This window comes from Pongo pygmaeus, chromosome 22 (assembly GCF_028885625.2).
Source record: "Pongo pygmaeus isolate AG05252 chromosome 22, NHGRI_mPonPyg2-v2.0_pri, whole genome shotgun sequence".
NCBI classification, from domain to species: domain Eukaryota; kingdom Metazoa; phylum Chordata; class Mammalia; order Primates; family Hominidae; genus Pongo; species Pongo pygmaeus.
In genome coordinates this window covers 40,821,181-40,893,269 of record NC_072395.2, presented here as the reverse complement: position 1 = coordinate 40,893,269, position 72,089 = coordinate 40,821,181, and the positions used below count along the sequence as shown (strand labels likewise).

The window sequence follows — 72,089 nt, the reverse complement described above, 5'->3', positions numbered from 1 at the left end:
ACTGAGTAGTGCAGCATACGTAGCACTGGTATTGATTAACTTTAAAGTGAGTTCATCTTACATAGATAAGTAGGTGAGAAACAATGGATTTTTAAAAACCCAACCAAAAAAATGAGAGCAGCTTTCAGCTCTCATAATATCTTCTGAAACGTGACCATGAAGACTAGCTATAGAAATTCAAACCAACCCAAACTGATTCTTTCTTCCCAAAATAGCATCGCTAGTGTGCATGTGTGTGTATGCATATGAGTGTATACCTAAGTGTAAGAGAAGGAAGACACTTAACCAATCACATACAGTATTAGTTAGAATCCTCAAGCACTTTTTAATTAAAGGACTGAATCCCAGCTCAAACTTGCTTAATCTAAGGGCCAACAATACATTATTGCTGAGTAATCCAAGTGTGGCTCTTCAACCTGGATAGAAGCAGCAGCAGGACAGACACTATTGAGTTTCTTCTGTTCTTCCTGACTTCTGTTCACCCTTTCTTATCTCTAATCTTCTCAGTTGTCCTCCCAGGATTTCTTTCTTGTGGGTGTCCTTTTTGCAGCATAAAATCCCCAGGGTAAGAGGTAGCAGTCACAAAAGAAATCCTAGGGAGGAGTTATCAGCCTGCAGGCTCTGTTTGGCCAGGCAGGGCACATGTGCCAACGTGGTGCTGGAAATACTCCAAATACTCTAGAGTAGAGGAGGAGTGTGCTAGGGAAAGTGTATCAGTTTGCAATGGTTACCATGACAGAGTACCATAAACTGAGTGGCTTCAACAAAAATGTTAGAAATATGTGGTCTTAGAGTTCTGGAGGCTGGAAGTCCAAAATGAAGGTGTCAGCAGGCTTGGTTCCTTCTGAGGTGTGCGAAGGAGTGAGCTGTTCTAGGCCTCTCTTTTTGGCTTATAGATAACTATTTTCTCCCTGTGTTGCTTCATATTATCTTACCTTTGTGAGTGCCTGTCTCTTTGTCCAAAATTCCCCTTTTTATAAGACACAAAATTCCCCTTTTTATAAGTCATATTCAATAAAAGCCCACCCTCGTAATCTCATTTTAACTTGATTACCTCTATAGAGATCCTACCTCTACATAAGATCATGTTCGGAGGTACTGGGAGTTAGGACTCCAGCATATCTTTTTAGGGGTATACATTTCAACCTACAACACACGATAACTTAAAAAGGGGAGTCAGCATTGACCATATGAGAACAAGTCTCAACTATCATACTCCATTATACACAAATTTACAGAGTGGAAAATGTGCAAATGGAAGCAACTAAGGAAGTGGTAATCATTCATTCTCTTTCTCTCTCCTAAATATATACACAGACTATCCTCATTTTTAAACTTATAAAATGTAGATGGTTCCCAACTTAGGATGGTTCAATTTACAGTATCTTGACTTTATGAGGAGTTTTATTGCCATTAAATGCATTTTCAATATATCATCAGTTTATTGAAAGTAATTCCATCATAAGTAGAGGACCATACATATTTATGCATATATGTATATGTATGTATTCACACATATGTATAATATATACATAACGTATGTGTTTGTGTGTATATAAACTTCTTTTATTTTTGTGTATATATATATATATACACACACATATTTTTTGAGACGGAGTCTCATTCTGTCTACCAGGCTGGAGTGCAGTGGCACAATCTTGGCTCACTGCAACCACTGCCTTCTGAGTTCAAGTGGTTCTCCTGTCTCAGGCTCCAGAGAAGCTGGGACAGCAGGTGCCCACCACCACACCTGGCTAATTTTTGTATTTTTAGTAGAGACGGTGTTTCACCATGTTGGCCATGCTGGTCTCAAACTTCTGACCTCAAGTGATCTGCCTGCCTCAGCCCCACAAAGTGCTGGGATTACAGGCATGAGCCACTGCACCTGACCCATTTTTATATGCATTTATGGTTTCTAGTCCTAAGAAAATCTTTTATTTGATAGTGTTCTATGTATATATCCTCTACAATTTTTGCCTCTGTTTATTTTAAATGTTCTTCTTCAGACTTTGAAAAGAAAACTATTCAAAAGCAATAGTTCTTTGTAAGTATTTGTATAACAAAGTAATCTTACAGCATTCATTCTAATAAAATCAATTATTTATGAAGAAAATAGCAGTATGTATTTCTTCCCCATATCCATCTAAACATTTGTTCTACAGTTTCTAAATTAGAGAAGAATTAGCACCTCAAATGAAGCATGCAATTACATCAATAAAATTGAAGAATTTTTTTTCAAGAAATCGTACAAAGCATATTGAATACTGCATTATATTTGTTAGTATGTGTTATTCTTTTCTACTAATTCCTTAACTATAAAGTCCAGACCTTCTTTATCAGAGGCAAGGCATTGAACTTTACTTTGCCCTTAACAGCTCCCCAGGAAATATTTTCATGAATGAATGAAAGAAATGACAAGTCATTCATCGTGTAAAATGAAACAGCATTCTCATCTTTATTTTTCCTAAAGGAAAAAGAAGGTAATTAAGAGACAATTGAAAAATACACACACATGCACAGAGTTTAGAACTTATTTTCCATTAAGATAAATCACATCTTATTCTGAAGAAACTTCTGGGTATTTTTCTTGTAGTTGCTGTTTGTTTTATTTTGTTTTTGAATAAGGAACTCAAACAATGCATGTTGAATTGAAACTTGGCCATTTTCGGATACATCTAATATACAATTTAAACACAATGTGTGTGGAGTGGCTTGCTTCAAATGTTAATAGTTGTATGCCCACGGACTTAAACAATTTATTATTGGAAACTGCCTTTCCAAGTAAAACTGTTTCAAACAAAATTTCCTCTGGAGCTGATATGAATTATTAGGTGCCAGAAGATGTACTCTCCCAGCATGTGATGATGTTCGTCTTATTTCCAGATGTTCATGTCATCCCTCTGTACAGAAAACAGCCAGGAAAACGACCATGTCAAAGATTGGAAAAGCAAACATCCAGGCATCCAGGTTCTAGCACTATCTACCAATAGACTAAGACAAGTTGGAATGGGTGATCCCACGCTCCATTTTTTCCCTCTGAGATACTATAATCCTCTTGATTTCAAGTCCACTGTTAAAGTCTGTGCTATGCACATTCTGTTGTTGTCCTATAATTAACATAATTGTCATAATCTGGGATTAATGATGAGTCCCGTTGTCCTCAAAATGCCTTGCGTTATGCTTTAGCAGTTTCAATGTATCTAAACTTTCATTTTCTGGAGTCAGTATTATTATTTTAATCTAGAAGCTTATTACATTGTATGAAATATAAAGGAGCCATTACCCCCCTCTGTGGGAAGAACACAATGAGATAAGAGACTAAGCCTGCTTCTAAAACATATCATCAGTTCACTAAAGGTGGTATATTAAAAACACATGAGCCTAGAATTCACAGAGCTCTGAGACTCAGATTCCAGACACACTGTCTTCTGGTCTATATCATTTTAGAGCCAAACAGTGAACATTTTGCAGGACAGAATTCCCCTTAGTAAAATAGAGATTAAAATAACTATTCACATTGTGATGAAAAGAATTATATACAATGGCAGAAAGGGGCCTGACTCATAATAGTTTTCTAAATGTCCATCCTTTCATATGAAGCATTATAAAACAAAAGAAAATTATCCTAGTAACAGTAAGAAAACTTATTAGTGATGCTTATATAGACTTTCATTTACTCTGTCAACCTTTAAATGCTTTGATTTTTAATCACAACTATGAAGTCTAGCACAATTAATAATATGGAAGAGTGAAGAATGAATAAAACATAGAAAAAAGTAATGAAGACCTTCAATTAAGTCCAATGCATGTTGAGAAAATTTGAATTGGGGAGAAATTTTTATATTGTAGTAAATTACAAAACATAGTTTTGCTATGATTCTGTTCATATGAATTACTGGTAGAGAATATGGCCTTGATCTGAGTGTCAATGTCATTCTTAATTTTTTATAGAAAAATCAACATAGATTATTAACAAATGATTTGATACATCTTATGCAGGTGTTGTTAGTCTTTGGATTTACAATTTGTATTCACCTATGAAATTATTCCTGGAAAAAATATAAAATTTGTCTATATATCTTCACAAACTAAACAAATTGTAGCAAATTTAAAGACAAATCTAATACATTAAAGAAATTCTGTTAATACTTTATAAAACATGAAACACCCAATGTCAAATAACACAACCTTAATGCAATAAATCAAATATTTGTGTGTCCTCAAAATTCATGCATTAAAATAAAACCTGAGTCCCAGTGTGATGGTATTTAGATGTGGGGACTTAGGGAGGTGATTAGGTGGTAAGGGTGGAGCTCTCACGAATGGGACTACTTATAAAAGAGACCATGGAGAGTTCCCTTGTCCCTTACACCATGTGGAGACATAGTGAGAAGACAGGAAACAGGTTTTCCCCAGGCACCAAATTTGATGGCACCTTGATTTGGACTTTTCAACTTCCCAAAATGTGAGAAATAAATTTCTGTTATTTATATTCTGATAGACTAAGAAAATCACTCTAGTAAATATCTGTTGAGTCCGTATTACTAAATAAATACATTACTAAATTAATACATTAATTAAATCATTTTAAACAAATAATTTCAATGGATTAATACTTTAAAATTGTTTAAAAGAATATGTATTTAATTTGAAAATTTTTTCCCTCTACAGTACCTATTTTATGGGAAATCTTTTAAAAAGATATTATTGGAAAGTGTATGCAAATTGTACCCCACAGTATTAATTACAATGTGCAGATATATCTTGGCAATTACAATATTCAAGACAGAAAATGACTTGAGGTATTTATTTTAGCATTTAGGAAAGGAAGAGATACTGAGAGAAAAGTCATCTTTTTTCTCCCCAGTAAGTCTATTTCATAGCAAGCTTCCAGCCAAATCATTTTCCTTTACTTAATTTTTTGCTAATCTTTCATTCTCTTAAAAATCCTGAAAACTGATATAATTCCTAAGGAGTAGAAATTAAAAAAAAATTTAATTATTGTAGTATGGATATATTCAAGATGTTCAAATATGTGGTAATCAGTCAGATTTAAGCAATATCTTTTAAATACAAGCACTATAATTGATGCATAATTAAGAATGATTAAAAGTAGAATTGATAAGATGGTGCAGTCTATTTCAGCTGCTATAATTCATAACCTTAATTTAAAAAGTACAATATCAGTATGATTAAATTATTAAATTTCACTTCTGTATATAGACGTATCTTTAATAATAGATTTTCTGGTAAATATCTTAATCCCTCTGGTTATAGCTAAAAAAATTATTAATATTTCACATTATGGCTGTTTACAGCCCAACCTTTGGAAAGATTTCATAATAAATTGCCATATTGGGCCAACGAAATGGCTTGTCTAACCAAGTGTTCTGTTTCTGAATGACACCAAAGGACATTTAATTAAGATGGTATTAAAATTGGCCATAGAATTTATCGCTGGAGAATCCTACTGTTTATATTTTTTCATCCAAAAATAAATTTTCTCTTGTGTTTACTTTTTCTTAAGCCGGTCCCTTAATCATGTCAAAATATTTTTCATAATCTTGTGATTTTCCTTTAAAAAACACTTGTGTGTGCACACAATACAGATACATACTTATTCTTCTTTTCTCACACATTTTGCCCATTTAAAAATATGTAGACAGACTAGCATGAGTTTTCCATGCATATATGACCATGACTTTTATTAGGGTTAGTATTTTTAAAAATTCCTAATCACAGTCTCAATGCTACTGCTGGGAACAAGCTGAAGAACAGTCACCCCATAGTTTCTACTGACTAGAAAAAGGCAGACGGGTAGAATGAGGCTGGTTCCTTTTTAGATAGATGGCAAGGATGGGGAAAAGGGCCCCAAAGGCTGTCATTGGGAGCACATTCCTGAAGGACATGTTGAAAGATGAGAAAGTGCTCACCTAGTAAATAAGCAATATAAGTTCCGATGGAGATTGCAGCCTGAGCAATTTCACGAAACTCAAGGTATGTTCAGGGAAGTAGAAAATGTTTATAGTATGATTGGTGTATAAGGTGCATTTGAGATGTTATATGCTTTGCCTTTGTGTTCCCATCCAAGTCTCATCTTGAAACTGTAATCCTCAGTGTTAAAGGAGGTACTTTGTGGGGCATGATTAGATCATGGGGGCAATTCCTCTTGCTGTTCTCATGATAGTGAGTGAGTTCTCAGGAGATCTGATGGTTTAAAAGTGTTTGGCAGATCCCCACCCCCCATCTCTCTCTCTCTCTCTCTCCTGCCACCATGTGTGATGTGCTTTGCTTCCTCTTTGCTTCAGCCATGACTGTAAGTTTTTGGAGGCCTCCCGAGTCATGTGGAACTGTGAGTCAGTTAAACCTCTTTTGTTTATAAATTACTCAGTCTCATGTAGTTCTGCACAGCAGTGTGAAAATAGCTAATACAGATGTGTAACTGGAAATGTAGATAATAACATTATTCGGATGCCATCCTTACCAATGTTTATCGAATTTTTAAAATTGAAAATTCTAGTAAAAAATGCATCTGACTTTGTAACCCAGGACTTATATACATATAACTCTGTCTATAGCCAGAAACTCCTTGCTTCCTATAGTTCCGATAGACACAGATTTCAATTATCAGGCCTTATTTAGTTAAATAACATCAGTCCCCTGGCAACAAGGTTCAAATTTTAATTACCAGGATATATTACCTGGAAGAAACTGCTTAAAGGACAAACCTTACTGCTAGCCCTACAGTGCACAAATCACTGTACATCATTTATCAGTGACCAATCATTGTGTCATTTCTTTCAAAGTCTGTCAGTGATTGGTCAATGAAGATCTGTTACTCAGTTTACCTGTAAATACCAAGGCATGTAGTTATATTCCCTCCTTATTTCCCAGTGATGGAAGTTGGTGTCAGCTTACAACAAAAGGATAAGCAAAAAAAATGAGTTGGTCAACAAAGGTAAATGTGCAGGGAAAAAAAAAAGTGGTAACACTGAAAGTAAAATTTAAATTAAGTGTAAGCAAAGTTATAGAAGAAATAGCTAAGGGTGAAAATATTGACACAGCTGATGTTTGAGAGACTTTAGTATGTAGTCAAAGACACTCATTGAAGATGAACTTATTAACGTAAATTAAGAAAATGGTTGTGAGCCAGGCACGGTGGTTCACGCCTGTAATCCCAGCACCTTGGGAGGCCGAGGGGGGGGGTGGATCACGAAGTCAGGAGTTCAAGACCAGCCTGGCCAAGATGGTGAAACCCCGTCTCTACTAAAAATACAAAAATTAGCCAGGCTTGGTGGCGGGCGACTGTAATCCCAGCTACTCTGGAGACTGAGGCAGGAGAATCGCTTGAACCCGGGAGGTGGAGGTTGTAGTGAGCCAAGATCACACTACTGCACTCTAGCCTGGGCGACAGTGTGAGACTCCATCTCAAAAAAAGATAATAAATAAATAAATAAATAAATAAATGAAAGTGGTTGTGAAGGCAATTATGAAGATGTCTGAGAAAAAGTGATGTCAGCAAAAACCTTCACATGAAAGGAAATCTCAGGATTTGTTTCCAGATATTGAAAGCACAAAGGATAAAATGTTGAGAGTTGGTCCAAGCTTAGATAGGAATATGAGAAGTTGTCAACGCATAGAAAAAAATGCTCACTCTGTACCATTTGTTATAAATAAGAAGTAGAGGACAAAAACTGTTGATAGATTTTATTTACTTTATATTTTAAAATAAGTATAGATTCACAGAAAGTTACAAAAAACATACAAGGAGCCCCCATGTACCCTTCACCTAGACTCTGCTAATGGTAACATCTTGTATGAAAATAAACATAAAAACATATATAAACATGTACACATGCAGTTCTATGCAATTTTAGCACATATGTAGCCTTCCGTAGCTACGACTCCAATCATAACAGTTCCAGCAGCATAGGACTCATGACTCCTTTATAACCATACCCACCTCTTTCCCCCGAAACAACTAAGTCCTATGACCATTAATCTATTCTCCTCGTCTACAATTTTGTAATCTTGTGAATATTTTATAAATGAAAATATACAATTTGTTACCTGTTGAGATTGCATTTTTTTTCATTTAGTATAATTCCCTTAAAGTAATACCCAACAATTTCCATCCATGTGTTGAGTGTATCAAAAATTTATACTAAGTTTTTTACAAGGAAGTAAAGTACTTCAACCTCAATATTTCAAGTGTTTTAAATTAAAGAGTACTAAATAAGACTAGTTTTATTACCTTTTAATTCTTTGTAAATTTATAACCAACAATAGGAGAGATTGTAAAGTTTTGACAAACATCATTAAAGATTATGGTACAATTATAATTTTTCCCATTGATTATTAAAATCACTTTTCATGGTTTCAGTTTGTACAGTCCATTTGCATACTATTTTGGGGAGGGTGAACTTTCTGTAGCGTATATGTATGTGTATGTATGTATGTACCTATTTATCTATATGACTGAGATATATGTATATATACATTACTGAAACAAAGTTTTCATGGGCAATAATTTTTACATGCATTTGTTTTCTATTGCTGCCAGTGAAGTTACCAAAATATTAGTCATATAAAACTACAATAATTTATTACCTTGTTGTTCTATAGGTCAGAAGTCTGACAAAAGTTTCACTGAGCTAAAATCAAGGTATTAGTCGGATTGCATTTCTCTTCAGAAGATCTAGGGGAAAATCTCTTTCCTGCCTTTTCCAGCTGCTAGGAACCAACCACATTTCCTGGCTTGTGGCCCCTTCCATCTTTAAAGCAACCAACGGTGAATAGAGTTCTTCCCACACTGTGGTCTTTCTGGTTCACTGAGAACAGGGAAGCCTGGAAAGGTTTTCTGCTTATTAGGACTGCTGCGATGAGATTGGGACCACCTTGACAATAATCTACTCATATCAAATTATTTAATCTTAATCACACCTGCCATATATGTTAACCTATGTATAGATTCTGGGAGCTAGGACATGTACCTCACTGGGGGATTATTATGCTGGGTAGGACATTCCACTTTCTAGACTCTAAAGATTTAAGACTATCCCACCTACAAAATTCATTAACCTAAACCAAGTTTCCCAGAATTCTGGACTCACTACAGCACCAACTCAGCATCCAAAATGTCACCTCACCCACTCAAAAGCTTCAAATCACATAACCTAAATTATATAATTTATGCATGAGAAAAGCTCTGGGTATAATCCATTCGGAGGTACAATTTCTCTTTATTGTGGATCTTTGAAAGTGAAAACATAAGTTATCTGTTTCTGAAATATGATGGTAGGAAAGGCATAGGATAATAGTTACAGACATTCCCATTTTCAAGAGGGAGAAAATCGTAGGTAAAAAAACAATCACTTGTCCCAAGCCATTTCTAGATTCTGCTAGAGAAATTAGATTCCTAGATCCAAGACTAATACGATGTTGCTTTTAGCTTTTCCTTCTAAACCTGTGGCTTCCTTCTCTGAGTCCTTTCATGTGTATGAAAAGTGGCAGATCTTTGCAACTAAGTTGCTGTGTAAGCTTCTTTCCTGCCAGAATTTTGGAGGTTTAATAGTCTTCTTTCATTTCATATTTTCTCTCTTCCTTTCAATACAAACTGACAGTGTTTCTCCTGATATAAAATTCTCAGGAACCAAGTGGGTCTCCCATGTATGCCACAGGGGTTCACTCCATAATATGAGACTCTTTCAGAGATCTTTCTTAGATAATCAGTCTTCTATTTTTGCCTTCTGCTGAGATATGTGAGGGACAGTAACCCTAAGCTTCCTAGATGCTCTTTGGTTTGATTGAGGAAATCTAATCTCTTCAAAGAGCCCTTTATATTTGAGTACTTTTGATCTTTTTGAGGCATTAGCAAATTGCTGAGGTATAAAAACAGAAGGTTATTACAGCCATGTCCTAGGCTTTTTCTTTAGATTATCTATCCCTGTTACTGAGTTTCTTAATTTTAATATATTTTGCAGTCTGAATAAACTGAGAATTTCCAGAATCATTATGTCTTGGTTTCTTTTTGTTTAAACGGTTCTTTTCTCAATTTATCTCTTTCTCATTGCAATATGCTATGAGAAGAAACAAGAAGCCAGGCTGCTTCTTCAACCCTTTGCTTGGAAATATCCTTACTTACTTATTCAATTTCATCATTTACAAGTTCTATTTTTCACCTGAATGTGGGACAGCTTTGCTAAGTTTCTACCGCTGTGTAATATGGAAATTCTTTCTTCAAGTTTTTAATATGTGTTTTTTATTTCCTTCTAAGCCTTCACCAACAGCACTTTTTATGTCCCTATTTTTACTGTCTGTTCATACTGATTCATGTATGCTCTAACACAGTCTATGCCTTCTCTACCATGCTCTTCTCTTCGCTTTCTTCTAAGTCCTTTCTAGCAGAATCATTAACAACCACATTTCTACCAACAATGTGTTCAAAACAATGTAGGTTTTTCTCGGATGACCTTCAACATTCTCTTAGCCTCACTCACTGCCGAATTCCAAAGCCACTTTGACATTTTATAGATATTTGTTACAGCAGTATATAACTCTCAGACATCAAAATTTGTATGAGTTTCCTATTGTTGCCATAGCAAATTACCACACATGCATGCAGTGACTTTAAAAACACAACCAGCTGGCAATACACTCTTCCTAGCAATGCTTCCTAAACAGAATGGACAGTATTCCCTCAAGTTTCAGCTGAAGTCCACCTGCTCCAAGGGACAGAAGCAACAGTGATTTTCTCTTCTGTCCACATTATGCTCATTAACTGCATGACTCAGTGCTATTTACCATGGGTTCTGCTGTATCGTTTGTTATTTATCTTCATAATATGTGAAGTTATCCAAAGAATACAATTAGATAGTTGAGGACAGGAACTTCTGGCATTCCTAGAATTTATGAGTGTTCTTATATGGTAGCCAGTCTGAATCCATTTGTGTTGATGATGAAAAACATGACAGATAGCCGGATAGTTAATGTAGGAAACTTTGCTTTATGAAATAAGATTTTGAGAGCTAAATATATTTTCCTAACATTGGATCGCTTACATGTGTTTTATGTAAAAATTTATTAATCTCTAATTTTTAATAAGTACAGGTATTATAAAATATTTTAGCTTATAAATAATTTTAACACACTATATCATTTGATCTCAAACATGTAAAAATACTTATTACACAAAGGAGGAACATAGAGTTACCACTTGATTTCAGTTGTGTTTGCTGACTGACGTAAGGTCAAAGAATAAATTAGTAGCACTACGGAAACATAAATCTATGGTATATGATTCTAAAACCTGTGTTTTTCCCACTATGCTATATGTACATTCTTACTTCATGAATTTAGAATACATTTAATAACTGACACACATACTATTTGTTTAACAACAGTTAAGTTCTTAAGAAATAAGGATGGCACAAAAAGATATTTTTCATCTTGCCTAATTAATGTAATCAGTGAAAATATAATAATATTGTATTTGACAGAGAGGGCAATTATTCAAATTTTAAAAGAAGTTCACATCATGAGTAGCTGAGATAAATAACTACCCTGAAAAAACACTGACCATAATGAGTTATTGTTAGCAAGCTTTATTTTGTTCTTTTGAAGTTCTTCTAGAGGCACACAATCAACCATAGGTTTTATCTAACAATAGTAAAAGTAATCCCAAAACATAAAAAGTAGTTGCTATATTGAAAAGTATATTATAGGACAATAATAATTAAATGGATGATAAGGAAACCTTGTTACAGGTGCTTCATACCACTTCAAAAACAGCAAAGGAAAAAATTGATATTAACATGTACCAATTATAATGCATTATTATGAAATATTTAAAATGGGGAATCCAAGAGGACATAGTTTTTAGCTCATCCACATGCTAGAAGTTTAGAGAAACTCAGAATTTCTTATTTCTTTTTATTTTTCCTCCATAGCATAAAAGCTTTGCTAATAGGAATAAATATATATATTAGAGTTTTACTGTTTGATCCTGTAATCAATTGTAACCGTGTGTCATAAAACTCTCTCACGGATTCCATCTTTCCCAAATCTTCTGATCATGACACAGATTGCCATATAGACTTCTCTTGTAAGAAAGAGAATATGCTGGCCATAAGGCAGCAAAGTGAACTTGCAGTTTTACTTCTTGTAAATTAATGCATTTGCATTGACTTCTATAAAATAATCTCTCCTGAATTTTTTTGCTTAGTCGACTTACTGCGTGCAAGCAACAGAAATTGTCACTGGTTAACCTTTGCAGCACAATTAAAAATCGTATGAAGAAGCATACAAAATTTTTATGAGGCTGAATCAGCCCCATTAAATGGTCAATGATTAAGGGAATTTATCTAGGACACTTCTTTTGGATTCTTGCTGGCACCACAAGACTGTCAATGCTGTCAGCACTGCTGTGCTGTGCTGTGAATAATTCTTAGTTGCTCATGTTCTCTGTGTTCCCCATTCCAGATTCAAAGTCTTAGGCAGGAACATCTTATTGGCCAAATCTGTCAGGAGGTAACGAGAGTAAATATCTCAGAAAGAGAAAGTTCGTTTGGATGCTGAGTGGCCAAAAAATGACAGTTTTCCATGAAAGTAAGGTCGATCTGATGTAAAGTGGTAACAACCATGAAGTGTCTGGATTTAAAAGGTTGAGGACCAAACATTTTTCTTTCATTTTTTATTTTCATCATATGACAAGTTCCCAGTGATGGGAGGGATCTTAAATATCATATAGTCTGATACTTCTCCAAGCCTCGATTGGGCAAGAAAAGGGCAGTAACAACAAATAATTTCCCTTTGATAGTCTATTTTATCTATTTATTTTAGGTGAGGGGATGATTCCATTTTGAAAAAAATTTCTTATGTTAAACTTTTATTCTTTAATATTACTTTTACGTCTCAGAGCTACAGAGGAAATAGATCCAATTACTCTAAACCTAATCATCCTTTTGAATAAAACTTATGCATGGCTTTCATATCATTTGTGCAAGTAATAAATCCCAATTTACATAATGTTTTTCCTATGACATGATTTTGACTCCGTATTTCTGCTTCTGCCATTCCTGTATTGCCTTTTTCACACACACACACACACCACCACCACCACTACCACCAGCACACACACAACACATGTGCGTGTACACCAACATTTGCAATACTAAGACATGAAAATACCAACTGGAAAAGGTTTGACACGTACACAGTGTGGAAGGGCTAGCATTTTATATTTCTTTCTTTCTTTTTTTTTTTTTTGAGCTCTGTCACCCAAGCTGGAGGGCAGTGGTTGGTCTCAGTTCACTGCAGCCTCTGCCATCCAGGCTTAAGCAATCTTCCCACTTCACCCTCCGGAGCAACTGGGACTACAGTCACATGCCACCATGCTTGGCTAATGTATTAATTAGTCAGGGTTTTCTAGAGGGACAGAACTAATACAATATGTGTATATATGAAAGGGAGTTTATTGAGGAAAATTGATTCACATGATCATAAAGTCAAGTCCCATGAGAAGCCATCTGCAAGTTGAGGAGCAAGGAAGCCAGTGGTGGATCAGTCTGAGTCCCAAAACCTCAAAATTAGAGAAGCCGACAGTGCAGCCTTCAGTCTGTGACCAAAGGCTCAAGAGGCCCTGGCACACCACTGGTGTAAGTCCATGAGTCCAAAAGCTGGAGAGCATGGAGTCTGATGTTTGAGGGCAGGAAGAATCCAGCATGGGAGAAAGATGAGGGCCGGAAGACTCAGCAGGTCTGCTCTTTCCAACTTCTGCCTGCTTCATTCTAGCCACACTGGCAGCTGACTAGATGGCACCCACCCAGATTGAGGGTAGGTCTGCTTCTCACAGTCCACTGACTCAAATAATAATCTCCTTTGTCAACACCTGCACAGACACACCCAGAAACAATACTTTGCATCCTTCAATCCAATCAAGTTGACACTCAACAATCAAGTTGACACTCAATACTAACCATCACAGTTAATTATTTAATTTGTTGCAGAGACAAGTTCTCACTATATTGCCCAGGCTGTTCTTGAACTACTAGGCTCAAATGATCATTCCACCTGGGCCTCCCAAAATGCTGGGATTATGGGCATAAGCCACCATGCCCAGCCTTAAATTCTATATGTCTATTAATACCTTAACATTATTTAGGTTTTCTTGAAGGCCATATGATGCCATTCATTTCTGTTGGGCTTTTCCCCACATATTTTTTAAGGGTTCTCTTATTGAGTTGTGTCTCTCGTTGCCTGTATTTTATTTTTTTAAATCTCCATTTATGATGTGGACTGAACCTACAAAGTAAATCAGTGGTGTGGTTAAAATTCTAGTCTTGGAAACTGAACCTGCGGTCTAGCTTGGAGGCATTCTTTCCCCAAATACTGTCATCTAAAAATATGTTAAGAAAATTGTCCATGTCTTTATTAGCTCTTGATTTAAAAAAAAATGAAGAGAACAAGTTCAATCATAAATTCCTGGGACATGTCCTTCAAAGTCCCTATTGGTTGATATTATAAAAGAATCTAATGGGCATCTTTTGGAAACAAAGATCCATCATATTTTGTGTGGTGTTCTCAGCTGGTGGAGAGGTGTCAATATCCCTGCAGAGATTTAAAATATATACGTTTCTTTTACAACCTAAAGATCAGAGAGCCTTCCTCAGAACCTTCATGATTTATGCGGTATGAGAAATGTGTTGGCATTTGATTATTTTCTGTTCTAACTCATTCATTCATTCATTCATTCATTCACTTATTATATGCCAAGGCCTATCCCATAGTCAATATTATGTGGTTAAAGAAGGGTCATCTGGCTGGGCACGGAGGCTCATGCCTGTAATCCCAGCACTTTGGGAGGCCAAGGAGGGTGGATCATGATGTCAAGAGTTCAAGAACAGCCTGGCCAACATGGTGAAACCCCGTCTCTACTAAAAATACAAAAAAAAAAAAAAATAGCCAGGCATGGTGGCACTTGCCTGTAATCCCAGCTACTCGGGAGGCTGAGGCAAGAGAATTGCTTGAACCTGGGAGGGGGAGGTTGCAGTGAGCCGAGATTGCACCATTGCACTCCAGCCTGGGCAACAGGATGAGACTCCATCTCAAAGAAAAAAAAAGTTGTCTTTTTACCAAACTGACATTTCTTTATGAAACTTCAAGAAAGAGTGAGGAATTTCCCCTGATTCAGGGCTAGATCGATAATGCAAATTAAACAGCATTAAATGTATATGATTGTTTCTCACCTAGTTAAGGAAATATCTTTTTTATTATTATACTTTAAGTTTTAGGGTACATGTGCACAACGTGCAGGTTAGTTACATATGTATACATGTGCCATGTTGGTATCCTGCACCCAGTAACTCGTCATTTAACATTAGGTATATCTCCAAATGCTATCCCTCCCCTCTCCCCCCATCCCACAACAGGCCCCGGTGTGTGATGTTCCCCTTCCTGTGTCCATGTGTTCTCATTGTTCAATTCCCACCTATGAGTGAGAACATGTGGTGTTTGGTTTTTTGTCCTTGTGATAGTTTGCTGAGAATGATGGTTTCCAGCTTCATCTATGTCCCTACAAAGGACATGAACTCATCATTTTTTGTGGCTGCATAGTATTCCATGGTGTATATGTGCCACATTTTCTTAATCCAGTCTATCATTGTTGGACATTTATCTTTTTTCCACTTTAAGATCTCACTTTATATTATCCTGATCTTGATTAGAGCATAGACTTCTACAAAAAAATTATATTTCTTCATAGTGTAAAACTTCATGGCAAATATGGCGATACATAGCAAATGACACTCAGGTCCAGGATTGGAGAATATTAGGGAACAGTGGGGACTGTGTTAAACAAGAACACTTTCTTTGCTTGTTGGAGAGAAGCTACATAGATCCAGCCAATTGTTGTTATATAGGAATGTCAGCTCAGTATTGCCAGATCTTCTAATTTTATTTTTCAACAGAATCCAGAAATCTGGGTTTTTTTGTAAAACTTCCCAGTTTTAAAAGTTGGCAATATTTTTTAAAACAGCATAAGAGCCAAATAAAACATATCTGTGGGCCAGGTTTAGCTTTCAAGTTGCTAATTTGTAACCTTTATTCTAGAGGTATAGAGCTAGAGCCCAGCTACATTATCAGTCTGCCCAGTACTTGTTGCTTCCTGAGGACCTGTGGCTCCTAGCAGAAACAGAACCTTAATACAACTTCCCTGCCACTCTGTCTTCATCTATCCAGATTCCAGTGGTGGTAAGCCTAATACATCCCTTGAGGATATCTCACTACCTAGAACTTTAATGATTCCCTTCTCCATCAGACCATAAATTCTTGAGGGAAGAGAAAATTTATTTGTTTTACAAGCAAATTACACAGCAACTGGGGGCACATCAGCTACAGTGAATGAGCTTCACTTTTTCAACAATTTTTTTTTTCTGGTCAGCATTGCATCCACAGTAAAATTTACAGCATTTCTTTCCCTAGACTCTAAGACATGACCCTCCTGAAACATGTTTTTTGGTTTTAATGTAAAAAGTGAAAGATGAGTTTTGATATTTTGGCCATGCGGTTCTCATGACTCAGAGGAAGAATTAAGTCTTCACTATTACACGCATAGCATGGTGGCATGCAGAAAGGAATTAAGTGGCTTCTAGGTCAGTGATATAGTTTGAATATGTGTCCTCACCCAAATCTCATGTTGAAATGTAATTCCAGTGTTGGAGTTGGGGCCTGGTGGTAGGTGATTGGATCATGGGGGTGGATTTCTCATGAATGGTTTAGCATCATCCTCTTTCTACTGTCCTCATGATAGTGAATGCGTTATCAGAAGATTATTTTGCTTAAAAGTATTTGGCACCTCCCCACTCTTGTTCTTGCTCCTGCTTTCACCATGTGACAGACGTGCCTGCTCCCTTTTCACCTTCTGCCGTGATTGGAAGCTTCCTGAGGGCTTTCCAGAAGCAGATACTACAATGCATTCTGTAAAGCCTATATAATCATGAGCCAATTGAACCTCTTTTCTTATAAATCACTCAGTCTCAGGTATTTCTTTATAGCAATGTTAGAATGGTCTAATACAGAAAATTGGTACCGAGGAGTGGGACATTGCTATAAAGATACCTGAAAATGTGGAAGCAACTTTGGAATTGAGTAACAGGTAGAGGTTGGAAGAGTTTGGAGAGCTCAGAAGACAGGAAGATGAAGAAAACTTTAGAACATCTTAGACGTTGGTTAACTGATTGTGACAGAAATAATGATAGTGATATAAACAGTGAAGTCCAGGCTACCAAGGTCTCAGATGGAAACAAATAACTTACTGGGAACTGGAGCAAAGGTCACTTTTGTTATGCCTTAGTGAAGAACTTGGTTGCATTATGCCCCCACCCTAGGGATCTGTGGAACTTTGAACTTAAGAATAATGATTTAGGGTATCTGGCAGAAGAAATTTCTAAGCAGCAAAGCATTCAAGTTTTGGTGTGGCTGCTTCTAACAGCCTTACTCATATGCAGGAGCAAATAAATGATTTAAAGCTAGAACTTATATTTAAAATGGAAGCAAAGTGTAAAACTTTGGATATTTTGAAGCCTGCTCATATAGTAGAAAAGAAAACCTCATTTTCAGGAGAAAATTCAAGTAGGTTGCTGAGTGACCACTTGTTATAGAAATTTGCATTAGTGAAAAGAGAGCAAGTGCTGATAGCCAAGACAATGGGAAAAAAGGCCTGCCTGGAAGATATTTTAGAGATCTAAGGGGCAGCTTCTTCTATCACAGGCCCTGAGGCCCAGGAGGAGAGAATGGTTTTGTGGGCCATGCCCAGGGCCCTGCTGCCCTGCACAGCCTTAGGACATGGCTCCCTGTATCCTGTCAGCTTCAGCAGTGGCTCAAAGTGGTCCAGGAACAGCTTAGACCACAGCACCAGAGGGTGCAAGCCATAAGTGTTGGTGGCTTCTACATGGTGTTTACTTTGTGGGTGCATAGAGTGCAAGAGTGTTTGAGGCTTGGGAACCTCAAACATCCTAGGATGTATAGAAAAGCCTAGGTGTCCAGGCAGAAGCCTGCTGAAGGGGCAGAGTCCTCATGGAAAACTTCTACTAGGGTAGTACAGAGGGAAAATGTGGGTTAGATCCCACACACAGTTCTCACTGGTGGAGCTGTGGAAGGTCACCATCCTCCAGACTGGGTTTGCACCCTTGCTGTGGAAAAGCTGCAGGCACATAACAACCTGTAAGAGCAATCTCTGGGGCAGAATCCTACAAATCCAGAGGGGTGGCAGTTGGGCAAGACCTTAGGAGCCCACCCCTTGTATCAGTGTGCCCTGGATGTGAGACATGTAGTCCGAGGATATTGGTTTGAAGCTTTAAGATTTAATGACTACTGTGCTGAGTTTCAGATTTGCATAAGACCTGTAGCCCCTTTCTTTTAGCTGATTTCTCCCTTTTGGAATAAGAGTGTTCATCCAATGCTTGTACCATCATTGTGTCTTGGAAGTGATTAACTTGTTTTTTTTTTTTTTAATTTTTAGAATTTTATTTTTATTTTACTGGCTCATAGGTGGAAGGGACTTACCTTGTTTCAGATGAGACTTTGAACTTTGGTCTTTTGAGTTAATGCTGGACTGAGTTGAGACTTTGGGAGATGATTGGGAAGGCATGTTTGTATTCTGAAATGTAAGACAGACATGAGATTTGGGAGGGTCCACGGGAAGAATGATATAGTTTGAATCTGTGTTCACGCCCACATCTCATGTTGAAATATAATCCCCAGTCTTGGAGGTGGGGCCTGGTGGGAGGTGATGAGATTATGGTGGTTAATTTCTCATGAGTGGTTTAGTACCATCCTCTTGGTACTGTCCTTATGATAGTGAATGAGTTATTGAGAGAACTGGTTGTTTAAAAATGTTTGGCACTTTCCCACTATTGCTCTCACTCCTGCTTTTCACCATGTGACATGACTGTTCCCCCTTCACCTTCTGGTATAATTGGAAGTTTCTGGAGGCCTCTCCTAAAGCAGATGCCACTGTTTTCTATGCATCCTGAAGAACCATGAGCAAATTAAACCTATTTTCTTATAAATTACTCAGTCTCATGTATTTCTTTATAGCAATGCGAGAATGGCCTAATACAGTCAATAATAGTTATTGAGCACCTATTAAATTCCCCAAAGCTATAGACGCAGAAGCTAGCATATAGTTGTGGACAATAAGTGTCTGACAAAAGTATCTCCCAAAAACGCCATCATGAATGAAGCAAGTGTCTGTCAAAATTGATACAGAGTTCTTCCCACATAGGTCTCAGTTTCTGATCCTCTTGGGCAGAAGCAGGTCTCGTACTATATTATCTGAAGCCATATTACCTCCTGGACCCAAGGCCACTATGCACAGCCTTTGTACTCCCTGGATCTCCTCCAGGAGCACCCTCACCCACTGTGCAAAAGGCTGTGCAAAGTGGGTGAGGGTGCCCAGAGATAGCTCTGTGTATGCCCACTCCTGACATTCCTAAATTCTCAAATCTCCCCACTTTTGCCTCTTCCATAAATCCCAGTGGCTACCCTGGGTCACATGTATGTACTATTTAAATGAAATGGAAATATGAAAGACAATAAATGCAAACCAGCTATTTATATAATGGACTATTAGGTACTCAAATCTGGAAATATATTTTTAGACTTGTGTCACTTACAAATACAATTTTTAAAATTAATACACTAGCGGCCAGGCACAGTGGCTCACACCTGTAATCCCAGCACTTTGGGAGGCCAAGGCGAATGGATCACGAGGTCAGGAGATCGAGACCATCCTGGCTAACACGGTGAAACCCCATCTCTACTAAAAATACAAAAAAATTAGCCGGGCGTGGTGGCAGGCACCTGTAGTCCCAGCTACTCAGGAGGCTGAGGCAGGAGAATGGCATGAACCCGGGGGGTGGAGCTTGCAATGAGACGATATTGCACCACTGCACTCCAGCCTGGGCAATAGAGCGAGACTCCATCTCAAAAAAAAAAAAAAAAAAAAAGAATACACTAGCAATAGCTACTATTTATAGAGTGGAAACTATACATGTTAGATGCTGTTTATGTGTTACTTTTTTGAGTCCTCACAAAGAATTTTCAACAAATGATTATATGTGTTGGATGCATTACATATTACCTCCTTATTAGTCACCAGAAATTATAAAATTAAATAAATAAGGAAAGTATTATTAGTTCTCTTAACACTTAAGGAAAATGAGACTAAAAGAGGCTTACATATTTTGCTTAACTTTACCTTGCTGGCAAGTGACTAGGCCTGGATTTGAACCCAACCTTCAGGAAAGATCAGGTGTTTTCATCACATTACAAAGTCTCTTTTGTGGGAGTTTGCCAGTTAGTTTTACCAGTCTCCCAATTTGCTTGTATACTTACATGCAAATTAGGAATAATTTTGGAATCCCAGCACTTTGGGAGGCCGAGGCAGGCAGATCACCTGAGGTTGGGAGTTCCAGACCAACCTGACCAACATGGAGAAAACTCATCTCTACTAAAAATACAAAATTAGCCAGGTGTGGAGGTGGATGCCTATAATCCCAGCTACTAGGGAGGCTGAGGCAGTAGAATAGCTTGAACCTGGGAGGCAGAGGTTACGGTGAGCTGAGATCATGCCATTGCACTTCAGCCTGGGCAACAAGAGTGAAACTCCATCTCAAAAAAATATTAATTTTGGCCACAAATAACAGAAAACCTAAAAGTACATTATATAATATTGTAATTTGCTTTCTGTCAGAAGCTGTGAGACAGAGACTAGTGTTAGAAGTTTTTGCAGGGAGTGTTCTCAGAAGCATCACCTTAGGGGAAATTAAGGAAGCAGAACTCGGGGTAGAAGGAAAGTTGGAGTGAGTTTTATCTATAACAAGGACTCAGCCAAGCTTGAGAGATGCCTCACAGAAGAGAGGGCCCTTCAGAGTTATCCTGTTTTGAGGAGAGTCACTCAGATTGTTCTATTTCCACACCAAAAAGTCATTAGATGTGGGTTTCCCCAAGAAGGAGACATCTCCTTAGATGGGGAAGCATTCCTCAGCTGATAGAATTCTGGAAGAGGTCTTGACCTCTGAGAGATATCAACACATAGTCTTCATAGCAGCTGGGAGAATAACTACCTCAATCTTGATGGGGATATCTAGGAAGTCTAGCACTGCATCTTCTACAAACAAATGTCTTGATTTTCTCTGATATGAAGAAAAGTTTAGATATTAATGGTTGTTGTAACTTTGGTTCAGCTATTCAATGGCGTGAGGCCTTCTTTACATCTATTTTTCTCTTGGCCTTTCGTTATGATCACAAGATGGTAGCTACAACTCTAGGTATCAAAACAAGAAGGGGGAAGTCAGTGGGGTGTATATCAAGGTTCCCTTCATTAGGGAAGGTAAAGCTAGCCCCACAGTTCTCCAGCAGACTTACCTGTTACTCTTATTGTCTATAACTAATTCACAGAGCAAGAGAGACGGGCAAATTTCATAGTTTCTGGAAAGAGAAAGCATTATCTTGACTGATTTAATTTTCTGAGATTGGAAATATTTTTGTCTGATGAGGTTTACTGAGAAAGGAGAAGGAGGGAATGGGTATGTTGAAGGCAAAATGCAAAAGCAGGGTTAGCCATGGGTCGTTTTATTCTTAACTTGTAACCACATTGACTTCTAAGAAGCATATGCCTTATAACCATACATGGGGCATCAGAGCATTTGGGTACGGGAAAAGACAAGATATGAGGTGTGGACAAGAACAAATGATTCTTTCCTTAAACCAGTGCTTTTCTCAACTCATTTGAATCTACAGAATATGATACACAATCTAAAGTGGAGATGGAAAAGAGAATAGGGATAATACAATGAACTTAGGTGGGAATTCCAACTTCATATGTAATGGGTAACAAAAAGAGTGACTAAACAAATTCAGTTCTATCTAGTGAGAACCAAACTGTGCTTTCATTTGTATCAATCTCTGTTTGCACCATCAGAAACATTTAGCTTGTTATTAGCTCTTTCCCAATGCTAATGTTTATTGGCACTGAAAGTGAATAAGAATACATCTGTGGTAGATTAGCTTAGTGAGGCTTGTAAATGGGGTCACAGGGTCCTAGAAATTAAGGGCTGGAGAGACTTTGGAAATCATTTAATGCAAACTCATCATTTTACACACAGGAAACTGAGGTCAAGAAAGGGCAAGTTGCCCAAAATAAATATAGGTGTGAACTTTTGAAAGATTTTGTTTTGTTTTGTTTTTCTTTGCCTTTTAAATTAAGTAACAGTTATGTGTTTTGCTAGTCTTGGACTTCTCTTTGAACAGATTTGAGCAGAGTGTGATCCTGTTTATCACCAAAAATGTTGAAAAGACTCATTCATATTCAGGGAAAAGAAGTGCAGATAGCTTAAGTAATTTTAGTAAGATTGAAGCCTACCTCATATGCCAAAAATCATCAAACATCAGAAGTATCACCTTTTGACAAAGTAATTATTTTAAAATAATACTTGTTGATTGTTACTAAATTCACAGAACAATTAACATGTTTCTGAGTCAGCAAAAATAAAACATATTTCAGCAAGCATCTATTTAACTTTGTGGTATCCCAATGGACCAAATCTAAACATAGATTTCAATGGCAAAAGTTTGTTTAATGGGAAAACCTATCCAAAGAGAAACATTTGTTTCATCTGTAGCGGGGAAATATCCATCTGCTCTTAGGTTGGTACAGAAAGCCAAGAATTTTGCAAAACTTTCCACTGGCTGGTTGTTGTTTGTGATCCAAGTGAAGAAAATATTTGAAAAAAAAAATCAATGGTCAATCACTTTTAAAAATGCAACTTTGACAAAAATTTATGTGGGGATTGGGTAGTTCAACAACTAAATGACATTTTGCTATTATTGCATAAACTATGTTTGGGAGTATAAATAGAGCTCCAGCATGAGTGAGCTGGCAAAGATGCATAGTGTATCTAAATAGCAAAATCATGGTTACCAGAGGCTGAGAAGAATAGTGGGAAGTTGGGGTGGAAAATGGAGATAGTTAATGGTTAGAAATACAGTTAGATACAATGAATAAGATCTAATATTTGAAAGCACAACAGGATGACTAAAGTTAGCAATAGTTTGTTGTACATTTTGGAATAACTAAGGGACTACAGTTGGAATGTTTGTAACACAAAGAAATGATGAATGCTTGAGGTTATGGAAACCCTATTTACCTTGATGTGATTAATATACATTGCATGCCTGTAGCAAAATATCTCATGTCCCCCATTAATATATACACTTACTATGTACTCATAAAAATAATTTTCTTTTAAAAGAAGAAACTAAAAAACATAGCAAAATTATTTGAAATAGTGACTATCATCAGATGAACTCTTAAGGTGGGAATGCTTTTTTATATTACCTTTTTTAGCTTACATTAATTAGTAAACTATACAAATTATTGTTTTGTTTCTGCACTCATTGTTTTAAAATATGTAAATTAATTCATTTTTTGACTCCCTCAAAGGAACAAAAATATGTCTTAATTCTGATTAACATTTATCTTACTTCCAGACTTCACGACTATGCAATATATCCATGTTACAAAAATGCACGTGTATCCCTTAAATCTATACAAATAAAAAAATGAAAAATAAAGTTTGATCATAAAATGTTACCTTAAAGAGGGTACTTTAGAGACATTATTGGTTAGAACTATTTATTTTACAATAAAAAAACAAAGCCATGTAGATTAAATAACTTTGTCTGGATCATAGAGCAAGTTAGTGATCTTCCAGATTCTTTGATTACATTGCATTAGTCTATAAAGAAAGAAGGCTCCCTCAGTCTCTACTGTCTTAATATAGTCTATAAAATTAGAATTCATTGAGCCAACATGGCTTTTTTGTTTCTTTTTCAAAAAAGGGCAGGTTATAAAACACAGACCAATGGACAGTTAAGAATTGACCGATAAAGCAGAAAACAGATACACTACAAAACATGGAGATTTCATATACTTATTAGAGGATCAAATAACTTCACGTATTTCAGTAGTCCTTGAGAACTTATGTGTACATTAAACACTCTTTAATAGTTGAGATTCATAATGCCTATTTGGAATTATGAAGGCATTTCAGTATATGTATGGCACATTTTATATATGCCTAAGTCATTAGGGAAAGAAAGACTACAGGGGGAATTTAAAATCTGAATAGGACAAATTTTGCAAACAACTTCTAGTACTTAGAAATACAATGCAATTCAGTGATGCGAAGACATTTCTTAGGACTTCTGATAGAAAAATATGTATTGATATAATTAAAATCAGTATGGCATATTGTTAAAATATATTTTGTTATGGCAATTCTAATATTTTGGCTTTTAGTAATTCAAGTTTCCATTCTCCTTGACTTCAATTACAGATGGATTAATCATAATAGTAATTAATTATTAATTCAAATAAACGTATTTTTTCTCTTTCAAATTATAACTAGGAATTTGTTTTAAGTCATAAAGTCATCATATAAATCTTCTATTTCTTTGATGTAGGCAGTTTCCATATAGCACACTTGTGATGTTTGTTGCTTATCAATCATTATTTTATAATGAAATGCAAAGTATACTCTAGCCAAATTTGAAAAGTAGGAAATATTAGCACCCAAACTATTTTAATATTTTAATGCAATATTTAATTATCTTTATTAAGCATTGACTTTATTAAATTGGTAAGTGGAATTCTAGGAAGTCGTTGATTAAAACAACTCCTCCAATCAAAAGAGAACTAGCAAGTTTTATTCATATTCTCTTCACTGCTCCCTTTCCTTCTCCCTAAGACAAAGCTTGACATGATCCATTTGTGTATGTGCATGTGTGAGATAAAAATTTAAACTATTTTATTTCACACACACAAGTATGTGTGTAAGTACGAAAATATCCAAACTGTTCCTTGAAATTTTAAACAAAATCAAGATTTCCAGAGTTAGAATATCAGTGTTTGGAAGAAATATTCTTAAGACCGATTATGAATTTCTGGCTAGATATAAGCAAATAATGTTATTGTTGTAGGTGTTTATATAAATTTTGTTTGTTCTTTTGTGCAAATCTAGAAATATTTCTACATTCGTTTATTTTTACTATGAAAAATTCAAATCAAAATACTCTAGCATTATTCTATGCTGTTTATTCTGTTAAATCTCTCCCCTTGACCATCTTTTCTAGTGACAGGAAGGGTCATAGTCGAGGAAGGGAAACTATTACTTGTCCCCTACATTCTTTATGATTGATCTCTACAATCAATTGGAGATGACATAGAAACCTCGACCAATACCCAGTCCTGAGATTATAATAAATCATTTTATGTTAAAATTGTTACAAGTTAATTCTCCAACATCATAGTTTAAACCGTGAAATTATTTTAATTGAAGCAATGTTTTGATTAAATTCTTCTGTAATCTTGAAGCTTAGAAGCTCCACAGCTTGAGGGCTGCACTCTTCTCCCAGAGCCTTTCATCCTTCCCTGCCAGACCTCCTACAGCACTAGAATGAGTGTGGAGCTTGTGAGTTTTACCCAGTGAATGCTGCGCTAACAACCTGGGGTTGAAGAAAGGTACTACTTAACCATTCATTGCTCTGATTTGTATGACTTATTGTTCATGGAAAGAGCCGTGAACAATGTATGGAAAGCATTCATGGAATGCAATGTTGCAAAAAGCTGGAGGGGCAGCTGAATAGTCCAAGAAAAACATGAACATGTGACCAGCCCTGTGCCAACAGCAAATAAGCCAAGATATTTATGCTGCCCCTTGGAAAATAGCTTCCAATTTCTTTATATTAGCCTCTCAAAGAAAGGTAGAGCAATAAAAACATGGAAAAGCAATGACAGAAAAGGATGAATTAATATACTTTTTAATACAATAGTTCACGTTCCTGAAACAATTTATTGAAAAATGACACCTGATGTAAATTTATTTCCATTGACAGTTTTAAGATTCATTTGTCAAAGTTATGTGTGCTTGTTATAAGAATAACTTACATATACTATGTATTGATACTTTATTTTTGTAATATTCAGGTAACTTTCTCATCTTTACTCTTGCAGTAACTACCTTGATAATCACTATATATTTTCCAAGAGAAATAAAAATGTGGAAATGGCTCTGTACTGTGAAGGTCAATTCATGGAATAAAAGTGATGGGAATAGTTTATGCTTTGTAAATAGCTGATCTGAAAATTTCTTATTAAAATAACATTGGCTTAAACATGGATGGTTGGAATAATTTATTAAACACCGTGGAATATTTGTGCTCTATATTTTCTATCTTTGCAGTCTTAAGCTATTCTAATGCTATTGGATGTTGCTGATAAATTAATATGGTTTTATTACAGTAAAACTACAATACAACACCAGAATAAAACTAATAAAATATTTTATTTTTAATGGAAATTTATAGTATCTGTAGTTTCATGGCTCTTTCTCACATTTTCTCTCATTCATACATAACTCTTTGTTTAAAATACTCACAATTTGAAAATTGTTAAATTTTCAATTTGTGGTTAAATATATAGAATATTCTATATATTTTTCACAATTTTCAATTGTGGTTATATAGAATAGAAAAAAAAGAAAAGTGAGGAAAAATGGATGGGAGGAGTATAAATTTTAAGGTAAGCTTTCACTATGAAATCAATAAAAAATGAAACATCTGTAATAAACAATAAGTCATACAAATCAGAGCAATGAATGATTAAGTAGCACCTTTCTTCAACCCCAGGTTGTTAGCGCAGCATTCACTGGGTAAAACTCACAAGCTCCACACTCATTCCAGTGCTGTAGGAGGTCTGGCAGGGCAGGATGAAAGGCTCTGGGAGAAGAGTGCAGCCCTCAAGCTGTGGAGCTTCTAAGCTTCAAGATTACAGAAGAACCTACCTTTTTCTCTAATAGGCATTTGATATGACAGAAACAAATCTCTGCTCTTGTTACCTTAACATCCCTTCCCCTGGCATGATCAGCATTAGGGTCAAAGCCTTTCAGATGACCAGAATTGGTTGACTTTATTACTATGCTGAAGTTAGTTTATATGGTGGTTTGTGGGATGGTAGTAACATATATTCTGACAGGCCAACAAGAAGGGCCCAGGTAGCTTGTGGTTACTTCTGCTTTGGTTACATTGGTGAACAATGGATATTGTATTGTATACTATGTTCAATTTCAGTCAGAAGAAACAACCACTTCTTATTATACCCTGTTTTTGGAGGAATAGTAGGCCAGATAGGAGATCTAAGTTTGATTGGTATAGGCAAGTATTAAAACTGACGAACTTGAAGTTAAACATTTCTAGAAGTGGTAACTTTTTTTAAGTGAGTGTTTTAAAGAAGAGCAAATATTTCAATCATGAAGCAGTAGAAAATACTTGAGAAATCAAAAGTGTAGCTTACTACAAAAAACTAATTTTAAAATTTCTCTATCACCACTACATATATTAATAATAATGGTAATACTTGTATTCAGTATTGTGGTCAGAAAATAATAGTTTTTGCTTTTCCTTCTAATACTAAATGATTAAAATCAGGTTTATGATAAAATTTAATTTGCAGCATGACATTTAAGAATACTATCCTTAATGATTCTGTGTAATAGAAATGAGTAAAGTACATAAGAAGATGATGTACCTGATATTGACTTGTCATTTTTCCACTCCTGCAAGCCCTTTGAATCCATGTGCTTTTAATAATCATCTGCCAAAGCCTTTATTTGGCACATCAACTATTATGCTTTGAGTATTTCATAATTATAAAAGCAGGTTAAAAATAATGCCTGCCCCCCTTTTTACTCTTATCAAAAAATAAAAAAAAATTGGTTTAAACTTGATAGTATTTTTATTTTATAAGATATAATTACTTCTTAGTCTAATGGATTCCACTGGTAGAAGATATTAACAACAAGGCTCTCTACTTAGAAATTTAAAATTCAAGGGAAATATCATTACACCAAATACTATTTTTCACAGAATTTTGCCTAGCCCTGGACCATGTTTCATCAGGTGGAAGCGTGGCCAGGGAATAGAAATCAAGAGGGGGAGGGAAACAACTAGGGTAAGAAATAAAATAACCATTTTACTTTGAAATAAGCCAAAAATATATATAAATAAAGATAATAGAGGTGAGCGATATCTGGAAAGTCATGGGATCCCACAGAAACAAGAAAATAATTTAAACCTAAGAATCATCCATGACTTAACTCCACATACATCTACTACCAACTTATTGGTGTAAAGCAAAATACACCAACAATATGAGTCACAGTTGGTATTAATTTATTCAAAAATTTAACTTTGTGGCTTAAAACAATCTTTTCTAACCCTAAATTTCTAACCTATATAGGAAAATCTTGGCCCATTAAACACTTGAGTCCATCTCTTTTAAATTATAATGTCAAAATATGTTTACTAGGAGAAAGTATAAATTATATAAAAATCATTTTAGTTAAAAATTATTTTTGATATGAAGTGCTCCATAGACCATAAAAACCATCCTAAAACTGAATTCACTGTGGATCAACATTTAGGCTGGACTCTGCTGGGGAAATCTTTTCCTCATATGTGAATGTGTTAAATGGCTAGGGGATGATCTGCAAATGACTTATCTAGGATGGCTAGGAAAAGGTAGCTCTCTCAGGCCTGTCTCCCTTCTATACAGAATTCCAGCCTAATGAATTTCTTTTTGTTGAGTGCAGAGTCATTGCAGTGAGTAAGTGCAGCCAAATAAGAATGCCAGAGCAGAAATGTAATGCAAACCTCAGCTTTACATTACACTGACTGTCTTAACATGGGTCAAATGAAGTGGACGAGCACTACAAAGATATGGCCCAAAGATCTCATTCAAATACAGTCAACAATAATTTGTCGTACATTTTAAAATAACTAACAGAGTATAACGGGACTCTTTGTAACACAAAGAAAGGATAGGTCCTTGAGGTGTCGGATACTCCCATTTAACTTGATGGGATTATTACGCATTGTATGCCTATATCAAAATATTTCATGTCTCCCATAAATATGTACACCTACTATGTACCCACAAAAGATGAAAATTTAAAGAAAGATATAGCCCAAAGTGCATGCGTAAGGGAGGGTCATTAATTGGGGATAAGAGTGCTGCCAATACCACGAACAGCTTGTGAACTTCCTATTCTTGCTGTTTCCAAATATATCTTTTTTTTCTAAGTCAACAATTACCAAGTCTACCTAATGCCCCCCTCTGCTAAAATACGCCTTTGAAATTATTTTTAATCAAGCTTATTGAAGTGTAATTAAAATTCATCCATTTTGAGTGTATGGTTGCTTAAATTTTAAAAAATATATGCACTCATGTAACCACCACCCTGATCATTTAGAACATTCCCATAATCCCAAAAGTGTCATTCATGACTCCGTAAAAAAGACTAATGCTTTCTGTCAGGCAACCTTAAGATGATTTTTCCCCTTTTAAATAGACTTTTTTTTTTTTTTTAACAGTTTTAGTTTCACAACGATATTAAGCAGTAAGTACAGGGAGTTCTCTCATATCCCCTGTCCCCAAATAAGCATAGCTTCTTCCATTATCAATATAACCCACCACTGTGGTACATTTATTACAATTGATGCATCTAACTTGACAAATCATTATCATCCAAATTCCGAGTTTACATTAGGGTTCACTCTTGGTTTATATATTATATGGCTTTTGACAAATATATAGGGAGATGTATCTACCATTGAAGTATCGCTTAGAGTAGTTTAACTGCCACAAAAGTCTGTGTTCTGCTTATTCATCTCTTTTTATTCATCTCTTTTCTCTCCTTATCCCTGGCACAGATCTTTTTACTGCACCATAGTTTTGCTTTTTTTTTTTTCAGAGTGTTGTATATTTGGAGTGATACAGCATGTATTAATAGTATTTTCAGATAGGATTTTTTCACTTAGTAATATGCATTAAGCTTCCTCCATTTATTTTTTATTTTTTGCTTGATAGCTTCTTCTTTCCCCTAAGTTGAATAATAGTTCATTGTCTGGATATACCATTGTTTATTTTTCCGTTCCTCCACTGAAGGAAATCTTGGTTGTTTCCTAGTTTTGACAATTAAAAATAAAACTGTGTCAGGGTGTGGTGACTCAACCTGTAATCCCAGCATGTTGGGAGGCTGAGGTGGGCAGATCACTTGAGCTCAGGAGTTTGAGAGCAGCCTGACAAAACCCCGTGGCTACAAAAAAATATGAAAATTAGCTGGGCGTGGTGGCGCACACCTGTAGTCCTAGCTACTTGGGAGGCTGAGGTGGGAGGATCGCATGAGCTCGGGAGGTTAAGGCTGCAGTGAGCTGAGATCGCACCACCACACTTTGGTCTGGGTGACAGAGTGAGATCCTGTCTCAAAAACAAAATAAAATATAACAAAACTGGTATAAACATTCATATGTAGGTTTTTGTATGGATTTGATATGATTTTTATTGTTAAAGTTTAGTTTTTATGTTTTAGAGTTTTATATATATATGAATCATTTAATTTGTATGCTTGTGTGTTTGGCTCCTTTTCCTAAGCATAATGTTTTAAGATTCATCTATGCATCAGTTGCATATATCAGGAGTTTTTCTTATAGTTTAGTAATATTCCATTATATGAATATAGTATAATTTCTTTATCTCTTCAGCTGTTAATGGACATTTAGGGTGTTCAGTTTGGGGATATTTGAAATGTTATGAACATTTTTGTACAGATCTTATGATAGATACATTTTTATTTCTCTTATCAGAATGATATTACTGAGTCATGTGATATTTTTATTTTTAACATTATGTAAACTGTTTTAAATAGAACAATTGTTTTCCAAAGTAGCTGTGCTATTTATACCTTCATTCAAAATATACAAAACTTTCTTGTTACTGCACATAATCTCCAACAGAAAGGACTTATGGTAAATCTTTAACCAATTTTAGTCATTCTATTCCCTGTTGGTGGTATCTTTTTGTGGTATTTTTGAAAGAAATTGACTTTTATTGAGGTATTATTTACATATAATTAAATGACCACATTAAGAGTACAGTTTGATAAATTTTGCTAACTGTACATATCAATGTAACTACCACAATTGAAAATTAGATCATTTTTATCTTCTCAAAGTGTTCCTTTATGCTCTTCTGTAGACAATCTTCCCCAGTCCTCAACACAGGCACCAATGGATATGAATTCAGTCATTGTCGACTGGTGTTCTGCCTGTCCTAGATGTCATGTAAATGGATTCAAATAAATGGGTGCTCTTGTGTCTGACTCCTTTTGTTCAGCGTGGTGCTTTTGAGATTTATCTGTGTCATTTGGGGTATCAGTAATTCATATCTTTTATTTCCAACTAGGGTTGTGTGATTATACCACAATGTCTTTTGCAAATTAGTTGTTTCATTTTATATATTTTATATGTATCAGCAGTTTATGAGTTATAAGTAACTTTTCTTTATAAATTACCCAGTTTCAGATAGTTATTTGGTGGTGTTTTCCTGTCGCTCTACGTTCTAACACCTGATATTGTTGGTCTTATTTTTAGCCATTTTAGTACTAGATGCTCCCTGACTCACGATGGGGTTATGCCCCAATAAACCCATTGTTAAGTTGAAAATATCACAAGTTGAAAATGCATTTTTAATACACTTTAACTATCAAACATCATAGCTTAGCCTAGCCTACCTTAAACAGGCTCACAACACTTACATTATTCTACACTTGAGCAAAATCATCTGGCAACACAGCAAACTGTAGAGTATCTCTTGTTTACTCTGGTGATCTTGTGGCTGACTGGAAGCCTTAGCTCCCTGCCACTGTCCAACATCCCAAGAGGGTTTTCTACTGCTTTCTACTGAATGTGTATTGCTTTTGCACCATTTTAAAGTAAAAAAAGTTATATGTCAAATCATCAAAAGTTGTTTTGATGGGATTTTCTGTTTGTGTAGTAATATTTCACTTTAGTTATAATTTCTGTATACCTGACAGCCAATTATATTGTGTATGTTTATATTTATTTACTTATTTCATACCTTCTTTTATGAAATTGTTGTCCAAATTTTTTGTCCAGTTTCTAAATCACAGTTTACTTTCTCATTATTAACATGTTTTTTATTTTTATTTTTTATTATTTTTGTTTTTAGACGGAGCCTCTCTCTGTCTCCCAGGCTGGAGTGCAGTGGCGCGATCTCTGCTCACTGCAAGCTCCGCCTCCTGGGTTGACGCCATTCTCTTGCCTCAGCCTCCCGAGTAGCTGGAACTACAGGCGCCCGCCGCCACGCCTGGCTAAATTTTGTATTTTTTTAGTAGAGATGGGGTTTCACCATGGTCTCCATCTCCTGACCTCGTGATCTGCCCGCCTTGGCCTCCCAAAGTGCTGGGATTACAGGCATGAGCCACCGCACCCGGCTAAGATTTTTCTTTTGTAAAATTTGAATATATAAGTACCATATAAGGTCAATTTATTCTTTTTTCTCGCATGGCTAGTGCTATACAAGATGATAAAGATATATGCCTACATTTTCTTTTGTTAAGTTTATATTTCAGCTCATGTGTTAAATCTATAATCCATTTTGAGTTAATTTTGTAGATGGGGTGAGGTAAGAATAGATACACAACTTTTAGGCTGATGTTCAGTCGTCCTAGCACTAGTTTATTGAAGATAATTTTTTCCCCATTAAATGTCCTTGAACTTTTTCAAAAAAGCAATTGACTATATGTATTTGGGTGTTGATACAGTTTGAGTCTGTGTCCCCACCCAAATCATGTCAAATTGAAATCCCCAATGTTGGAGGTGGGGCCTGGTGGGGAGTGATTGGTTCATGGGGACAGATTTTCCCTTTGGTGTTGTTTTTATGACAGTGAGTGAGTTATGAGATCTGGTTGTTCAAAAGTGTGTAACACCTCCCCACTCTCTCTTCCTCCTGCTCTGGCCATGTAAGACGTGACTGCTTGCCCTTCACCTTCCGTCATGATTGAAAGTTTCCTGAGGTCTCCCCAAACATGCTTCCCAGACAGCTTGTGGAACTGTGAACAAATGAAATCTCCTTTCTTTATAAATTACCCAGTTTCAGGTAGTTCTTTACAGTAGTGAGGGAATGGACTAATGCAGTTATATCCTGTTGCATCTTTTTTCTAATGCTTTGCTGTATTGTCTTATAACACAGCTTTATAATCTTAAAATCATATCCTGTAAGCCCTCAAAATCTTTTCTTTTTAAAAATTATTTTGGCTATTGAAGGTCCTTTGAATTTCCGTATAAATTTGACAGTTCTCTGGTTGATTTCCTCAAAAATTGTTTTGGCTTCCAAAATTTGAAAGCAGCCTAAGTGTTATCAAGAGTTGAATGGATAAATAAAATGCAGTACAAATACACAATGGAGTACTATTCAGCAATAGAAAGAATGAAATCCTGTCATTTGCAACAACATGGATGGAACTGGAGGTCATTATGTTAAGTGAAATAAGCCATACACAGAAAGACAAACTTCATATATTCTCACTTTTTTGCGAGAGCTAAAAATTAAAACAATTGAACTCATGGAGATGGAGAATAGATTGATGGTTACCAGAGGCTTGGAAGGATAGTGGGAGTGGGGAATATGGATGGTTAATGGGTACAAAAATACAGTTTGATAGGGTTAATACCTGTTGACACAACAACATGGTAACTACGGCCAACAATAATTTATCGTACATTTAAAAATAACCAAAACAGTATAATTGAAATATTTGTAACACAAGGAAAATGATAAGTACCTGAGGTGACGGGTACCCCATTTACCCTGATGTGATTATTACACATTGTATGTCTGTATCAAAATATCTCAGGTACTGATAAATGCATACGCCTACTACGTACCCATAAAAATAGAAAATTAAAAATTAAACAACATAACATTTCTACTGCCTTCTATTGTTTCCTGGCAATCTTTGTCTTCCTTGGCTTGTCAACTCATCCCTCCAATCTCAGCCTCCGTATTCACGTGGTATTTTTCCCTCCCTGTGCTGGTGTCTCTCCATCCAGATTTCTTTCTTTTTATCAGGTCGAGCCCTACTCTAGCATGACCATATTTTAACTTGATTACATCTGCAAAAAACCCTATTTCTGAATAAGATCACATTCACAAGACATGAATTTGGGGGAGAATTTAACCCAGTACAGTACTGTTTTAAGAGATGTGTCTTTATATCTCATTTTGTAATTGTTCATTATTATTATATTAAAATATATGACTGTTGTATATTTACCACATACCTGTAATCTTATTAAATTTACTTATGAGTTGTAAGATATATTTTGCAGATTATTTAAAATTGTGTATATAAATTATTATGCCATTTGCAAACAAATATGTATTGTTTTGATTAATTTTTTTCTTACCTTCTTCCACTGGCCAAGTCTTTTAGTGCAGTGCTGAATAAAAATGCTAAAAATGGACATTATTGCCGTGTTTCTGATCTTAAGCAGAATGAGCTTTTTCACCATTAAGTATGTTAATCATAAGGTTTTTTTTTTTGCAGATACGTTTTATCAGGCTAAGAAAGTAATGCATTCAGCCTCCAACGATGGCTTGTTTCCTTTGTTTTCGTTTGTTTGTTTTTCCCCTATTTTAACTTGTCTCTTTATTGCTAAGTCTTCCGTTCTTCTCAATGCGCTTCATTTTTTTTGCTTGTTTCTCTTGGGATTTCTCATGTAGTTGCATTGAGAAAGTGCCTGGATTGGCTGTCATTACAAGCTCAACTGGAACATGGAGACAACTGTGTCTTTCTCTTTGTTACATGGTGTGATGGTTAATATTGAGTGTCAACTTGATTGGATTGAAGGATGCAAAGTATTGTTCCCGGGTGTGTGTGGGAGGGTGTTGCCAAAGGAGATTAACATTTGAGTCAGTGGACTGGGAAAGACAGACCCACCCTCAATCTGGGTGGACACAATCTAATCAGCTGCCAGTAACGGCCAGAATAAAAGCAGGCAGAAGAATGTGAAAAGACTAGACTGGTTTAGTCTTCTGGCCTACATCTCTCTCCTGCGCTGGATGCTTCCTGCCCTGGAACATCAGGCTGCAAGTTCTTCAGCTTTGGGATTTGGACTGGCTTCCTTGCTCCTCAGCTTGCAGATGGCCTATTGTGAGACCTCACCTTGTGATCATGTGAGTCAATACTCCTCAATAAACTCCCCTGTGTGTGTGTGTATATATATATATATATCCATGTGTGTATATATATATATCCATGTGTGTGTGTATATATATATATATATATATCCATGTATACATCTATCCTATTAGTTCTGTTCTTCTATAAAACCCTAATATACATGGTCTTAGGGTATCTCACACAGTGTCTCCAGCAGGTGTAACTGGACATCTTTCATGGCTGCTCAACATTCCCAAGATCTCAAAATTAAAAATCAACAGCCTTTCTTAAAGTGTAGGTCCGGAATTATCTCACCATTCTTCGTGGGCAAAAACTACACAGGATCTGGAAGTCTGGCTCCTTTGGGGCCATCTTTGGAGACAAACTATCAGACTACCTGCTGGTGTACATTAAGTTAGTAATATTTTATGTGCTTTTGTTAGCTAATTATAGAATGTGGATTTCAGAGAACATCCTTGAAGTGTGATCTAAAAGCTCTAGGTTGTAGATTGCAATTAACTTTTCTACCTATACACATGCCACTGCTTACTTTGAACTATTTTAAAGTAAATTACAGAAGATGTAACATCATAGATTTACAATTTTATTAATTTTGTTTTATATATTAGCATTAAATAGTAAAATGATAATGCTAAAATACTAGAAGATTTTTAAAGAATATTAAATTAATTGCATTTATATAAAAATGTAAATTTGAAAGTTATACACTAAGCCCCAAATAAAAAATAGAAGAAAAACTGAAGAATGAATTAAAAATACTGAAGTTAACATTAACAGAAAAAAAGAATAAGAAAGAAAAATATGCCTAATTTAAAAATAATGTTATTTATGTAAAAAGCAAAACAAACTGACAAAAATACAAACAAACACTTCTAACCCAAAACTCTGGACCTAGCCTTGAACAATAGAGTGGTTTCTATTGGTGTTTGCCTTTAGAAAATCTGTGCAAAATAGACATAGTGAGTCATCAAAGATTCTTTTCCTCAGGGCATAACTGATTTCTATTGAAATAAGTATAAGAAAAATTGTATAGATAAACAAGATAACACAATTGATGAATATCATTTGCAGGAGTAAAATATGCTACAATATGTTGTCACTAAAGTCATGTCTATATTATTGAGAGGCAATTATCCATTTGTGATTGAGATCTTCTGTAAATATGTCAGTCCGTAATCAGCCCTTCCTTCTTCTTGTTATGGTAACTGCTATTTGTGAGCACTCACTTTGGATTATTAGCCATCTTTTAATGCTACTTCTTTATTATTTTTCTATAGAAAATTTTCATGAAAATTCTAAATTCCCTTACGACTAGAAACTAAGCCTTCTATCTTTTGTGTCTCCCATATTTCAAACTGTGAAAACATATATTAAGGCTATAAAAATTTGTTAAATTAAGCAGAATTATATATTTTTGCTACCCTAAATTTGATAGTATATTTTTCATTAGCTTTCAATTACAAGTCAGCAATAAAAAAAGATATGTAAGATAATTTGAACATATGTTACACCATGTTCTTCAGAGTCATTTAATAGTGTATACATGCACAAGCACATGTGTGCGCACACAAACACACACACCCCATAGTCAGAGTCTTTATATTGAAGAACAATGAAATACTCTATGCATTACTTAACCAAATGATATATTGTGCTCATTTTAAAATACGCTCTACAAAATGGACTGTGTTTTGGAATTCAGTCGCAATTCCAGCAACTGTGTAAATTTAGAGGTTGAGCTGGAGAGAGCACATAAGTCATCTAGGCATAGTAGTTAGCTTTGGAAGAGCAAAGATGCATATCTAAGCATTACTGTATCCTTAGCAGTTACCAGGGACATTACTGAAAGAGTACTCTAGCTGACTTTAGGAGCCAATGATCAATTGCATTCAAGGGGCTGTTTGGATGTAAACATTATTAAATTATTTTATTCACAGTATTCATACCATTTTTGACTATCATTCTAAATTAACAGAGATATTCATTTAATGGGAAAATCTACCTGGAAAAAAAATCTTAATTCTTGTGACTTATGTAAAAGTTTTCTATAATAGGACTTCAAATAACTTTTTATCTCCGAATGAAAAAGGAAACAAAAACCTAGCCATTCCTATTAACAATAAATCTTGCTTGTAAAAAATTTAAGCATGTGAGGCCAAAATAGAAGATTCCAAGTGAAGCAGAAAACACTTGCGAGGCAAATGTAGAGTAACATTTTAACTTACAATTGTTTAAAACAAAAAGTTACATTTTATGACAGACCCAAGTCAAACCTACATTAAAGAAGTGACATGATAGTTTCATGACTCCAGTGGGAACTGAAGAACTGAGGTCAAAAAAGAAACCTCTTGCAAACAGTTACGTTTTTTTTTGTTTTTGTTTTTTTTTTGAGACGGAGTCTCCGTCTGTCGCCCAGGCTGGAGTGCAGTGGCGAGATGCAAGCTCCGCCTCCCGGATTCACGTCATTCTCCTGCCTCGGCCTCCCGAGTAGCTGGGACTAGAGGCTCCCGCCACCACCCCCGGCTATTTTTTTTTTTATTTTTAGTAGAGACGGGGTTTCACCGTGTTAGCTAGGATGGTCTCAATCTCCTGACCTCGTATTCCACCCGCCTCGGCCTCCCAAAGTGTTGAGATTACAGGCGTGAGCCACCGCTCCCGGCCGCAAACAGTTAAGTTTTAAAGTTCAGATGAAATAGTTGCAATACCTTGCTTGCCCTGGGCCACATGAAGAGAAACACCCAGTAAAAGCAAAACTTGGTTCACATGAAGCCAGAACATTAGCATTATTGAATATGACATTACTCTTGCTATAGAAAATTATCATTTGCTATTGTTCTGTTAGCTTCTATAGAGTACCTTCCATTTGCTATTCACCAGTAGCTTGAGCTTAAATTCATTTTTATCCTAGAAGTAAAAATCTGCATTGTTTACTAGCAGATCTCTTTGGTTGCTGAGGGCAGTTAAAAGTCCTTGATTGTGTATGTGCGTGTGTGTGTGTGTGTGTATTTATGGTTTATGTTTTAACCAGACTGTCAAAATATTGCTGTTGGGGTGAGAATCCAGATTTTGAAGAAATATTATAGTTTTGTATTTATGTTTACTTATGTTTTAGATAAATGTGGAGGAAAAGAATGGTCAAAATATTGGCCTCTCTGGTACTTTTTCCTCACCGTATTGTTCTGCAACTCTCAGGACATTTTAACCTTTCGATTTGATCTTATTTTGTTTTGAATGGATAGCATGGTACCGGTAAGCCATAAATTGCATTATTGCACACTAAATACTTTTAAAAAGCATGGTAGAAACTAACAATTGCAAGAACTATTATTTATCCTAATTGATCCCAGCTGAGCTTGGAAGGGAGTCTGGCCTGAGAGCCTTCAAAGGCTTGCCAAAAGGCTGTCAGGTTTGATAACTCACACCACGCTGAACTTGGCTGAGAGAGGTCAGTTACAGAGTGAACACTAAGCTGCCCCCGATATCCAAGCCTGCTTTAAAAATGCAGAAACACTGCCAGCTGACTCGAAAGCCACTAGATTTTCAACTTTGTTTTAAGAAGCTCATGTTTTCTTGGAACTGGGGATGGGCCGGTAAGCAAAGAGAAGACGGTCCCACGTGGAGCTACAGAGCAGCTGTAGCTGTCCTGTGTGCTGGGAGGCATCTGTTTTTGTGAAAACATGGTTTACGCATTGGCCTAAAGATTTAGGATGCACTAGGGATATAACAAAACCTTAACTTATGCTTATTTGATTGAATAACTAAATGCATCCAGGAATTTGTATTTTATTGTTTTATATAATGATTTTCACGTACAATTCATTTACAGATTATACGAAGAATTTTGTTGTTTTACATTATTAAAACTTCAGCTGAATAATCTCAAGCATTAGAGTAATTTGTACCATTAAGTTGTAAGCACAGTGAAGAAAAGAAAACAATATTTTTCTCTTCATTGTTACAGCCTCCTTGCCTGACAAAATCCCTGGGCTCACAAATGGGATATCAAGAAATATTTGTTGGATGAATGAATAAATGAAAAAATAATCGCATGAATGAAAAAACTGGCCAATCTATTTTAAGGCTTTTCTTTTTCTCTTAGTTCAATAAACTTCCTTACTCTTGTCACTTTTTAAGACATTTTGGTAGGAAGATACTATTTAAACCATAGACTTACAGCATTCTCTTCAAATTCTAATAGCAGCTTTCTGAAACTTTCATATTATTCATAGACAATATTTTTAAAGGAGCCTAGAAATTGGCAAGAGAATTTTATAATGAAAGTTCTTTTTTTCTCCATTTTCTAATTTATGAATATATGTAGTAGCTTCTTTATATGTTTAACTTCATATCAGAAATATGGTCTAAATAGCATAGTGGATTAAAGACGGCCACAAATTAATTGCCACTTTTCATTGAAATAAGGGCTTTCTATTCCCCTTGAATGTGGACAGGCCCGAAGACTGACTTTGACCAATATAATGGTCAGAAGTGACGTTGTGTACCTCTCAAGGTTGGGCCTAAAGATGCTTGCAGCTTCTTGTGTCACCTATGTTGGTACACTCCCTTTTGGAAGCCAGATGTCCTGTAAGAGATCCAGGTGACCACCATTTTGTGAGGAAGCCCAATTTTCCCAGATGGCAAGGAAGAGAACACATGAAGGAGTACATGGGCTCCAGACATGTGAGCGAACTTTTTGTACCTTCCAGTGCAGCAAAGAGAGAGAGTGAATGGTGCTAACACTACAGGGCGCAGCTGTCCAGCTGATTCCTTCTTATGTTCCTGACACATTGGAACATTAGGAAATAGAGATGTCTTAAGCCAGTAAGTTTTGAGGCACTTTGTATTCATAGCAGCATATATAGAAACGTGCATTTTCTGTATTAAATATAACTTTGAAACATGCCAAATACGCTTATAACATATTTGGAAGAAAATAATAAGTAATTCCACATTATAGTAAAACTTCTTTTTTCAATGTGAGTGTGATCCCCCTGGGGATAAATAATTCATTCTGATACAAATTTATAATATAAATTTTCATACCTACTTAAAAATCAAACTGATTGAAGCTTTATTATATCATGACAACACTTAATACTAAAAAATCTAACTTTAGAAATATGGTTTTTAAATTTAGTTTTTTACTATAGTTTATTTCATAAATGTATAAAAAAATGAATATAGTCACATCAGATTTTAATTTATTATATTCTTTTTACCATAAACAGATATCACATGTCAAGGTCCTATGTAGCTTTCTGTGGGATTTTACTTAGTAGACCCATTAAGCAAAATAGTTTCCTTTATTTGTTATGAAATGCATTAAATGATGAATTTCTTCATTTATTATCTCAATAATACTTAAGACTTCAAGCTGGGTTTAGGTCTGAGCTTTTTATCAATATAAACAATTTGCTTGAAATAACCATGCTGACATATATTGATCATCTTAGGATCATCACTTATCTAGTTTAAGAAAAGATAATCCTTTGTATTAGTTCACTCACATTTAGCAATTTTGCAAACTATTAGAGTTACATAAGATGCTCAAGAAGAAATGATGTATTTCAAATATTGATTATTTAACTCTCCTTCAAGTACACTATTAAATCAAATATGTGACATATTTCTTAAATACTTGTAAAACAAATGAAGTGTAAGTGGCATGTCCCCCTTACCACCTCTCCCCACTGCCACACAACAATTGAAAAACACTTTTTTTTTCTGTGACTTGGTGTGAAATGATTCAGTAGACTTATCAACTGTTCATATGGATAGACTGGGCTGAAGCTGTAAGAAATGTTATACTTCATCTTGTTCTCTTCCTTTCTGTATTAGTTAGGCTATGAGTTTAAGCATGAGACGATCCCAAATATGAGTAGGATTGACATGATAGAAGTTCATTTTTTCTCTCTTTTGTAAAATGTCAAGCCGTCAATACAGCCCCACTCTGCAAAGACAAAAGTTTTCTCTACTTGTTTATATGGTAACTCTGCTACTTCCCAAGATGCTGTACTGCCCCTTCAGTGTTCAATATGAACAAGTGAGAAGAGGAAGAGGAAAAAAGGATGGCACACCTTATCAAAGGGCATCTCCTGGAATGCAGATGCATACCCGTTACCCACATCCTAATGCAAGTGTTAGTCGCTTGGCTATGCCCAGGTGCAAATTTGGAAAGTATTTTTTATTTCCTGTATCTGTATGTAGAGCTAAAAATTTTTATTACGATGGAGGAAGGGGGTATGGAAATTTACAGACAGCTGTCTTTCATGTTTTTTTTTTATCACTTATTCAATTCTTTATGACCATTTAGTAGAAAACTAGCATTTTCTGCCTTCGTGGTTGTTTTAGTCAGTTTGGACTGTTATGACAAAATGCCATAGACTAGATGACCTATATTTGATAGAAATTTATTTGTCACAGCTCTGGAGGCTGGAAGTTCTAGATTAGAATGCCAGCATGGTTGGGTTTTGGTGAAGGCCTTCTTCTGGGTTGCAGACAGCCAGCTTGTTGCTATCTCCTGACAGAGTAGAAGGGAAGAACTCTGGTATCTTCAGCCTCATATAAAGGCACTAATTCCATTCATGACGGTTGCTACCTTTATAACCAAATCACCTCCCTAAACCCCATCACATTTAGGAATTACGTTTCAACATATACATTTGGGGGAGGACATAAACATTCTGACCATGACAATATAGGACACTAATTGTAGATAATGTTCCAAGCTCTGTCTTCCTGCCTCCATTCTCATATAATTTAATATAAATAGATTTTTAAAACACTTAACTTATCCTTAAATCTGTCTGTGAGATGATATTACAGAGAAACAGGTTAGTATGTGTTTTGAAAGATTATTTAGAACCACATAATGTTAAATAGAGAAGCTAATGGTGAAAGTACAGACACTGTATTATACAAGCGGCAGAAAGTTTCTCATTACAAATGATCTTTACCTTTTGTCAATTATACCTTGTAGTAAATGTGTAAAGTAGATCTGAATAAATAACCTCATCTAATATTATCAGGAATTATTCACCTTTCTATTTTTCTTTGTGGTCTATATCTCTCCCCCCACCCCACCACCCTTTCTCTTCTGTATCATCTGTCTCTAGTGAAAGTACCAGGAAAAAGGGTAACCCAGCATAGCAGAAATATTTTAACCGTACTTATCTTTCTTCAAGAGGAACACTATTAAAAAAAATGTGTTCTATCTCCACCTCAATGAGTGCTATAACTGTGGGACTGGGGATAGAACCCTGTCTTCCACCCTCTTCCTGGAGTAAGGAGGTAGCATCCCCCCACCATGGAGGTTGTGGGTGGAACTCACGTCTACCCACCTTCTGCAGGAATGAGATGGCCTTCCTTCCCCATAGAGACTATGACCCCTTTGACTTTCTCCCTTCTTCTGCAGTAACTGGGATGTACCTCTCCCCAGTGGAGCTTATGTGCACAACTCAGACTTCCATCTCCCTCTTGCATGGTATTGAGGCAGTCTCACCATCCCTGCAGAGATATGGACGGAAGCCTGTTCTCCACCCCATCCCAGTATCAGCAGGCACCGCTATCTACTGAAGCCTGTGGGTGTCACTCTGCCATTCATTTCCGACCAGTATTAATGTGTAAGTGCCATTTCCCTATGGACATGTGCCTAGAACTCTGAATTCCACCATCCTCTGTGGCAGTGAAGTAATTTTCCTCTCTCTCCTCAGTCCATGATGAGAAGATTGTGGGGCAGAGTCCTGTCACCTGAGTCACATACAACTGTGACTGGGGGATACTGGACTCCAGGGCATTTAGAAACCAAATTGAAATTTGAACAATAGCTCACAAAAGTGAGCTAGAACATGTATTTTGAAACTAAACAGGTGGAATACCCACTTAAATAAAAGATCGAAGTAATAACTTCAGTCTTGTGTCATAATACATATAGTGTCCAAATTATAGTCCAAAGTCACTTGACATACTAAGAACTAGGAGAATCTCAAATCAAATAAGAAACGACAATCAATAGACTATAACACTAAGATGTTACAAATGTTAGAATTATTGAGCAAGAATGTTAAAGAAGATACTGTAAAAATATTCCAAATAGCAATCTCAGCATATGGACAAAATCACAAAATGGAAATGACAGAGGAAAGGATCAGTACGATTTAAGGTAGATTTGTAGAGATTACCCAATCTAAACAACGAGAGAAAACAGATAAGAAAAAAAAACTGAGCCTCGAAGACTTCTGGAGCAATAATGACAAAGCTAACGTTTGTGTCACTGCAGTCCTAGCATGAGAGGAAAAAGGATGTGGGGCTTAACAATTACTTGAGGAAATAATGACTGAAAACTTCCCGAATTTGGTGAAAGACTAATCTATAGACTCAGGAAACTGAGTGACTCCGAAATAGAATAAACGCAAACAACTCCAGGCTCAGACATATAGTCAAATCTATGAAAACTAAAAGAGTAATTGTGTTAGTCACTGGTCTAATTTTCCAGAGATAATGCTAGAAAAAATACCATACAGAATTTAGTATGCTAGAATTTTAGTAGAAAAAACAGAAACCATGGACAGTTAGAGCGGCACACACAACACTTGGTGACTTAAAAAGCTCTATGTGGAGTCTTATCGTTGGCTTATGTTTGACTGAATTGAACAAGACAACCAATGAACAAAAAAAAAAATGTATTTTTAAAATCACTTTGGTATTACCACAATTGTTGGTATTTTTTTCTTATTTTCTGATGAGGAATATTACCTTAATTTTTAATATTTTGGTTTTACTTTTTCTTGTTAATTTTGTTTCTTCAAATGTTATAAATACTTTAATGTTTAAACCTCATGCAACACTCTGAACCCAATTGATGCACATATTTTAATGTTAGAGCTGTTTTCCTGTATTTACACAAATAGGTAATTTTCTATAAAGTATAGATCACTTTTCAGGAATACATATTCCTTTTTCAAAAATACTTTAATTCACTGACAGCAAAGATCTACAGACACTAAAACTAATCATGCTTTCTGAAATAATTTTAAATCCTTATATCAGAGAAACAAAAACCTTGAGATGTAATCAGTACTAATTTAGAAGTAAAAATAATTTATTTTGATAATAATAGTGATCAAAAATAACCATACTCTTTCACTCTTTATGAAAGGATTAAGTTTCTTATGGCCTATTTAAGGACGCTTTTTAATAGAATATTTGTCTTCAGCATAAGGAATCTCAGAGGTAACTTGAAATAGGTAATGAACTTCGTATTATCTGTTCTCTTTTGTAGACATCTGGAATGAAAATTTCAACATATGCTTGCATGTTTGTGTGTATGAATGTCAGTATCCTGTTTTCATTTGGCAAATATAGCAGCCTAAAATACACCTGTGATTTTGATAAGTGTTTGAGAGGAAGCATTTCTAGTTGTAAAAACTAGACAATTTTCACCTAGCCAATATTGGCTCATTACCTATAATCTGATTTTTTTAGAAAAAATATTAATTGCAATTCAGGTGTCAATATTATATATTTTGATTACCTCTCCCATGATCAATATGAATATTTACAGATAATGTATATTAATATTATTATGTATTCAATTAGAAAAAATAAGTACTATTACTCCTTTTCTTGACCACATTTTGTGTGAGAATGTTTTCCATGTCTCATCTGCAGCTGAAAGTGTGTTGTCTCTGATAGATGAAATTCTCACTACCATTTTGACGGAGGCCCTTTTTCTACTTAAGAAGGAAGAGGTGTTAAAGATTAATTACTCACAGCTGCCAATCTCAGGCAACTTTTCTTCCACCACCCACTTTTTTATGTTTATCGTAATGTATATTCTCTCCATCCTTAAAGCCATCACCCTGTAACCTCCTAACATTCTCATTTTCTGAGTACTTGCTGCTTAATTTTTCTCCACTCCAGTCTTATTATGAATGCCATCATTTAAGTAGATGGTCCTTTTAGCATTCTGGTTCAGAGTCCCTCAACTCCTATGATGCCAAGGACTCTTCATTTTATCTGTTACTCACCAGCATAAATATAACCCTGATCAAAATCATCACATTTGTTTTCTCATTCTCTGCAATTTTGAATGCTGACATTTCCTCTCCTTGAAAATGAGGAATTACAAGAAGAGTAGTTCTTTTTAACTTGTTTCATCTCTCCCACTTCCATAACTCCAGCAAGGCTGTTTTTCTCTGTCTAAATCCTAACCTCTATTATTCTGTTATTCTCTACCTCGAAGCCTAATTCTGCGTTCATTTTTCTTCATTGCCAGCTAGGATGCCAGAGGCATCTATGTCTTTTGCTGCCCATAGCAACCAAGGCACTGATATTCCGGCCACACCACTGTGACTGCACTGATATTTATTTATTATCTCTGCTGTCTGGTGTAATTACATCTGCTCTCCAAATAGAAGTTGTTGATTTAAAACATTTTCAAAAATATGCTGACTGCATCCACTTCAAGTTAATGTTATTCTGGTCATTCCTCACTTGGTTTTTTTTTTTTTTTTCCTCCCCTTGAATCATTATCGCGTTTCTTTCAGCAGGTGTTCCAATGGTCTCTCAACTAACTGCCAATTTCCCTATTCCCAGATGAGCCAATATACTCCAACTTCAGGAATAGTGATTCATATAACAAGAATTATTGTACCTCCATAGATCCATATCTTAATTACATATTGAGAGACCTGCCATACGTCAGATGCTGGAGATAGAAGGATATTAAGCCAAAGATCATCTATTACAAATTTCATTTCTGGAAGGAGAAACACATAAACAATAATTTTGGTTTAGGATGTTAAAGATTACACCTGTGATACTTCTTTATCTCCCAATATTTTTTTTCTTTACAAATTTCTACTTTTTGCTTCCTACCTAGGAGGAATAAATGTCTCTCTTCTTTCCAATGCGGTCTCCTTATTGAATGGCATTGCCACAAAAATGCTCCACTATTTTAATCCCCTGCTAAGGTCTCTCATCCTCCACTGCATATTTTCCTTCAGTCTGCACACATTATTAAGCCTTAAAATGAAAATTGTCTTCCCTGGCTCTAGTTATTTCTTGACAATTTTTAAATAATTTTCTTTATTCAGCATAATTTGCTCATTTTACACTTAAAAATCAGCTTCTATCCTACCACTTACTGAAGCTTGGCTTATGAATTACCAGTTCAATTGTCTTTATTCATTCTTCATCTTCTTTGAATATTTTGCTTCATGAAATTATTTTTAGCTCTAATTTTTATTGCTCCTGGCAGGAAAAATCTACCCTTCTTTCACATACGAGATTTAGTGCTTTGCTTTTTTTTTTTTTTTTTTTTTTTTTTTTTTTGATGGAGTCTTGCTCTGTCGCCCAAGCTGGAGTGCAGTGGCGCAATCTCAGCTTACCGCAACCTCCACCTCCCGGGTTTAAGTGATTCTCCTGCCTCAGCCTCCTGAGTAGCTGGGATTACAGGCGTGTAATTTTTGTATTTTTAGTAGAGATGGGGTTTCTCCATGTTGGTCTGGCTGGTCTAGAACTCCTGATCTCATGATCCGCCTGCCTCGGCCTCCCAAAATGCTGGGATTACAGGCGTGAGCCACCGCGCCTGGCCTTAGTGCTCTTCTTCTGTGAAAATCCTGACACCTCCTTCCTCTCAGAATTATTAGGTCTGATTTCACTTACTATTTGTGCATACTGCTATCATAGTTAATTCACAATTATTTGGATTCTAGAAAAAAATCAATAGTATGAGCAAACAAATTGAGGAATAATTTTTTTGAGTACAGTACATTGTTGGAATTTATATTTTAAGTTATAAGGTATAACAAGGTGAATCTGGGAAACAGAGGTGAATGGTAGGTTACTGCCTAATAGTGAGAGTCCTAGAAAGCCACACTAAGCCTTCTGGGACCTAATCTTATTTGGAATTCTCTATATTGAAGGTACCAGCCCCATTTCTCCTTTGGCTTTTCAGCAGAGTATTTTTGAAAGAAGCAAAAATTGACTGGACAGAGTTTTTGATCAAATGTTAAGCAACTTCTGGGATATTTGGCATTTTTAGTAAGTTTACTATTTATTTCACCAGATTCTGATCAAATTTTCTAGTAACATTGAGCGGGATTTTCAAACATATTTATCTCTACCGTGTGTGTGCGTGTGTGGTTGTGTGTGTATCTTAGATAGCTGGAACCAATTTAAATAGCCTTCTGAACTTTCCACATTTAAAACTTCCGTTAAATGAAACTAAATTGACGAGAAAAGTTTGTTATCAGGATTGATAAGACCTCTCCTGAAGCTTCATCCTTAGGAAATCTGGGCTTCAGAGATTACTTCTCATTGGGCTCTTTCTCCAGGGGTAGATGCCTAAAAGAAGGAAGAAAATTTCTTTTCAGCATCCTTTATTGTAACACTTTTATAATGCTAACAGCAACACATAGATATGCCTAGGGGAAATTTCAGGTAGATTGCTAATTATACACCAGCTTTATTGAATGAATGATAATCAACTCTTAATTTATTTTACCTTTGCTTAATATATTTCAGAGCAGAGTTTCTTTAGAATAGATTGAAAGTAATCTTTCCATTCCCTATACCACAGATGTGGTTATTCACCTGACTCTGGAGAGAGATTATGGAATTATAATTTGTTTTCTTTATTGCATAACTACATATGCTGACACCAAAGTTACACTGTTTACTAAAATGATCTTTTAGGGTCTGGGGGAAGCTTTTATTTAATTTCATACAATCAGATGTTATAAAGATTTAAATCAGCCTTGACTACAACATACCTGGGTAACAGTCTATCCTATATTCTGAATTGCTGAAGACTACTGGGAGGCAAAATGAAAGTTTGTCCTGGCCAAATCAGTAAAATAATGCTATGAAATACTTTTAGATTAAGTCAATCTAAAGCTATTAAGTTCAAATCATCATCATCATCATCATCATCATCATCATCATTTTAGCAAATATCCTTTGGGAGTGGAAAGTAATGGGATCACAAAAATTTCCCTTAGGACACTTTGGGCTGTAATATGAGAACCTGAAATAATACAGGTTTGCAGCTATTATAAAGTATGCTATAGATTCTACAACACAATACATAGTAGCATTTTTTTTATACTGGTGACTGACAGTTTACTTGAACTTAAGTCTTGATGTGTTCCATCTACAGTTTATATACAAGGATATAAGATTTTATCTCATAAATCAGTAAAAACTGAAGCCCTTCTACTGCTAGAATTGTTATCATTCTGCCTAATTTTATGAGCCTCAATTATCATTTTAAAATAGTATTAAATATTATATTGAAATATGTTGTTTATTTACATATATTATTTAAAATAATGTATTATTTAAATAATAATAAAATGCCATTTGATTTATGAATATTATATTAATATTTATAATATACATATTATTTTATAATATTTTACTATACAAATAATAATATTAATAATAATATTAATATTCACCTTTAATGGTAAAGGTAAAGTTAGGTAAAGTTCCATAAGCATGTAATATTAATGAAAGAATATTTCTGCAAAAAAAATGGAAAGTTATCAAATACATTTTTGAAGTTATCATAAGTCTAAATACCCACGTAAACATACATAGACACCTTAAAAAGCACACACGGACACAATCAAAAGACCCAGTCTGTAAACTTCTAATCAAAATAGTGCCAAAACAAGTTTAATAAAAATGTTTGAAGAGCTATTCACTATGGCTAAGAATCACACATTAATAGATTGTTTTCTTTCAGTTTGAGTATTCTTCTTACGTATTCTTTTCTTTAGAAATTCTTAATTGACCTCATCAAGTGTAAATTGGATGCTTCCCTAATGTACTTACAGAGCAACCTGAACTACCATTCTGTGCCCATTTGAATGCCTAAAATTAAAACAACTATCAATCCCAAGTGTTGGCTGGGAAGTGGAGCAACTGGAACGTTCATACATTGCTTGTGGGAGTATAAAGTGGTACAATTACTTTTGAAAGATTAATCCATTTCTTGAAAGGTTAAACATAGGCCTGCTCTACAGCCATGTAATTCCACACAAGGACTTGAACAAGATGCTGCATAGAAGCTTTACACAACGTAGTAAAAGACAGTAAATAAACCTAATGTTTATCAGCAGGAGAGTTAATAAGCAGATTGTGGAATAATGCTTCGTACTGAAAAAGAATGAACTGCCCGTGCATGCAACTGCATGGATGAATCTCATTAGCATTATGTGGACAGAGAGACAACATTCACAAGACAGTACATATAGTGTGATTCCATTCATAGGATATTTAAGAGTAGATCTCTGGTTTGCTGATGCTGGGATGACAGAGTGGGGATTGTATACAAAGCCTTAATGTGTAGTGGGTATAAAAATCTATGCATTTGTCATAATGCATCCAACTATACACTTAAACTGTGTTCATTTTATTATTTTTGCTTTAAATTTTAGAAAATTAATTGCTACTATAACACCAGTAATTCTAAAGGAAAACCTGTAAGATCATTTCAATGGATGTTGAAAGTAAAAAAAAATACTCATTTCTGTTAAAAAGCAAAGCAGAACATAAGAAAAAAATGGTTTAAGTAGGACTAGAAAGTTAGTTTTTGAAATATGGTTAAGAAAAACTATTTGAAATCAGTAGCCATTGGTAAATATAATTATGTGATGGTTATAAAATATAACTATTATTATAGTTAATTAAATTAAATATATTAATAATAATATTTTACATTATTATGAAATTTAATTATGTTTAAGTATTGGAAACAAGTAACTATTTCAGGACATTTTAACTAATATTAGAAAACTAAAGATAGCTAACTAAAAACAAATGAATTACCAAAAGGTTTCAGATAGGCGTTAGGAGACTAAGAAGAAAGAGAGAAAATGCTGAAGTTTTCTGTATAACTGATGAGTTAGACTAAAATATCTGTACACAAATCAAATGCAAAATATAAGCAAATCTGTACAGCACACATAAAAGACCTGTACAAACATGATTATAAGAATTATGAATATATATATGTGTGTGTGTGTGTGTATATATAAAATTTGGAATATTTTGAATTTTGCTTAAGCTATTTAATGAAGGTCTAAATGTTATTAAAGTGTCCTATTTTCTCCTAGATTAATTTACACCTATGGTAGGCAGCCAGCAAAAAAAAAAAAGACAGGATTTTAGTGTGACAGCTGCAAGGAACTGATTCTGCCAAGAACAGAAATGAACTTGGAAAATAATCCTCACACCAGATAGGAACACAGCCTGCTGTCACGTTGACTTCAGCCTGAACAGCGAGCCCAACCACACTGTGCTAGACTTGGGACCTATGAGCTGCTAACATTGTAGTAATTAATTACATAGCAATAGGAAACTAACATGACGTTTAAATATGACCTTAAAGCCAATCATAGTCTTGAGGAGACTCTGAACTTTTAACACAATGTGGTTATTCATCTGAAAGAATAATCCTTTTTTATTTTAAAGTTATAAAGTAGATGAAGAAAAGTTGGAATTAAAGAAGTGTACCCCCAGATATTTTAGACATAATTAAATGTGTCCTGTCATTGCAATGATTTATAGATGTATTGTGAAAGACATTAGAATGTCCGGAGACAACTTCTGCTTTCCTAAATTTTTAATATATGGCTTAAGAATCATCAAAACTCATGAGGCAGATATTTCTTATTAAACAAAATGTGTTTGAAAATTTACCTTGGAAACAAAATCAAATGGGGTCCAAACTACACATTAATAAGATCAATGACAGTTAGATTACATACTTAAAAAATTTAAACCACAATAATCTAAGATAAAATAACAAAAAACAAAGTCAGCTTTGAATTTGCAATGACTGTCTACATATAAAACACTGTGAAAATCAAAACTTTCTTCATGGTAAAAAAATAAATAAGGCCCGGAGCAGTGGTTCACGCCTGTAATCCCAGCACTTTGGGAGGCCAAAGCGGGTGGATCACCTGAGATCAGGAGTTTGAGACCAGCCTGACGAACATGGAGAAACCCAGTCTCTACTGAAAATACAAAAGTAGCTGGGTGTGGTGGCGCATGCCTGTAACTCCTGCTACTCAAGCAGGAGAATTGCTTGAACCCAGGAGGTGGAGGTTGCTGTGAGCCGAGATTGGACCTTTGCACTCCAGCCTGAGCAACAAGAACGAAACTCCGTCACACACACAAAAATAAAATTAAATAAAAAAATTAAAAGACAAAAATGGAAAATATTTGCAAGGAATTTATGTTTAATATAAAAGGAACTCTAACATGATTACTGAGTTAAAATAAGAAACAATTTGTTAGACATAAATTGGTTCTCAGGACAGAAGCCATTGAAATGGATAAAAGCATGTTAGTAATAAACTAAGTGAAAATACTAGTTTACATTTATTCAACTGACAAGCATATTTTTAAAGCAATAATGCTGAGATAGACTCAGCATATGCAATATAATTCAAGAGTGTTGAACCATTCATATCTTTTCACAAAGTAATACAACTCTTAGAAAACCTTTTATAAGAAAATAATCAGAAATTTTAAAATTATTTACCCACATATTATTTATGCTAATAAGACACTGGAAATAATCGAAATATTTCACAGGAGAGAAACTGGGCTAATAAGTTATGGTATAACTAAATGGCCAAATATTCTGTTGGCCGTAAGGTATTTTAAGAAAAAAATATTTACATGGGGAAAATGCCCATGGTTTCTTAAGTAACAAAGTTAGATGTCAAAATAGGTAACTATTAGGTAACTATATACAAACAAAAATAATTGGAAGGAAATGCCTCCATATGGGAATGATTATTTCAGACTTTGAAGACTATAGGAATTATTATTTTTTTCTTTAGAATTTTCTTTCTTTCTTTCCTAGTATTCCTATAGAACACTCTTATTAACTTTTAAGTAATAAACAGATCTATGTAAATTGTTATTTTAAGTGGTGCCTGTACTCTTGCTATTGAAAGTGTGACCTCGTGCATCAGCACTCGCGTCGCCCGGGAGCCTGCTAGAAACTCAAACCCTATGCAGGGCAGCGGGGAGAAAATGCTATTTAAAAATCTGATGGTTCTCAGGGATCATGTTGAAATTTTACTATTGTCAAGGAGGCAATTTTTCATTCCCTGCTTCCTAACGTTTCACAGTGTTCATTCATATCTACCATGTGTTTTCCATTAATATTGTTCTGTCATAATTATTCCCATTTCTAAGCGGAGCAAAGTCCTTTTTAAAAAAATTTTTTTTTTTACTCTGAGTTCCAGGATACATGTGCAGAATGTGCAGGTTCGTTATGTAGGTATACATGTGCCATGGGGGTTTGCTGCATCTATCAACCAGTCATCTAGGTTTTAAACACCACATGCATAAGGTATTTATCCTAATGCTATTCCTCCCCTTGCCCCTCACCCCCTGACAGGCACTGGTGTGTGTTGTTCGCCTCCTTGTGTCCACATGTTCTCATTGTTCAACTCCCACTTATAAGTGAGAACATTCAGTGTTTGGTTTTCTGTTCCTGTGTTAGTTTGCTGAGAGTGGTGGTTTCTAGCTTCATCCATGTCCCGGCAAAGGACATGAACTCATTCTTTTTTATGGCTGCATAGTATTCTATGGTGTATTTGTGCCACATTTTCTTTATCCAGTCTATCATTGATGGGCATTAGGGTTGGTTCCAAGTCTTTGCTATTGTAAATAGTGCTGCGATAAACATACATGTGCATGTGTCTTTATAGAAGAATGATTTATAGTCCTTTGGGTATATACCCAGTAATGGGATTGCTGGGTCAAATGGTATTTCTAGTTCTAGATCCTTCAGGAATCACCACACTGTCTTCCACAATGGTTGAATTAATTTACACTCTCACCAACAGTGTAAAAGCATTCTTATTTCTTTTTTAAAGAAAATCATACGGTAATTGGGTCATGGCTTTTCGATGACAGTAGTCTTTGCACAAGTCTCCTATTTTGTTTAAAATAATAATGGTGATGATATTATTAGTAGGCTTAATATTTTACAAATAATTTTACTTTGAATGGAAACAGAATATTTTCCTTGTAGGCCCATATACAGTTAATTTAGCAAAGAATTAAATAAAATGTCACATTAAAAAAATTAATTTTCTTAATTAAAAAGCCTTATAATTGGCCAGGTGCGGTGGCTCATGCCTGTAATCCCAGCACTTTGGGAGGCCGAGGCGGGCAGATCACGAGGTCAGGAGATTGAGACCATCCTGGCTAAGACGGTGAAACCCCGTCTCTACTAAAAATACAAAAAAATTAGCCGGGCATGGTGGCGGGTGCCTGTAGTCCCAGCTACTTGGGAGGCTGAGGCAGGAGAATTTCTTGAACCAGGGAGGCGGGGCTTGCAGTGAGCCAAGATCGCGCCACTGCACTCCAGCCTGGATGACAGAGCGAGGCCCCATCTCAAAAAACAGAAACAAACCAACCAACAAAAAATGCCTTATAATTAAAAAATACTTAAAGTGTTCTGTTAATTTATCATTACTTGAGAATCCATAACTTTAATATGTGTATTAAAATGTATGATTTAAATTCCCCATGGACACACTGCATCCTTGGCTTTTACAAAGATGTTAAAAATGAATTAATCTTATGACATTCACCATAGTGTTATTCAAGCCAGCATAAACAAAACTTCCCAAGAAAAATATCTTCCTGCTAGAAAAAGAGGTCTCTGTTTCCTTTTATCAAAAAATTTGAGCCTTGTTGAATATAATACATGTTGAATATAATACATGTTGAATATAATACATGTTGAATATAATACAAAAAATTTGAGCCTTGTTGAATATAATACATGTTGTATATTGAAATGAACTTTATTGTATAGTTTTGTTCATCTTGGACATCTTGTACACGTAGTTTTTTCATTCATACTCCTTTTAACTTTTTCCTCTAATCTATGCAGATTCCTCCTATGTAAAGTGCAAGGAACAGTGCTTAACATAGTAAGTTGTGAGAATTTAATAATACAACACACATTCCTCAAGAGTTCAACTCACTGTCAGATACACAGTGATGTTCTGTGAACAGCAGCTACTTTTATTATAAATTTCTTCTTTTCAAAATATTCTGAAATATAAGCAAATGTGTAGTTTTGGAGGTGGATATAAACACAAATATCACTACTTTTATAAAAGTTGTTTTAGAAACCCTTCAGAGAATCTCCTAAATACTGCGATGCATTTAAACATAGCCATAATATTTTGAGGTTTAAAATACTTATTAAAAGAGGCATATTCATATCTAGACTATTAATCTTAAAACAAATTATCTATAAGTTACAAATAAACCACAAATTGAATATTAAAAATGTGTGAATTGGGGAGAAATAATAAACAAATACACATTTTGGTTCTTGTTATAAGCTGGTAAGTAATTAGATCTGGGTTTTAGACCTGATTCATTAGCCATAAATTTTAGTATCTTTAAGGCTGAAGTTCCTCAACTGTACTGTGATAAAATGATACTAGTTTTTTGCTAAAGTTTTCCTGACTCAAAAATTTCAAAAATTAATTTATACCCCTCTAATCTGAATTTAATTTCTAAAGTTAAGAATGAGGATTTTTATTTCTATTGTATCATTCTAAACATATATTGAAAGTTTTAAAATACATTTGTATTCTAAAAGTCTATTTACTGAAGAAGATTTTGGAAGACTATAGCTATCTGTAATCAACTATTCTAAGTACATTCAATTTTCCAAATTTTGATCATTTTCCTCATAGGGCTACAGCTCATCTCTACTCTTAGACCTGGTCTCTTATTCAACTAGTTTGTGAGAAAGCTGGAAATTTTGAAATATTATATCTCTAGTTGAGGGATTTAGTCAAAAGTACAGAAACTCTTCAGTAGAGAGTTACATTAATGTCACACAGGAAGTTAGATTAGGTTCATAACCAAAAGCCTGGCTCCCTTCACTCCCCCACCCCCATCTACCATCTATCTATCTATCTATCTATCTACCTATCTATCTATCTATCTACCTATCTATCTATCTATCTTTTTATCATTTATCATCTCTATGACTTAATAGAGTGTCTAATTTGCTGCACAGAAAGCCAGCCAGTGCATTCTAAAGGGGAGAATTATGGTCATGGCCATAGCATGTCCATCTGTCTCTAGAAATGATAATAGAGAGATTGATATTATGGCAATGAGACCAAAGCTGGCTGTCAGGAGTATTTGCTGGAAATTGGGATAAACTTAAGCATAATCATGAATGTAACTGCTACAATAATATTTTACTTTTGACTTAAATGAAAATTATCATATTGAATTGCTTTGTGAACGAATGTGTTTAATATCAGCTGTAGACCATGGAATACATACTTGCAGGATGGCAATTCTATGTGGAGCAGATGGAGATTTTGGGTGGTCTTCAAAGTGAAGCCCAGTATATGACCCATTGCAGCAAGGTTATTTGAGGGGGTTCATAAAAGCATGGATCAGTACTGCGTGGCTTGTATGACACTGAAAAATCCTCAATATTTTTTGTAGAGATACCTAATATAACTATTATCATTTGTCACGCAAAAATCCTGGTTACAAGATCAGTTAAGGGATTCCTTCAAAAATATTTTAAATTATGAATTTAGTCTAATCACATTTCAAAACTTGGACTAAAATCAACTTAAATAAATATGAAAATTTAATTTCCAAATTAGGGGTTAGATGTTATATGTCACATTCATTCTTAATTCTCTAGGAAAAGGCAGCGAAATTGATGTAACACTTCTAAAATAGATTTGTTAAACATCCCCTCTTATTAATACAATTTTCATAAGATTATGTAAGCAGAAATAAACATAATCATCGTAGATGATTTTTTAATAAGTATGAACTCACACCATAATTTCTTAAAGAATGGCAGAGTAAAGATGTTTCATCATTATCAGTTTTGTGTGTAGATGCCATTTGTGAAAATGTCTTAAAACCATGAAAAAGAATGCCTTATACACCCAGCACATTGGATTCTTTGATTAAATGCTCCTTTTAATTAGCATTTTAAGAAGACTTTCTTGATAAGAAGATCAGAAAGCTCTTCAAGTGCAGTTATAAAGTTTTTGCAGTTTTATTTCCAACATACCTACATTGCATAGAAATATAGCTAGTATTTTGCAGATATAACTTTAGTTTTAACAATGCTGTGTGCTGGAAATTATACTATTATTGAGAAATACAACTGGTTCTTATGATCCCGAATTATTAATATTTGCTCTTTTCACCAAACCATAGGATGTACCCTCAGGAGTCTCTCATATTAATGCAATTAATTGAGAAAACAATGACAACAACAGTAACAATTCATTTAATCAATGGTAATTTCCAATTTGATATCTTTCCATAATTAATTTTCTTTTTTCTTTTCTCTCTTTTTATTTGTTATAGAAGGGGGTCTCCATGTGTTGCCCAGGCTGGTCTCAAACTCCTGGGCTCAAGTGATTTGCCCACCTCATCCTCCCAAAGTGCTGGGATTACAGGTGTGAGCCACTGAACCCAGCCCATAATCAATTTTCAAAGGAGACTCAGGTTTCAGTCTGACTGTGAGCATATTTACTACTAGTAGCATCTTTCCTCAATTTACCTGCTGTTCATAAAGTTGTAACGTTATCTTTTCACATATAAAATAAATCATATTATTATGTGTTTCTATGTAATAACTGTCAAACATTAGCTGGAACATAAATTAAACAAATGTTTTTGAATACTTTATACTATGACTGGCATAAAGATAAGCCATCGGCTTTTGGCTATTTTATATTCTTCTCAATACATATTCTTTCTTTTAGAATTCTACAGCTTGTTCAAAATGTCCTGAACTGCAGGATTTAGAGAGCCAATAATCAAGATCTTACCACTTTTAAATAGATCAAACTTTTAGAAATAACTTAATGTTGGCTTTGCAGAAAAATATTTGAAATACTACTCCTAAAAATCTTAACCCAACACAAGATCAATAGCATTTTAACATCATAATGTCAATTTATATTTTCAGCAAAGGAATACACATTTTACAAAATATGCTTCAAATATTTGTTAATACATTTCACTGCCAGCATTTTTATTCTGTAGGATAATTTTCATTGCATATTTTACTTCTTAAAAATTTTATGCACAATGTATACAAGTAGAATAAAGTAAGTAAGCTTTTAGGACCAAAAGTCATTTTATCATTACCCAACTAATCTAGAATGTCTGATTCGCGATGCCAAAAACATTCTGCCCACAGTTGCTACTAGACCAAGCAGAATTTAAGGAAAACTAATTAGCTCCAGAATGAATCTATGAAACGTTAAGTCAAGTTATCAAAATTCTCTCATTCTTCATGCATTTGTACTGCTTATTTTATATGCCATTACTGCCAAGAAATGTAGTCCGTATGAATCAACTTTTATACAGTAACTTCAGTAAGGCCTTTAAACAATTTAGATATTTTATATGAAACAGACCATTTAAGAAAACTCTCACTTAACAAAGTGAGTTTTAATATAAAGAACAGTATCAGATAGTTTGTCTTAAGCAAAAGTAGAGTAATTTACCAGTTGAACCAAACTTATAATTTCACTCAGCTCATAGTAAATATTTTAGTAAAGCTTAAACTAAAAACATTTGAAAGGACATATGCACAAAAACGTAATGATCATTAACAATGGAATCATTCATATTGAAGGCATTTTTTTATTTTTTCTCTTAAATTTGATATAGACCTAACTAGAGATTTTTATAATAGCTATGGATTTAATGTGTTTAGAAACAATATAACCAAGTAAAGTTTTAATTTATTTATTCATAAATTAGTAGGATTGAAAGGATATGGAAAACTATTCATACTGAACTGTTTATGATCATAGGAGTGGCATTTGAAGGCAGAGGAATTGTTGGTTTCTATCCTGGTATTTATAATTGCTATTTTAAATAAGGATATTATGTTTACATGTTATATAATAATTTAAGTATATGGTATTTAAAAACAATGAACATTAAATATACAAATTACATTTTTCATTGTCCCCCTATTTATTAACCTGGGACAGAGTGTGATGATAAGAAAAGGAAGGATCTGGGCAGCTGTCATAGATGTCCCACGCCACTCCTTGCTTTTCTGGAAGTGGCTTGTGTTTACTTGTACCCTTGTACTTATCAGTGAAGTTTGACATGGGATAACAGCACTAATCCATGTGAGTCTGCCTTCACAATTCGACCCTTTTTATGTTCACAAAAATAACAGGTAATTCTCCAAAGAGTAAATTTAAATTAGCACAGGGAGAAAAATCAGTTCGCTAATGAGAAGAGAAAATCCAATAAGCACACGTGATAAACCATTTCCCTCAAAATTTAAAAAGGTAACTGTACCAGGTGAAGATAACGGATGTAGAAAAGAAAAAAGAAATAAATTCCCATATCTGATGGGAATATAAATCAGTATCAACATAAGAGAAAGGAGTTTGGCAACACAAATCTAGGGAAAAATCCACTAACCCAAAAAGTAAAAAATTACGTGTGATGTGTATGTGTGTTTAGGTATGTAGCCTAGTGAATCCACTGCACTTGTATATAAAGACTTGTATATAAAGCAAATATTTTCACTGTAGCACTTTTTGATATGAGGCAAAATTAGAAATGACCGTCAATCAAAGATAGACAAATTTTGGTGTTTTCATACAATAGAATACTGGAATTTAGCAGTTGTTTAACCATACCTGAGCAAAGCTTTATGAGTCAACATGAATCAATTATTACAAATAAAGACAGAAAACAAGTTTCTAAAAATACGTATATATTTTGTCAGTGCAATACAAGACAGTGTTTTTGTATCAGATATTTATGTAGTGTGTGAAATAACAAAAATGGTAGTACTGAACACCAAGTTTAGAAAATTAGTTAACTCTGGGATATGAGGAAGAGAAATAAAATTAGTGAAAATAAATTTAAATACATAGGATCTTCAAAACTTCATGGAAAATATGTATTATCAAAAATACTATGTGTGCTGAGATTCAGGGGATCACGATGGACAGGAGGCAGGACTAGATTGAAGCTCCAGGCAGAGCAACCTACGGAGGCTTGCATTGTGAATTTTAGCTCCAGATCAACTTCAAGAATAAAGTAGCAATCCCGAGAAGACCCACAGCCCCTCTGAAGGAAGAGGACTGCTCCTGCAGGACCCGGGAGACACCCCAAATACTATAAGCGTCCCAACTGTGGAAGTGGAAAAGGGAGTGTCCCAAACACACACCCCCACTGGAGAAGCTGAAGGTGTTTGTGGGAGAAGTTTCGGACTTTACCTGGAGCTGAGTCAAGTCGGAGAGCTGAGCGAAATACGGGGGTACAGGAAGCAGCAGAAAGGCCCTCGGAGCTCACTGGGTCCCCAAGCAGCCCATTCCTGCCTGGCAACACAAAGATCCATCTGGAGGGCGGCCAGAGGAGCAGGGGGTAAAACTCTACAGGGAGAAGGAATTCTCTAGCTGAACTTTGTAACAATTTGAACAGGGCAAGAAGCCTCCTGGCCAGAACTCGGGGGAGGGCGCAAATCTGGCCTGCAGACTTCACAGGCAGGGGGAGGAACTAAAGCCCTTTTCTCTGGGGGCTGGGAGATGGATAGCATTCAGCAAATTTTCAAGCCATTGTCACCCTCCGCCTAAAAACTGACTCTGGGCTGTTGGGGTTATGGGGGCATGGTGAGAGTGAGACCAGCCCTTCAGTTTGCGTGGGAGCTGGGTGAGGCCAGTGACTGTCAGCTTTCTCCGACTTCCCTGACAACCTGCATGACTCAGCGGAGGCAGCCTTAATCCTCCTGGTACATAACTCCAGTGACCTGGGAATGTCACCCGGATCCTCAACAGCAGCTTCAGCAGGACCCACCCAAAAAGAGTCTGAGCTCAGACACGCCTAGCCCCACCCCCCACCTGATGGTCCTTCCCTATCCACCCTGGTAGCAGAAGACAAAGGGCATATAATCTCTGAGATCTAGGCCCCACCTACTGCCAGTTCCTCTCCACACCACTACAGCTGATGCTGTCTAGAAAGCACCACCTCCTGGCAGGAACCCAACCAGTGCAAAAATAGAACATTAAACCACCAAAGCTAAGGACCCTCATGGAGTCCATTGCGCCCTCCACCACCTCCACCAGAAAAGGCGCTGGTATCCACGGCTGAGAGACCCATTGACGGTTCACGTCACAGAACTCTGTGCGGACAACCCCCAGTACCAGCCCGGAGCCAGGGAGATTCACTGGGTGTCAGGGCCCAGAAGAGAGATAACAATCACTGCAGTTCAGCTCACAGGAAGCCACATCCATAGAAAAAGGGGGAGAGTACTACAACAAGGGAACACCCAGTGGGACAAAAGAATCTGAACAACAGCCTTCAGCCCTAGACCTTCCCTCTGACAGAGCCTACCCAAATGAGAAGAAACCAGAAAACCAACCCTGGTAATATGACAAAACGAGGGTCTTCAACACCCCCCCAAGATCACACTAGTTCACCAGCAATGGATCCAAACCAAGAAGAAACCCCTGATTTACCTGAAAAAGAATAACGTTAGTTATTAAGCTAATCAGGGAGGGACCAGAGAAAGACGAAGCCCAATGCAAGGAAATCCAAAAAATGATACAAGAAGTAAAGGGAGAAATATTCATGGAAATAGATAGCTTAAAGAAAAAAAAAACATAAAAAATTCAGGAAACTTTGGACACACTTTTAGAAATGCAAAATGCTCTGGAAAGTCTCAGCAATAGAATTGAACAAGTAGAAGAAAGAAATTCAGAATTCAAAGACACGGTCTTTGAATTCAGTGAATCCAACAAAGACAAAACCTAAAGAATGAGAGAATATGAACAAAGCTACTAAGAAGTCTGGGATTATGTTAAATGAGCAAACCTAAGAATAATTAATGTACCTGAGGAAGAAGAGAATTCTAGAAACCTGGAAAACGTATTTGGGGGAATAATCGAGGAAAACTTCCCTGGCCTTGCAAGAGACCTAGACAGCCAAATACAAGAATCACAAAGAACATCTAGGAAATTCATCATAAAAAGATCTTCACTTAGGCACATTGTCGTCAGGTTATCCAAACTTAAGATGAAGGAAAGAAGCTTAAGAGCTGTGAGACAAAAGCATCAGGTAACCTATCAAGGAAAACCTATCAGATTAACAGCAGATTTCTCAGCAGAAACCCTACAAGCTAGAAGGGATTGGGACCCTATCTTCAGTTTTCTCAAACAAAATAATTACTAGCCAAGAATTTTGTATCCAGTGAAACTAAGCATCGTATGTGAAGTCAAGATACAGTTGTTTTCAGACAAACAAATGCTGAGAGAATTTGCCATTATCAAACCACCACTACAAGAACTGCTAAAAGGAACTCTAAATCTTGAAACAAATACTGGAAACACATCAAAACAGATCCTCTTTAAAGCATAAATCACACAGGACACATACAACAAAAATACAAGTTAAAAAGGGAAAACAAAAAGTAAAATCAAAGTACACAGGCAACAAAGAGCATGACAAAAGCAATGGTACCTCACATTTCAATACTAACATTGAATGTAAATGCCTTAAATGCTCCACTTAAAAGATAAAGAATTGCAGAATGGGTAAGACCTCACCAACCAATTATCTGCTGTCTTCAGGAGACTCACCTAACACGTAAGGCCTCACATAAAGTAAAGGGATGGATAAGGATATTTCATGCAAATGGACACCAAAAGCCAGCAGGGGTAGCTACTCTTGTACCAGACAAGACAAACTTTAAAGCAACAGTGGTTAAAAGAGACAAAGAGGGACAGGATATAATGGTAAAAGGCCTTGTCCAACAGGAAAATATCACAATTCTAAACATATATGCACCTAACACTGGAGCTCCCAAATTTATAAAAACAATTACTAATAGACCCAAGAAATGAGATAGACAGCGGCACAATAATAGTGGGGGATGTCAATACTCCAGTGACAGCACTAGACAGGTCATCAAGACAGAAAGTCAACAAAGAAACAATGGGTTTAAACTATACCTTGGAACAAATGGACTTAACAGATATATACAGAACATTTCATCCAACAACCGCAGAACACACATTCTATCCAACAGTGCATGGAACTTTCTCCAAGACTGACCATATGATAGGCCATAAAAAATAAGCCTCAATAAATTTAAGACAATTGAAATTATATCAAGCACTCTCTCAGACCACAGTGTAATAAAACTGGAAATCAACTCCAAAAGGAACCTTCAAAAAAGAAAACTGCAGACCAATATCCTTGGTGAACATAGATGCTAAAATCCTTAACAAAATACTAGCCGACTGAATCCAACAACATATCAAAAAGAGAATACACCATGATCAAGTGTGTTTTATACCAGGGGTGCAGGGATGGTTTAACATACGCAAGTCAATAAATGTGATACACTACATAAACAGAATTTAAAACAAAAATCACATGATTATCTCAATAGATGCAGAAAAAGCATTTGACAAAATCCAACGTCCCTTTATGATTAAAACTCTCAGCAAAATCCACATACAAAGAACATACCTGAATGTAATAAAAGCCACCTATGACAAACCCACAGCTGACATAATACTGAATGGGGAAAAGTTGAAAGCATTCCCTCTGAGAACAGGAACAAGACAAGGATGCCCACTCTCACCACTCCTCTTCAACATAGTACTCAAAGTCCTAGCCAGAGCAATCAGACAAGAGAAAGAAATAAAGGGTATCCAAATCAGTAAAGAGGAAGTGAAACTGTCACCTGTTTGCTGATGATGTGATCATTTACCAGAAACCTCCTAGAACTGATAAAAAAAAAAAAAATCCAGCAAAGTCCTGGATACAAGATTAATGTATACAAATCAGTAGCTCTCCTATAACACTATCAGTGACCAAGCAGAGAATCAAATCAAGAACTCAACCCTTTTTACAACAAAAGCTACAACAAAACAAAACAAAACAAAAACATAAAATACTTGGGAATATACCCAACAAAGGAATTAAAAGACCTCTACAAGGAAAATTACAAAACACTGCTAAAAGAAATAGATGACATGAACAAATGGAAACACATCCCATGCTCATGGATGGGTAGAATCAATATTGTGAAAATGACCATACTGCCAAAAGCAATCTACAAATTCAATGCAATCCCCATCAGAATACCACCATCATATTTCAGAGAATTAGAAAAAAAAATTCCAAAATTCATATAGAACCAAAAAAGAGCCCCCATAGTCAAAGCAAGACTAAGCCAAAAGAACAAATCTGGAGGCATTACACTACCTAATTTCACACTATACTATAGGCCATAGTCATCAAAATAGCATGGTACTGGTATAAAAACAGGCATATAGACCAATGGAACAGAATAGAGAACTCAGAAATAAACCCAAATGCTTACAGCCAAGATCTTCAACAAAGCAAACAAAAATATAAAGTGGGGAAAGACACCCTTTTCAACAAACGGTGCAGGGATAATTGGCAAGCTACATGTAGGATAATAAAACTGTATCCTCATCTCTCACCTTATACAAAAATCAACTCATGATGGATTAAGGACTTAAATATAAGACCTGAAACTAAAAAAAGTTTCTAGAAGACAACATTGGAAAAACCCTTCTAGACATCAGCTTAGGCAAGGATTTCGTGACCAAGAACCCAAAAGCAAATGCAATAAAAATAAAAATAAATAGCTGGGACCTAATTAAACTGAAGAGCTTTTGCACAGCAAAAGGAACAGTCAGCAGAGTAAACAGACAACCCACAGAGTGGGAGAAAATCTTCACAATCTATACATCTGACAAGGGACTAATATCCAGAATCTACAACGAACTCAAACAAATCAGTAAGAAAAAAAACAAAGAATCCCATCAAAAACTGGGCTAAGGACATGAATAGATGATTCTCAAAAGAAGATATACAAATGGCCAACAAACGTGAAAAAAATGCTCAACATCAGTAGTGATCAGGGAAATGCAAGTCCAAACCACAATGAGATACCACCTCACTCTGGCGAGAATGGCCATAATCAAAAACTCAAAAAACAGAAGATGTTGGCATGGATGCGGTGAACAAGGAACACTTCTACACTGCTGGTGGGAATGTAAACTAGTACAGCCACTGTGCAAAACAGTATGGAGATTCCTTAAAGAACTAAAAGTAGAACTACCATTTAATCCAGCAATCCTACTACTGGGTGTCTACTCAGAGGAAAATATGTCATTATTTGAAAAAGATACTTGCACATACATGTTTATAGCAGCACAATTCACAACTGCAAAATTGTGGAACCAACCCAAATACCCATCAATCAGTGAGAGGATAAAGAAATGGTGATATATATCACAGCCATAAAAAGGAATGAATTAACAACATTTGCAGTGACCTGGATGAGATTGGAGACTATTATTCTAAGTGATATAATGCAGAAATGGAAAACCAAACATCACATGTTCTCACTGATATGTTGGAGCTAAGCTATGAGGATGCGAAGGCATAAGAATAATACAATGGGCTTTGGAGATTTGGGGGGAAGAGTGGGAGGGGACAAGGGATAAAAGACTACAAATATGGTGCAACGTATATATGGGTGATGGGTGCACCAAAATCTCACAAATCACCGCTTAAGAACTTACTCATGTAACCAAATACCACATGTAACCCAATAACTTATGGAAAAAATACTATGCATGGATTTCAAAAACTTTTTGCATCAAAATAAACTTGTACTAAGCTGTTACAACATACTTGAACAGGATCTAGTTGCATCTAGTTTGAAGCACAAAGAAGGATAAGACATTAGTTTGAAAACAGCCCCTATCAGAGCAACAGGAATTCTGCTAAAGTTGAAGCAAGAGCAAACATCAAATTTATGGTAGATCCTGTGTAAAAGAATGGTGAAATGATACATTAAGAAAAGTTTATGGGGGCAATGTCTCAAAGGATTCAGTGGTTTATAAATGGAAAACTAATTTTAAAACGGGACGAGACAATGTTGAAGATGAAGCCTGCAGGGGCAGACAATTCATGTCATTTTTTGAGGAAAAAATTCATCTTGTTTGTGCCCCAAATAAAGGGGACTGAAATTAACAGCAGAAACAATAGCCAATAGCATAAACATCTCAATTGGCTCAGCTTACACAATTCTGACTGAAAAATTGAAGTTAAGCAAACTTTCCACTCAACGATTGCCAAAACTGTTGCACCCATATCAGCTGCAAAAAAGAGCAGAGCTTTCAATGGAAATTTTAAACAGGTGGGATCAAGATTACGAAGAATTTCTTCAAAGGATTGTAACAGGAGATGAAACATGGCTTTACCGGTATGATCCTGAAGACAGAACACAATTGAAGCAACTACCACCAAGAGGTTGAATTGGTCTGTTCAAAGCCAAACTGGGCTGGTCAAGAGCAAAACTCATGGCAATAGATTTTCTTGAGATTCTTAGGCATTTTGCTTGTTGACTCTCTGGAGGGCCAAAAACCAATAACATCTGCTTATTATGGGAGTGTTTTTGAGAAAATTAGCCAAAGCTTTAGCAGGAACCACCCCCGTGCCTGGGAAACCTTCACCAGAGAGCCCTCCTCCCCCACGACAATCCTCCTGTCTCATTCCTCTTATCGAACAAGGGCAATTTTATGAGTATTTTCATAGGAAATTTTTAGACATCCACATTACAGTTCTGATTGGTTCCTTCTTTGTGTTTCCTAATATTAAAAAAAACTTTAAAGGGCACCAATTTTTCTTCAGTTAATAATGGAGAAAAGACGGCATTGACATAACTATATTCTCAGGACTCACTTTCTTAGGAATGGACTAAATGGCTGGTATCATCACTGGTATCACTTACTTATTTTGAATTTGTTGGAGCTTATGTAGAAAAATACTATTTATATTTTTTTATTTCTTATCTTTTAATTATATTTTTCCATGAACTTTTTGAGGTCTCGTATATAGTTTTTAAATAAAATATAGTAACAAATATTTGTAAAATTTATATGGTATATAAAAGGTGCTTAGTTATAATATTCTTATACTTTTCTTTATGTGTTAACTATTTTTTATTAAATGAATCAAAATAGTTTGAGCTTCTCTCAGAAGTCACCCAGGAGGACATCAATCAAATTGATGTGATTTTCTTCATTATTCTGGCAGAATATTGGACTTCTTCGTCTGGGCTTAGAGTTCATTACAAATTTCCAGAAACTTCTTTCTTAGCTTTGATCCTTTGTCATAATGTGCTGGTGAATGTTAAACAGTAGGCTCTCTGGAGTGTATGTAGGGGGCGATATAGTAAGGGGAGTTCTGACGGGTTGCATTTGCTGATTTTTGTGGTGTAAATTTCTCTAATATGGTCACTTTCAAGCTACCAACACGATGCCACTGAATGCAAAATTTTAAAACGTTGTACTCTGGCACATGAATATGATAGTCATAAGCTCAAGAACATAGATAATAAAGTATAGTAAAATAATTAGAACATGATGAGTTTGAGTCTTTCTTACCTTTTTAAAATATAATTTATTTAATTCTAAGCTTATATAATTTATGGTAGCCACCTTTCCTCCTTTAGAGCCACATATCAGTCATAATTAGCACCTTGGCCATGGAGTGAGGCAGAAAACCAAACCAAATCATACAAAAAGTATGGATCCAGGTAGAGAAGTATTTGTTTTTCTGATCTAATTGCCATTAACGGGATTCTTCCGATATTAAGAGTACTAGAAGTATAAATGCTTCATGACTGAGCGATCATCTTTTTCAGACGAGGCAAAACAGAGCCATATACATACATCTCATCTCATCTCATCCCATCCCATCCCACCCCATCCCATCCCATCCCATCCCATCCCATCCCATGCCATCCCATCCCATCCCATCCCATCCCATCCCATCCCATCCCATATCTCTCTCTTTATCTCATCTATCTATCTTATCTATCATATCTATCTATCTATCTATCTATCATCTATCTATCTATCATCTATCTATCCATCCATCTACCTATCTCATCTATCTATCTATTTATCTATCTATCTATCTATCTCTGAGTGTCTGTCTATCTAATCTATTATGTATAAATGTTGTTGACATTACTGCTGTTACTTTGTGTTGTCTTAACTTCTTTTGTATATTCTGATTCTATGGTGAGTCATGAAAATTCAAGCTACAGTTCAAAAAAGTGATGGAAATGTTAGTGATACAGCTGAGCTTCAACATACTCTAGGTTTCTTTTAAAAGCTGTATGCAGAGTGCAGGGGCTTATGCAACTAAGTGGGCTGTTTGGCAAGCTAATAGACATAGCAGAGAGAGAAATTTATATCTCCTACATGAAAGTCTGTGTGTTTACAAGAGTAGATGTTTGACACATTCCAGAGTTCATACTATGTCAGCTTATCTTCTGAATTTTTTTGGCCTACTATAGTCTACTTAGAATACACCCAAGTGTAAATAAATTTCTTCTCTGTTTTGATTTTAATGTGACCATTGTCCTTATAGACATGCTTATAGGTACAGCCTCTTGAAATGATTTAATTAATGCAATGTTATATATAAACTTTAAAAGTATTTGACAACATCTGATCATGAAGATTCCTATCAGTATAGAAAAGTGTCAGCCAGGTGCAGTGGCTCATGCCTGTAATCCTAGCACTCTGGGAGACCAAGGCAGGTGGATCACGAGGTCAGGAGTTCGAGACCAACCTGGCCACCATGGTGAAACCCCATCTCTACCAAAAAATACAAAAATTAGCTGGGCGTGGCGGTGGGCGCCTGTAATCCCAGCTACTTGGGAGGCTGAGGCAGGAGAGTAATTTGAACCCAGAAGGCAGAGGTTGGAAAAGTGTCAGCAATGTTACCAGTTGCCATTTAAGTACACTTTCTTTTACTTTCAAAAGGATTTTTTATTCTATAATAAACTATAAAGGAATCATGGCAGTTGCTTTCGATTGATTCATATAATTCTCTGCCCAGAGAGAAAATACAAAGCATTAAAAGGACAGAATCATAAAATATGATGCCTCCAAGCAAAAGGCAGGGAATTTCATCCTCCTATGTATTTTTAATTTAAGAGGGACATGAAAAAAGACATGACCAGTGATAGAAAAGGTGAATTTGGGGCACTTCTGTCCTTTTCTTCTTTGTTTTACAAAATGGCCAGAAACTCGTTTGTGACAACATGTCTAGCAACTTGCTTGGCTTCAATCACTTGCAAAAGAAATAATAAAATTATTAAAAATGGAAATGAAATCTTTCATTTTGTTTCACCAGTGAGAAAAGCTGGTCAAAGAGATTGTCCTGAGAAGTTTGTTTCCTCATCTCTTAAGAAAGCTGTGATATGACTGAACAAGTGACTTGTGTTTTTCATCATAATTATAAAGATTATGAATAGAATGATCAAATTAGAAGACATTTTAAAATGCTTACTTCATGTACTACAACTTGAGAATCAGCCAAGTATTTTTAAAGGAATATTTAAATTAGATCATAATAAATTGATAAAGAAACAATCCCTCCAATTTAAAGATTAAAAAACATGCTGTGGCCAGGCGCCATGGCTCACGCCTGTAATCCCGGCAATTTGGGAGGCCAAGGCCGGTGGATCATGAGGTCAAGAGATTGAGACCATCCTGGCCAACATGGTGAAACCGTCTCTACTAAAAAAAAAAAAAAAAAAAAAAAATATTAGCTGGACATGGTGACGGGTACTTGTAATCCTAGCTACTCAGGAGGCTAAGGTAGGAGAACTGCTTGAACCCAGGAAGTGAAAGTTGCAGTGAGCTGAGATTGCGCCACTGCACTTCAGCATGGGTGACAGAGCAAGGCTCCATCTCAGGAAAACAAAAACAAAAACATGCTGTGAGGTTCATTCTTTTTAAAAATATAGCAAGAAGGAAATGGATCAATAGATGTCACAAATAAGTGCTATTTCTGCTAGAACAGAGACTCTGATGTTACTTAGACTCAAAGTGTTGCTATAAACCTGGAGTTTCTGAACTTCAGCATGCATTGCAATCACACAGATGCTGAGCTCTAGCCCTGGAGTTGATGTGGTACATCTGAGGTGGAGCTTAAAAATTTGTATTTCCAATGAGTTCCCAGGTAATGATGATTCTGCTGAATTGTGGATCATCCATTGAGAACCACAGCTATAAACAATATCACATATTGAGGATAGATGTGATGATATAAAATTATAAAGAAATCCATGAACATGAAAATTGCCAGATTCACAATAGTGTGTGTTTACGTTGGAGAAAGTAGTGTGGAAAGGTGACATAGAATGTTTAACTCTATTAGAAGACAATATTTTAAATAATCTAAGTAGGTAGATGGGTATTTGTTGCATCACTTTTTATAGATTTTGCATGTCTTGAACATTTCATGATTTACTTTTTAAAAATAAAGTTGTTAATACTGAACTAAGGTTTATATAAATTAAGTACGAATGATCGGGTACATTCTGTTAGCCAAAAGGTACAGAATTGCTAGCATTTGAATTTCCTTTAATCAAATAGTTTAAATAATACAATCTAAAAAAGCTTCAAATGTCGTTATATAAATGATGTAATAGAAAAAATATTACAGTGACTCTGTTCGGTTTTAAATCTATTAGTTTATTCAACAAATATTTGCTGAGTTTCTACTATGTTTCAGAAAATGTTCTAGGCACTAGAAACACAATGATCGAAATGGACACAAATGTTGGCCTTATGAGGCCTCCATTCTGTAAAAAGTCGTTGTATATTCTGTTCAGTAACAAACATGATGTGATGTTAAGGTTGGTAAAAGGACAGAAAAACCTGAAATATCAATCCAGTTTTGATACCTAAAAACAGTAGTGAACAAATAAAGTGAACTCTAAGCTAAGGAATTGTTCAGAATATGCTAATAAGAAATAGACTCATAGAAAATTATAACATTAAAATAAAAACTACAAGTTTAATCTGATTTTCATGGGGAAGACTGGTAGGAAGACTATTGGGAGAATTTCCACTCATTTCTTTTTTTTTTTCCTGACTATCTAAACCAGTTATATACAACATGGTTTTTCCCTCTATGAATGTCTCCTTTACACATATACCATATTTTCCATGGGAACATGTCTAAATAGAGACGATGATTTGGGGGTGAAGTTGTACAGATGACTCCTCTCACTATTCAGCAAACATCTTTCCCGAGAGTAATGCTCCCTTTTCATTTGGGAATTAATGAAATAATTAAGTCATAAAACATGATTGTACATATTTATTTAACTGCTTCACTAGTTTATTTACTTGTCAAGCATGTTTAAGATTTCTAATAAGTTATTAGCTCAGGACACAGCATTGAAGTTCAGATTACTAGACTGGGTTCTGATCTCAAATAGCTCGGAGGAGGATGAAGGAGATATGAAAAATGCGGTCAGAGAAGAGCCGTGATAAAAGGACTTGCCGGAGAAGTCTTTGAGTGACAGCCCATGTATACTACTAATACACGAAACAGGCAAGGATTCCCAGAGGATGTAATGCTTTGAGCTAGCCTTGAAAGGTGAATAGAGTTAGCTAAGTGAGGAAAGTAGAGATAAATTGAGAGGTGAAGACAGCCAACATGGAAATTATTGCAGCATTTGCCTTCATCATGTGTGTGACCAAAAAACTCAGGAAAAAAAAAATGATCCAAATACTTGTGTGCATGTGCGTCTGTGTGTGTGTGTGTGTGTGTGTGTGCAGTGTTCTTTGTGGTGTCTGTTGAGTCTCAACAGCCCCCCTGGTGGGGGCCAGACACTACCATAGTTATCAGGCATTCAAAGGTGAATGAGAGAGACATGGTCTTCCTTTCAGTGAATTTATATTCCCATAGGAGATTTGCAAATTACTCTTTGCTTTTGGGGCACTAAGTGATTCAATTTTACTGGCTAAAAACTGTAAAATAACCTTTAGCAAAATTGTAAGTACTATTCCTGCTCTCAATTTTTATGTTTTAATGTTATGAAAACTCAGTTTAAAATATCACACTAATTAATACATTTTTTTCTGCAGGTCAAGCACTTCTTATGTACATATTGAGTGTATCTTTTACAAAATTTTAGATAAAATTTTAGTAGACCTTTAGTACACATCCTTAGTTATATATTACCTGAAGGGAAAATCAAAACCAAACCAAATAAATAAACATACAGGCAAAACAAAACCCTTGATTTTTCTCCAAGCAAAAAATCTGTCAGTGGTGTCTCCTTTCTCTCATATAAAATTACGTTTATAATAGATGTTAAAGGATATCTACCAGCTATTGTTTGGGGTTATTTTTATCTCCTACTATTACTAACACAGATAGTGGTTTATGAGTAAAAGCATGTATTCTTTTCTGCTTTAATTTAATTAAATATAGCGGAAATGGTGGCCATTAAAGAGGACTTATTCACCCACATACATTATAAAATTGTTTATTTAAAAGCAATCTATGGACATGGTTCATAACACAATTTCCCTCTCATAGTACATGGAGAAATTATGGGCCGCATTTTAAAATTTTGTGTTCTAAATTAAATCATGTTGTGCTCTAAATTGAATCCCTTAAAACTCAAGTGTGTTTTTTCTCTGTTGGCAATTTTAAATAGCTTGCATAATTTTTCTTAATTGGGTTTTAAATTCAACAAGGCCAGTAACTATATTTGGTATCCTTTATACAATTTGTACTGAGCTGTCATTGGAAGCAAATCTAATTCTGGTTATCGGCATATGAAAAACAAGTAAAGCTTTCTTTTTTTTTTTTTACTTCTAAAATTTGGGAGTATGATTAGTAGTACTTTATTTATAAAGCAAATTTCAGAATCATGATCAGAATTATGCTGATGCCAAATTTCGTGTGAATTGACTTTATGGGAAACACACTATTTAAAATAAGTGTCTTGGTAGACTA

General features: G+C 35.5%; 1 long non-coding RNA gene across 1 annotated transcript; it reads right to left on the bottom strand.

Moving 5' to 3' along the window:
- Nucleotides 1–46,460: 46,460 nt before the first annotated feature.
- On the bottom strand, nt 46,461–59,743 carry LOC134738980 (uncharacterized). The gene is made up of 2 exons (XR_010125310.1): nt 59,480–59,743; nt 46,461–47,510 (listed from the first exon to the last, which is right to left on the bottom strand). It is a non-coding gene; the product is annotated as an uncharacterized LOC134738980 (long non-coding RNA).
- Between the last annotated feature and the right edge of the window lie 12,346 nt (nt 59,744–72,089).